The following is a 72089-nucleotide window of genomic DNA, read 5'->3' as shown; positions in this document are numbered from 1 at the left end:
GTGCAGGCATTACTAAATACAGTATATGAAATACTTTGTAAGTGCTTAAAGCATCATTAAACTGTACTTTCTACCAGTTCAGATAGCTGTACTTCTACTTGAAAATTAACCTCCGTGATGCTTTGTTACATGATAATTTAACCTTTCTTCTTATGCTGTATCTACTCTGAGATATCAACCACCTTTTGGAAGGCTTTATTATTACTCTTTCTGCAGATTAAACCATTTCTTCAGAATTTACAACTTCTGTTGTGACATAAGAGCAGATGGAGATGAGCTCTGAGAGACAGAAATACATGTTGTCTCCCCTTAGAAGTTCTTCAGTCCCATACTTCAGTGAATACAAATCTTTAGAAATATGTTAATGTACAAAAATGTATAAAATACATAAATCCCAGAGTGATTTAGAGCAAGTTTCATCTTATCATCCGTTCATGGTGGTGTATACATTTAAATTATACTGTTTTTCTACCGTAAGCATCTTAACACTGAAAGTCTGTACCTTTTTACCAACCTCTCTCTATTTCCCCCACTCTGAAATTCTACTATTTAAATATTTGAGATGGTATATAAAAATGTTTCATAGGACTTTGCAGTATTACCTTAAATTACCTGTTTAATAGTTGAAAATGTGTGTCAACTAGGAAACTCATTGAAAGATATAATCCTAAATAATAATAATATAATACTACCAAGAAACAAAATCTTGCCATTACTTGAAAAGTATGGCTTTGTCTAATAATGTAAAACAAACACTAGTCTTATGTAACCATTTACATGAAGTTCCAGATTAAAAACTGCATTGTTACACATTATATCTTATACCAAAACAGGTGCAAAATTCAAAATAGTTGTTCTTACTACTTTTTTAAAAGCTAGCATTATGAGAACATTTTGTCTCCATTCCACTCTGAAAATTCCATTAACAACAGTAAATTGTGAGACTGGATACACATTTAGGTTACTATAAATGAAAAATAGGGAATTATCCATCAAAAACAGTTGTCTACAAATAGGTATCCACCCTTCAATTTAGCAAGGAGGGTAGTAGTGATGTGTGTGCTTGCATGCTCAATTGCTCAATCATGTTTAACTGTTTGCAACCCCATGGACTGCAGCCCGCCAGGTGCCTCTGTCTATGGAATTTTCCCGGCAAGAATAGTGGAGCAGATTGCCATTTCCTCCTCTAGGGGATCTTCGTGATCCAGGGATTGAATCCATGTCTCTGGGGAAACCCAAAATATCACTCATGCCAGGTGAAAACCAGACATTATTATCAACACATATAAGGGGACCAAAAATAGTCATGCCAAAAAACTGATTGCAGAGTAACCAGTGGATAGAGAAGTATTTTATTTTATTTTTTAATTTTTTATTAGTTGGAGGTTAATTACTTCACAACATTTCAGTGGGTTTTGTCATACATTGATATGAATCAGCCATAGATTTACACGTATTCCCCATCCCGATCCCCCCTCCCACCTCCCTCTCCACCCGATTCCTCTGGGTCTTCCCGGTGCACTTGTCTCATGCATCCCACCTGGGCTGGTGATCTGTTTCACCATAGAATAATATACATGCTGTTCTTTTGAAATATCCCACCCTCACCTTCTCCCACAGAGTTCAAAAGTCTGTTCTGTACTTCTGTGTCTCTTTGTCTGTTTTGCATATAGGGTTATCGTTACCATCTTTCTAAATTCCATATATATGTGTTAGTATGCTGTAATGTTCTTTATCTTTCTGGCTTACTTCACTCTGTATAATGGGCTCCAGTTTCATCCATCTCATTAGAACTGATTCAAATGAATTCTTTTTAACGGCTGAGTAATATTCCATGGTGTATATGTACCACAGCTTCCTTATCCATTCATCTGCTGATGGGCATCTAGGTTGCTTCCATGTCCTGGCTATTATAAACAGTGCTGCGATGAACATTGGGGTGCACGTGTCTCTTTCAGATCTGGTTTCCTCAGTGGAGAAGTATTTTAAAAAATTGTTATTATCTTCATTACTCATATCCATTCAAAAAGAGACCCTTGTGAAAGATAAAAATCAGAACATAAGAGATAGACTAAGAAAATTAATTGCTATTCTTGAAATAAGGAATGTAATATAAATTAGTCTTGGAAGAAAATTTCAGGTGTTCTGAAATGATAGTTATTAATTTTTTTTTGGATATTAGAATCAGCTATAGAGCATTTTCAGTGACTATATTTTAAACATAACTATTCAAAATTGTCAATGATAACAAAACGGAAGCTGAGAAAAATGTGTTAAGAGGTCTACAATAACACTCCTGGAAGCTAATATTTACCTTCTAGAGTGAGAAAGAGAGAATTTAGAACACAATAAAGAAAAGCTTCAAGTGAAATAATAAAAATAGTAAAGGAAAATTTACCATATAAGAAAAACTTGAATAGTTAGAAAAATAGTGCCTACAAGCTGCTACCCAAGATATTTATGAAATCTCAAATCTTAAAAGTTCTTTAAAATTATTAGAATTTAAAATAACACTAGAAAAAAATAACACTAGAACAATTTATAACATAGAATATATGCTCCAAATATCAACCTTTTAGGAAAGAAAAATAATAAGGACATATTCACACATTAACACATACACACACACATTGATTTCAAATATATTCTTTTGGGGAGTGACCTCATCTTAAGATTACCTCTGCAAAATAAAAACGGAACCTTTAAGTAAGAGGTTGTCATAGTTTCCAGAAGAGTGTACTTATATACAAACAGGACAGTGACAATCATCTCATGATAAAGGACCACTGTGTTGAAAAAGGATCTCAGAATATATCATATTATTCAACATACAGTAGTTACTAAAGGTCTGGAACTAATAAATGATATGTTTGACTCAATGGACATGAGCTTGAGCAATCTCCGGGAGATGGTGAAGGACAGGGAATCTTGGCATGCTGCAGTCCATGGGGTCGCAAAGAGTTGTACACAACTGAGTGACTGAACTCAGTGAATTCAGACAATGAAGGTTTAAAGATGATGCTGCTGGAACAAACTCAGTTAGAGGAATGACATAAGAAACTAATGGATCAAATATGCATACCTATGGCTGATTCATGTTGAAGTTTGACAGAAAACAACAAAATTCTGTAAAGCAATTATCCTTCAGTTAAATAAATAAATAAAAAATGTGAAACAAACTAGTTTATAGAATAGTTATAGAATACTTCTGACAATTTTTTGACATAGAAGAAAAGAGAGAATATTTGATGTTTGTGCTTCAGTTTTTTCCTTTGAAATTTACATTTCATGATACCACTTTATTTATGGCTCTCTTAAAACCAAGTAATTGTTGATATTTCCCTAAACTGAATCATGCAATCACTATTTATTAACTTTAAAAACCTAACTAAGGTAAAGCACAGAAGAATTAATTTTATAAGAATATAAATATAATACATATTAATAAGAAAATTAATATCATAGGTGAACATATTTGGAAGTGGGGGAGATACAAAATAAAAAAGTGAAAGGATGATAAAGAACAAAATTTTTCTGATATATATTGGGAGGTTCTTAAAATTTGTGATTCTGAAGTACAATTTTAAAAAATGTCATAGAAGTTGAGATATAAATCTTTATCCCCAAAATAGCAAAAAATATGGTTTATGCTGGTGGTTTGGTGCTTTAGTCGCTAAGTTGTGTGCGACTCTTGCAACCCCATGACTGTAGCCTGCCAGGCTCCTCTGTCCAGGCAAGAATACTGGAGTGGGTTGCATTTTCTTTCTCCAGGGGATCTTCCTGACCCAGGGTTGGAACTTCAGTCTCCAGCATTGCACGCAGATTCTTTACAAACTGAGCTACAAAGGAAGCCTGTATGATTTATAATAGCACACAACTATTTTTCCTCCCAAATAGCCTATATTTTTTATGCCACAATATACCATTTACATTCTAGTTTCTAAGTGTAATGATTATTAAAATATCAGCATTGTCTTTGAATATTTCTTATATTATTTGCTTTTGCAATCTAGCTCCATAATAACTTTTCCAAAATTAAGACTCAGTAGAATCTTTCAAAGATAAAGAAGTATAGAGTGATATTTCATTCACTTAGGCACTCTATTTTTGAGAGTTTGTAAAGGCTACTAATACACAATGATTTCATTGTTATTTAGTCCCCAGTCATGTCTGACTCTTTTGCAACCCCATGGATTGGGATTGTTTTAGGCAAGAATACTGGTATGGATTGTCCTTTACTCCTCTGGGGGATCTTCCCCACCCAGGGATTGAGCCTACATATCCGGCCCACATCTTCTGCATTGCAAGCAGATTCTTTCCCACTGAGCCACTTCGTATTTTCCTAAGATTATTTTATTTAACCTTTCTCTAAACTAATATTTATTTTCAAAGATGTATTATGCTTATATGCATTGCTGTCTTTAATCTTCACTTTAGTTCCACTCATCACCATTTTTCAGATGAGAAAAACTGCATTTCAATGATTTTTCACCTTAATGTCACAACACATGTTTTTTGTAAGTAGCTGGAATTTATACTCAACTAGATGCTTTCAGAGACCATACTAATAACAATATGCCTAAACCTATTATGATGTTAGCATAATAAAATCAAGGAACATATAAGTTTAAGATAATTACTCTCAATGGAGCTAAATTAATTACCAAGACTCGAAAATATGATCCAAATTCAGTATCTTACACTTGTGTTTTACTCCTTGAAATTTATTAACATCATAATTCTTCATCTCATCATTATATCCATTATTCATTGCTACCCATAGAAATATACTTTCTCTATTTTCATTAAAAAAGCAAAAGTATAAAATAAAATCTCCAAACTATTTCAAAACTAGCATGCATTTTTTAAAGAAGTGGGATGATATTTTCCAAGTTGAGCTCTTTTCTAGCAAAAAAAAAAAAAAAGTCATATTTCTCAAATCGAAATCCTGACTATAACCATTTTCTAACCATTAGTGATAATTCAATATAATTTAAGAATGTCAAACTATTTTTGAGAAGACTGTATGTAGATATTATACTTTCAGTTTATATAGAAAATTCTGGGGATCCAAACTCAGAAATCAAATTTATTCATTAAAAGGTGCCATTTTAGTAGATGGCATGGGATTCTCTTGAGTCATCTGCTTCACTGGTGAAGTGCATGCTGTTATATTAGCAGCCACGATCAAGCATGAAAAGTAATTCTGTCCTTTAGAGACTCTTCTGCTAGCTTAGAGTATATGACAATTAAAAAAAAAAAAAACTAAAATGTGATAAATACTGAAATGTTGCCACTAAAACATATGCTTCTATTTCATCATGTTTGTTTCTCATTTTGATGCTTAGGTTGAACAGTTTTGCAAGTAATTACAACTGGTTGGTTCATATTTATTCATGAAAGGGAGAAAAGAACCCCCCTGGAATAGCTCTACACAGGAAAATTTCCCTCAAACGACTCTGAATCTTGAAGCCCGGAACTGAATAAAACCCAGAGCAAGCCATAAGCAGTGATAAAGGAATTTGAAATTCACATGGGATTTTTTTTTTCCTCTCTCCTACAATCTGTATATGTCATATCCAAATGTGTGTTTCTACTTCCATATAATGTATATAGTTATATTGCTATAACTGTCTAGTAATCCTGCTTAAAGGATGAAACTCATACCTACAAGCTTTGGAAATAATTTATCATCAGTTCAGTTCAGTTCAGTTCAGTCGCTCAGTCATGTCTGACTCTTTGCGACCCCATGAATCGCAGCATGCCAGGCCTCCCTGTACATCACCAACTCCAAGAGTTTACTCAAACTCATGCCCATCAAGTCGGTGATGCCATCCAGCCATCTCATCCTCTGTTGTCCCCTTCTCCTCCTGCCCCCAATCCCTCCCAGCATCAGGGTCTTTTCCAATGAATCAACTCTTCGCATGAGGTGGCCAAAGTATTGGAGTTTCAGCTTCAGCATCAGTCCTTCCAATGAACACCCAGGACTGATCTCCTTTAGGATGGACTGGTTGGATCTCCTTGCAGTCCTATTCAACTAAAATCTCTATTCTCTGAATGTTTATCTGATTTTAATTGTATAAATATGCATTCATACATAATAAGTAATTAATAGAATTTTTATAAAATATTAAAAGCTCCAAAATGCAAAATATGTTCTCTAGTCAGAAAATGATATATTTCTGCATGTTGAAAATGATAGATAAATTATTAAATCTCTAAACAGGTAATTAGAATGGGCAAGGTAAAATTGCTTCCCCAGTGGCTCAGGTGTTTTGGTCCCTGGGTCAGGAAGATCCCCTGGAGAGGGAATGTCAACCCACTTCAGTATTCATCCTTGGGAAATCCCCAGACCATGGGGTCACAAAAGAATGTGATATGACTGAATGACTAAACAGCAAAAACAACAATGTAAATATAATAGCAGTTACTTTATTCTAGTCTCCTAGTATAAAGAAACAATTTCCATCCACCTGAAACAATAATACTTCTTGCCTCGATATTTATCTTCAACCTGTCCAGGGGACAGCAATAAGTTCTTCACATTTCCTTCTCTGAATATCTTCCTAGAGTGCAAGTCTCATCCTTTCTTCTATTCTCTTCATGAATTATATCTTTTGGGGGCCATTATTCTATTCTGTTCATGTGACTACCAATCACAAGATCATTTATGAGTGCCTATAACAAGGGAAGTCTAGCTACTATTAAACTCTGCCTACATGGTGGAATCCTAGGAATAAACTCAGTCAATGTGCCCTGTTATGTAGACATTGAATTAGGAGGAAAAGATGAGTAGTAGAGGAGAGGATGTGTATATGTTTCATGTATGTGTTGTAGGTGGTACATATAATTTTCTTATAAAAGTAAAAGATAGTATGGTAGAGATTCTAAAATTTACTAGATGTTAATAGTCATCATTTCATATTCCAAATAGAAGGGATAGTTTTATATAATTAATTAGTATCATTTGTAAAAATATATTTCTTTTGGACTTGTTTATTCTAATACAATTGAATCTTTTACATATCTACAAATTAACTAGCAATATCAAAAAAAGAACATATTCAAGGAATTTCTTCTCATATATTGAGAAACATTTTTGATAATTTGGTGTCATTTAAGACTATCTTTGTTTTGTTGATTGAACATTAGGCTGGCATTCTTAAACATTTTGGATGAAAAACCCACTTAGATGTTCTAACCTTAGTTTTTAAAAGCAAGATTCCAAGTAAATTCATTCACATTTATCATTTTTATACACATTTTAATATGGGTTATGTTTATGTTTCAAAACTTTTTTATGAGTACTAGCAATAAATATCAATCAAATAAGTTACCAAAACTATTAAAAATGACTTTTTCTAAGGTTTAAAATTATATTTCTCAGTAGAGTACTTCAATATTTATCCTCCATTAAGATTTTAATGACAAATGAAATGAAGAAAATAGATTTTCGTATTCTTACATACACTTTATATCAAGTGTTGTGGATGTCTATTCACTGATTTAGTCTGTATTCATATAAGCATTCATTCAGGAACTCAAATGACTCTATACGAAAAAATTCTGGTTATCACTGCATATAAAGTAATACAAGTTTCTCTTATACTACCATATGTCAAACAGATAGCTAGTGGGAAGTTGCCGTAAAACACAGGGATCTCAACTGGGTGCTCTATGACAACCTAGAGGAATGGGATGGGGTGGGGTGTGGGAGGGAAGTTCAAGAGGAAGGGACCATATGTGCACTTTTGGCTGATTCACACTGTTGTATGGCAGAAACCAACACAACATTGTAAAGCAATTATCCTCCCATTAATTTTTTTTAAAGTTATACAAGTTTCTAACTTCAAAGAGCATACCACCAAAATTTTAAAAAAATATATTATTAAAAATTTTGCAAAAGGATTTTAGTATTCTCATAGAAAGTGAAATTGATTTAATGCAACTAAAGAGAAAAATGGAAAATCACTATTGAATATTTTTTCAGAATTTATTCTTTTTTTTTTCAGAATTTATTCTTTTTTTAAAAAATTTATTTTTATTAGTTGGAGGCTAATTACTTTACAATATTGCAGTGGTTTTTGCCATACATTGACATGAATCAGCCATGGATTTACATGTATTCCCCATCCTGATCCCCCCTCCCACCTCCCTCTCTACCCAATCCCTCTGGGTCTTCCCAGTGCACCAGGCCCGAGCACTTGTCTCATGCATCCAACCTGGGCTGGTGATCTGTTTCACCCTAGATAATATACATGTTTCTGTCAGTATGTCTTAAGTGCCTACAGTTTGCTATTCTTTACATTAGATGTTGTGAAAAGAATGATGGAAAAAAAATAATTTATGAATTCATCACCTATTGAGGATACAAAATCAGAGATTTGTTTAAAGGCTAATTTTGTACAGGAATAGAATTGTGGTGAGCAAAAAAGCACATGAAGGATAATTTTAGGATATTTTGTTTGTCCAGATGAATAGAGATGCCAGTCAGTGCTGGGAGTAATTGGTGATAAATGGGCTTATGGAAGAAGAATGGAACTCAAAGGAATGCCAGGGGATGGAAAAACAGAACTGGGATCAGAAACTGGAGCACTGTAAACAAGAATTTCTCAGTGCAAATGGCAGGCACCAAAATCGACTGTGTTTACCAGTTTCTAACTGAGCACCCTGAGAGATAAACTGGAAAACCTCTTTTGCCAGTTCAAGTACCAGGGCAGAGGATGCAGTTGAAAATTTGGGGCAAACGTCTGTTAACCAAAGTGACAACTCTTCACTGTTTGTACCTGCTAGGTGTCATATGAAAGAGGGATGATTTAAGGGCTTCAGAAAATGGGAGGGGTCCTGACAAAAAGGCCATTGTTACCCACAAAGCAGGGTGCAGTAGGCCCTACATATCCACAGGTTATGCATCCTCAGATTCAATCAATTATGAGTGAAAAAATATTTGGAAAAAGGATTCTAGAAATTTGCAAAAAAATGAAACTTGAGATTAGTGTCACAACTACCAAGACATGATAGGGTCTCTAGATAAGAATGTATAAAAGATGATCAAATCTACTTCTTTATCTTGAAGTATTCTAATTACATAAAATACTCCTTATTTGTGGAAAATATACAATAAAGATCTAAGTCTTAACATCAGTAATAATTTTTAAAATTGCTCAAGAAAAGTTTTTTTTTTTAGTAAAATTGTTTCAACATTTTTATACGCTTGTAATTATTTAGAAATAAATGCAACAACTTTGTGACACTGTTCTAGTTTTCATTTTTTTAAAGATTCATTAATTATTATATATGAGTTTTTCTTTCTTTTGTGAGTGCCCCTGCCTGTACCTCCTCTAAGAATTCCTCCTTATACATGGAATTCAGAAATGCCATTCAAATGTGTCTAGAGCTCTGGCTTTGTTCAATAATTTTTCCTGGGTCATTATGGTAGCATTGTCAAAAAGGAGATCTTAGACCTTTATCTACATTTCTTGTATTTTCTGTTTTCTTTTTTCCCATATAAATTACATTATTACCTATCACATATCTCTTTTCCACATCTCTGCTAATACTAGTGTTTATGATTTTTCTTTAATCTATCAGTCTTCACATACTATAACACAAGTTTATTATATATAGCATAAATGCATAATAAAGCAATACAATGATTCTTATTGTTTGAGAAGATAATATTTTTCAGACTTTTAGATCATTCTTATTGTCATATATGTATATCTTTTATAAAGGTCTCTGGTTAGGATGTGGATAAAATAAAAACTGTAATTTTTCCAGCACAAAGGAGTTTTAAAATGTAGCTCTAAACTTTCCTTTTAATTATTACTCTCTGTTACCATTTACAGAGATGTGAAATATTATCTCTCTTATTAGCCTTCAGTGATGACAGGAGCAATATACTGAGTTATCTCCCAAAAGGTTTGCACAGATTGTCAGCAACAACCCAATAATTCAAAATGCTATTACAATGCACAGGAAGCTTATGTAAGCCATCGAGATATAATGTCTTCTCTTCCACCTAATGTTTAGCATTCTGAACTTTTAATGAATGTATGTAGCTTTCTTCAGAGTAAAAAATTTAAACACACATATTTTTAAAAAATCAGTATTTAATCAAAGTTCTTTTATGTAACTTTTTTCTTTTTTTCTTATTTTTCTAAGATTTCATCTCTAAAAACATTCCTTGAATAATCTTTAGTTTACTGTTGTGTTGCAGATTAAATTTATAGAAATAAAACTGTCACTAAATTAAGAATAAATAACAGTGTTAAGGCTAATAGTAAAAGTCTAGGCAATAAGATAATTATTTTCTATGTTGCTGTTAATTCATTCAATTGCCAACAGGCATTTACTTGTGAAAGGTACTATTGTAAACGGTGATGATTCAGCAGATCAAAAAACAGAAATAGCACTACTTTCCTTAACTGATATTGCAATAAAGAAAAAATAATAACATTAAATATAAGGCAGCTTTAATCAATGTCACTTATTCTGTGATAATGAGAAAGGTAATGAATTAAAGTGTGGAAATTTAAAACATAATCTGAATGCTGAGTAAGGCTATATTTCTTCTATTTTATAAGTTAACTAAATCAAAGTTTATAGAAACATATGTTATGTAGCTATCAAGTAAATATAATTTCATATATATTAGTTATAACATTCCTCCTTTATTAATGTAACATTAAAGCTAGGTTCAGTTTAGTTCAGTCTCTCAATCATGTCTGACTCTCTGTGACACCATGGACGGCAGCACGCCAGGCCTCCCTGTCCATCACCAACTCCTGGAGTTTACTCAAACGCATGTCCATTGAGTCGGTGATGCCATCCAACCATCTCATGCTCTGTCGTCGCCCTCTCTTCCTGCCTTCAATCACTCCCAGCATCAGGGTCTTTTCAAATGAGTCAGCTCTTTGCATCAGATGGCCAAAGTACTGGAGTTTCAGCTTCAAACTCAGTCCTTCCAATGAATATTCAGGACTGATTTCTTTAGGAAGGAATGGTTGGATCTCCTTGCAGTCCAAGGGACTCTCAAGAGTCTTCTCCAACACCACAGTTCAAAAGTATCAATTCTTTGGCATTCAGTTTCTTTATAGTCCAACTCTCACATCCATACATGACTACTGGAAAAAACATATCCTTAACTAGATGGACATTTGTTGGCAAAGTATTGTCTCTGCTTTTTAATATGCTGGCTAGGTTGGTCACAACTTTTTTTCCACGGAGTAAGGGTCTTTTATTTCATAGATGCAGTCACCATCTGCAGTGATTTTGGAGCCCCCCAAAATAAAGTCTGCCATTGTTTCCACTGTTTCTCCATCCATTTGCCATGAAGTGATGGAACTGGATGCCATGATCTTGGTTTTCTGAATGTTGAGCTTTAAGCCAACTTTTTCACTTTCCTTTTTCACTTTCATCAAGAGGCTCTTTAGTTCTTCTTCACTTTCTGCCATAAGAGGTGTCATAAGTGGTGTCATTTGCATATCTGAGGTTATCATTATTTCTCCTGGCAATCTTGATTCCAGCTTGTGCTTCACCCATACCGGCGGGTCTCATGATGTACTGTGCATTTAACTTAAATAAGCAGGGTGACAATATACAGCCTTGACGTACTCCTTTTCCTATTTGGACTCAGTCTGTTGTTCCCTGTCCAAGTCTAACTGTTGCTTCCTGACCTAAATACAGATTTCTGAAGAGACAGGTCAGGTGGTCTGGTATTCCCATTTCTTTCAGAATTTTCCACAGTTTATTGTGATCCACATAGTCAAAGGCTTTGGCATAGACAATAAAGCAGAGATATATGTTTTTCTGGAACTCCCTTGCTTTTTTGATGATCCAGCGAATGTTGACAATTTGAACTCTGGTTCCTCTGCCTTTTGTAAATCAGCTTGAACGTCTGGAAGTTCATGGTTCACGTATTGTTGAAGCCTGGCTTGTAGAATTGTGAGCATTACTTTGCTAGCGTGTGAGATGAGTGAAATTGTGCAGTAGTTTGAGCATTCTTTGGCATTGCCTTTCTTAGGCATTGGAATGAAAACTGACCTTTTCCAATCCTGTGGGCACTACTTAGTTTTCCAAATTTGCTGACATATTGAATACAGCACTTTCATAGTATCATCTTTTAGGATTTGAAATAGCTCAGCTTGAATTCCATCACCTCCACTAGGTTTGTTCATAGTGATGCTTCCTAAGGCCCACTTGACTTCACATTCCAAAATGTCTGTCTCTTACCATCGTGATTATCTGGGTCGTGAAGATATGTTTTGTACAGTTTTTCTGTGTATTCTTGCCACCTCTTCTTAATATCTTCTGCTTCTGTTAAGTCCATACCATTTCTGTCCTCTATTTAGCCCATCTTTGTATGAAATATTTCCTTGGTAACTCTCATTTTATTGAGGAGAGCTCTAGTCTTTCCCATTCTATTGTTTTCCTCTATTTTTTTCCATTGATCACTGAGTAAGGCTTTCTTATCTCTCCTTGCTGTTTTTTGGAACTCTGCATTTGAATAGATATATCTTTTCTTCTCTTCTTTGCTTTTCACTTCTTTTCTTTACCCAGCTATTTGTAAGGCCTTCTCAGACAGCCATTTTGCCTTTTTTGCATTTTTTTTCCTTGGGGATGGTCTTGAACACTGTCTTCCATACAATGTCACGAACCTCCATCCATAGTTCATCAGGCACTCTATCAGATGTAGTCCTTTAAATCTATTTCTCACTCCCATTGTATAATCGTTGGGGATTTGATTTAGGTCAAACCTGAATGGTCTAGCACTTCCCTGGTGACTCAGATGGTAAAGCGTCTGCCTGTGATGCAGAAGACCCGAATTTGATCCCTGGGTCAGGAAGATTCCTTGGAAGGAAATGCAACCCAACCAGTATTCTTGCCTAGAGAATCTTCTGGACAGAGGAGCCTACAGTCCATGGGGTTGCAAAGAGTCGGACATGACTTAGCAACTTCACTTTCTTTCTTTCAATTGAATGGTCTAGTGGTTTTCCCTACTTTCTTCAATTTAAGTCTGAATTTAGCAATAAGGAGTTCATGATCTGAGCCACAGTCAGCCCCTGGTCTTATTTTTGCTTACTTTATAAAAGCTTCTTCATCCTTGGCTGCAAAGAATATAATCAATCTGCTTTCGGTACTGACCATCTTGAGATGTCCATGTGTAGAGTCTTCTCTTGTGTTGTTGGAAGAGGATGTTTGCTATGACCAGCATGTTATCTTGCGGAGAACTGGTCTCTTGCTATGACCCATAGGTTCTCCAGCAGAGGCGTGTGTCAGTGGTGGCCTGCTGAAGGGCTGGGGGCACTGAGTGTAGCAATACATGCATGGAATCGTTTGAGTGAGGTCACAATTTTCTTCCTTGTTTCCACCATAGTTTGGCACCAGGTAAGTAGCAGGGAGGGAACACAGTTCCACCCAACAACACAAAATTGGATTAAAGCTTTACTGAGCATGGCCCTGCCCATCATAACCAGACCCTCAGTCTGTTTCCCCCTCAGTCAGTCTATCCCATCAAGGATTTTCCATAAACCTCTTATCTTTCTCTATCAGAGGGCAGAGAGTCTGAAAACCACAATCACAGAAAACTAACCAATCTAATCACATGGACCACAGCCTTGTCTAACTCAGTGAAACTATGAGCCATAGTTGGTGTAGGGCCACCCAAGATGGACGGGTCATGGCGAAGAGTTCTGACAAAATGTGGTCCACTGGAAGGGAATGGCAAACCACTTCAGTATTCTTGCCTTGAGAACCCCATTAACAATATGAAAAGGCAAAAAGATAGGACACTGAAAGATGAACTCTCCAGGTCGGTAGGTGCCCAATATGCTACTGGAGATCAGTGGAGAAATAACTCCAGAAAGAATGAAGAGACGGAGTCAAAGCAAAAACAATACCCAGTTGTGGATGTGACTGGTGATGGAAGCAAGGTCTGATGCTATAAACAGCAATATTGAATAGGATCCTGGAATACTAGGCCCAAGAATAAAGGAAAATTGGAAGTTGTCAAACCGGAGATGGCAGCCCAAGAATAAAGGAAAATTGGAAGTTGTCAAACCGGAGATGGCAAGAGTGAACATCGACATTTTAGGAATCAGCGAACTAAAATGTTCTGGAATGGGTGAATTTAACTCAGATGACCATTATATCTACTACTGTGGGCAAGAATCCCTTAGAAGAAATGGAGTAGCCCTCATAGTCAACAAAAGAGTCCGAAATGCAGTACTGGATGCAATCTCAAAATTGACAGAATGATCTCTGTTCATTTCCAAGGCAAACCATTCAATATCACTATAATCCAAGTCTATGCCCCCACTGGTAATGTGGAAGAAGCTGTAGTTGAACGGTTCTATGAAGACCTACTAGACCTTTTAGAACTAACTCCCAAAAAGGATGTCGTTTTCATTACAGGGGACTGGAATGCAAAAGTAGGAAGTCAAGAAGCACCTGGAGTAACAGGCAAATTTGGCCTTGGAGTACAGAATGAAGCAGGGCAAAGGCTAATAGAGTTTTGCCAAGGGAATGTACTGGTCATAGCAAACATTAAAGTAGAATTATTTAAATAGCTGCATGAATCAAAATACATATTTTTTCTATCTGTATCTTAATCGTGCACACAGACACACATAATTTCTTCATCTCAATCCTTTTTCCTTTCCCTTTCCTTCAATCTCTTGCTTTGAAACAGACCATTAGGTCTTAATAACATCATGGAAGAGTTTGGAAGAGATTTTTGCTGCATTTAAAAGGGACAGATTTGGCAGAAAATGTGCTCTTCCTGCAGTCACCTCCTTGTCTATGATATGAATGACACACCTAAAGCACAGGAAAATATCTTATGACCATAAAGTTATATTGAAAAAATAGTCAATATCCAAAGAGAAAAAAAAGAAAATGGTCCCAGATTTATGTTTAAAGAAACAATAAATGTTCTTTTTTTAAGGTCACTATTTACCAGACTTTAAAATATATATTTAAATTTATATATATATATATGAATTTGTACCAGAAGTTAAAGTATACACTGTAGAATTTATTCCTTGGAAGAAGCCAATATTAAATTGGGTCAAATTAGATATATTTTAGTGTTTTAAAGGAATTGGGGAAATTTTTTTCTCACTATTGCAAGCATGTAAACATGTAATTGGGGCTTCCCCAGTAGCTCAGTGGTAGAGAATCTGTCTGTAATGCAGGAGGTGCAAGAGACATAGGTTCAATCCTTGGGCATGGAAAATCCCCTTGATGAGGGCTTGGCAACCCACTCCAGTATTCTTGCCTGGAGAATCCCATGGACATAGGAGCCTGGCAGGCTACAGTCCATAGGGTCACAAAGAGTCAGACACAACTAAGAACACACACACACAGTTTGACTCAGAGAAACCTTTTGTAGGCTCTGAAAGTAATTATTTGGACATTTGAGGACCATCTAAATTCTCTTGGAGATCCAAGATACTGTGAATATTTATGAAAAAAAAAGTGACGCAAAGTCATCACCCATCATATTGATCACTTTTCAAATTAATTCAGTGTAGCAAAGCCTGATATTAGTACACTTACTATATTTTCAATAGAAAGTGGCAATGTGAACAAAATTCTATAAATATCAAATTATTTTGTTCATTACTCCTAGGCAAGAACTAACTAGACAACATCAAATACGGCATGGCATATGTAAAAATCTCATTTTTCATACATTTCATGCTAAGTTCCATTCTGAGGAATAGAAAGATTTTGAAAGTATTTCCAAAAGCAAATGTTTTAAGTAGCAGGACACAAATGTTTTGAGAATGTCTTCAAATAATCCCTTCATTCCTTAAGGGAATTCCATCCTGAGAGAGTTAAAAGAACTTCATTAAACATGTTGGTAAACTTCTGTTGGAACAAAAAGACCATGGCACTGTGTGTGGCCTTCTGGCTCATGCATATAGATCAGTTTATTGAATGAACTGAACTACATAGGGTGCTAGCAAAAAACAACTTTCTTCTTTGGCAAAACAATCCTGCCATTAACTCTCTCTTGTTTTTCTCACCCAGGATGAAACATATGTTTTTGCCAGTAAACAGAACACAATAAATAGTCTTTTGTTCAAATCATAAAATACAGTCCAGGAAAATGTGAAAAATCTAAACCTGTTTAAGTGAAGTTCAAGGCTATCCTGAACCAGAAAAATCACAATGGGAACAAGAACATGTTTGGTTTTTTCTTTTTTCCTCACTTAAGGTCATCCTATGTTTTAGCAGTTGTTTTGGGCTTCAACATATTTGGGAAAAGAGGACAGAGTGAGGTATGGTATAGGACATATGGACAGAGATAGTTGGCTCTTCACTTGTGGTTTCTAATTATGGCATATTTCAAATCCTAATTTCTTTCTTTTGTTGGGGTGTTTTCTATAGGTTCTTCAGAAAAGCCACACCAGTGTGATCTCTAACTTAGAGTTTCCTTGATGTAAGCAACGACTGTCACAAGTGCCTTCTTTAACTCCAGCTTCCTGTCTCAGTTCCTCATGTGTCTCATGTGGCCAAGAAATATGTCTTGTTGCATTGCAGCCTGGAAGAAATTGCCTTTCTTAAGCCTGTCTCCTATCCTCCTGACTAGCAGGCTAGCAATCCACTTTCATTTCAACATCCTGCATTTCTCCTCCATAAATAAATTTCACAAAACAAAGAATAGATGCACTGACTTGCCTTTATTCAAAACAGATGTCCAACCAATATATTGCTGATAAAGCTCAATAAAATGTATGTACAGATGATAATTGTAGCTCATATAAATAGCAAAGCATAGGTATCATATAAATAGCAAAGCATAGGTATCCAGAATCTCTCTTTCTCTCTCTCATCATCCATCTATCAATAAAGTGTGTGTGTGAAGGGGGGACATCTTATAAAGAATGAAGAGAAGTTATTAGCTGACAGTGTGTATAAAATGAATGAAGTGATAAAATAAAATTAAAAACCCACCTCACTTGATTTCAGAGAAATGAAAATTCTACTAATACATATTTTCAAACACAGAAGACTTTAAGATAAATAGTAAAATCAAATGATGACAGATTAAAAAAATAAGAATTGTCCTACTTGCTGGTGGGATATATAATAAAGACTCTTGGAAAAACAATTTGTTAATATCTAGTAAATATGAACATATGCATATCATTTGATTTACAATTTTACTCCTTTGTTTACATTGGGTTGGACAAAAAGTTCATTCGGATTTTTCCATGATCTTGTTACATGCATAAACACAATCTTCTGTATATGTCCAAAGTGAAAGGCCCAATAAGTGAATATTTATTACAACATTATTTTTAATTACCAAAAAATATTGAGACACTCTAAACATCCATCAGTAGAAAATGGTATGGCTGCATTATCAACCATAAATCAACATAAATTGAAGCATATCTACTAACATATATTCTATCAAATTATATAGTGATGAGTGAAGAGAGTACATTTACTAAAATGTAATGTTATTTCTGATTTATAAATATATATTTAGCAAATGTTTAGCTAAATATTAACATATACATGAAAAAAGTAAACATCATATTCAGAATGCAATAAATGTAGGGAAATAAAGGAGGAGGATTAGTTTGAATACTTCAAATATGACTGAAAAACTTTCTTATTTCAAGGAAATATAAGGAAATAAAGTTGACCCTTGAACAACTTAGAAGTTAAGTTTACTGACCTTCATGCAATGGAAAATCCTGTGATAACTTTACAAGTGGTTCTCTGTACCCAAGGTTCTGAACCTTCAGATTCAACCAACTCCAGATCATGTAGTACTGTACTAAGTATTTACTGAAAATACTCACATGTAAGCAGAATTATGCAGTTCAAACTCATGTCCTATGAGGGTCAACTGTATTACAATATTTAAGCCATAGCAACATGGATTGGTGGATCATAGCCACTCTGCATAATTTGTTAATGTACAGTATGCTTGAAATTATCTCAAGATAGAATGAATAAAATCACAAAAATGATGAATGTAAATTCTCATGTAAGTATTTTCATCTGATTTATTTCTCCATAAGAGCCTATATTTATTTTACAAACTGAATATTTTTTAAACATAAAGAATACTAGCATATTTTATTGTTAAGCATCTTATATATTGTATTTCCTCTGTAAGTATATATATTAGTTTTCTAGTGTGCTCAATCGCTCAGTCCTTTCCAATTCTTTGTAACCCTATGGACGGTAGCCCACCAATCTTCTCTGTCTATGGTATTTTCCAGGCAAGAATACTGGAGTGGGCTGCCATCAAATATTCCACGGGATCTTCCTAATGCAGGGATCGAACCTGCATCTTTTGTGTCTCCTGCATTGGCAGGTGGGTTTTCCTTACCACTGTAACACCTTTCACCATGACGCAGTGATTTAAACAGGCACACATTTCTATCTCATGATTCTCTATATTTTTCTGGATGTTCTGACCAGGGTCTCACTGCACTAAAGTCAAAGTGCCTGCAGTCTTCTTTCTTTCTAGATTTTCTAAGAAAGAGTCCATGTCCTTACCCAATAAAGTTGTCAGCAGATTTTATTCTCTTGTAGTTACAGGACCAAGATCCCTATTTTCTTCTGGCTGTTCCCTGAGCACTATGCCTAGCTTTTACAGATCAGGGCATTTCTTGGTTCACAACCTCCATTCTCCAGGTTCAAAGCCTGCAACAGGGGTAGAGTTTATCTCATGCTCCCAGTATATTTTTTGAATCTGGACGAGGATTTACTCATCAGAACCTCCACCACCCAGAAAATTTGTGGTGTGTAATGCACTATCCTATTTTTCAGGGACTGAATGACTACTCTGGCCTCCCCCAAATTCCTGTGTTGAAGTACTAACTTCCAGTGTAATGGTGTTTGGAGGTTGGACCTTTGGAATTAAATAGGTTTACATGAGATCATGCGATTATGGATCTTACTATGGGATATGCGTCTTTGTAAGGAGAAGTGAGACCAGAGTTCTTTCTACCCCTTGTCTCTCTCTTTCTCTCTTCTGTTTCCCCCTCTGCCATTTGCGGGCTGAATGAGAACATGGCTGTCTGAAAGCCAGGAAAAGATTCTCACCAAGAACCAAATCTGCTTGTTCCTTGATCTTGGACTTCCCGGCTATGGAAGCATGTGAAATGTTTATTGTTTAAGCCATCTGGTTTATGGTATTTTGTATAGTTGCCTGAGCTAAGACAATTTTCATTTTAGTTCTATCTGCCAAATCCAGTGATTTTTCAATTTCATATATTTCTACACTTATTTCATGTCTTTCTTCATGTTTAAGAGGTAGTTCTGTTTGTTGAAGAGGCCTAATCTTTCAATTGCATTATTTTATTGATGTTTTACTATTTATTGCAGTTGTCCACTTTTCTGCTGCTTTTGATACATTCAGTTTAGTTCAGTTCGGTCGCTCAGTTGTGTCCGACCCTTTGCAACCCCGTGAATCGCAGCACACCAGGCCTCCCTGTCCATCACCAACTCCAAGAGTTTACCCAAACTCATGTCCATTGAGTCGGTGATGCCATCCAGCCATCTCATCCTCTGTCGTCCCCTTCTCCTCCTGCCCCCAATCCCTCCCAGCATCAGGGTTTTTTCCAATGAGTCAACTCTTCGCTTGAGGTGGCCAAAGTATTGGAGTTTCAACTTTAGCATCAGTCCTTCCAATGAACACCCAGGACTGATCTTCTTTAGGATGGACTGGTTGGATCTCCTTGCAGTCCAAGGGACTCTCAAGAGTCTTCTCCAACACCACATTTCAAAAGCATCAATTTTTCTGCGCTCAGCTTTCTTCACAGTTCAACTCTCACATCCATACATGATCACTGGAAAAACCATAGCCTTGACCAGACAGACCTTGGTGGCAAAGTAATGTTTCTGCTTTTTTTTTTTTTGTTGTTTCTGCTTTTTAACATGCTATCTAGGTTGCTCATAACTTTCCTTCCAAGTAATAAGTGTCTTTTAATTTCATGGCTGCAATCACCATCTCTTTACTTAATTTTACTAAAGCTGAATGCTGTATCATACTTTGGAGACTTTCTAAAAGTTATTTGTAATTCAAAAAGAGATCTCTCATGCCTTAAACCTCATCCTTAAAAAACAAAAACAAAAAAACCCTCATCCTTTCTATGAGATAACCTGGGTAAAATGGAGACAAGCACTTTATGATATTGTAGAATATTATAAATATAAAATGAAGCATTTATATTTTCATTTGTAAATAATTTTGTGTGTGTGTGTGTAGTTGCTCAGTCATGTCTGACTCTGTGTGATCCCATGGACTGTAGCCTACCAGGCTCCTCCATCCATGGAATTTTCCAGGCAAGCGTACTGGAGTGGGTTGCCATTTCCTTCTCCAGGGGAATCTTCCTGACCCAGGAGTCTAACCCAGGTCTCCCGCATTGCAGGTAGACACTTTGCAATCTGATCCACTAGGGACGCCCAGTACTTGGCTCTAAATTTATGTCCAGTATAGTTAGTTCAAAATATATAGTTTCTTTCTTTCTCCTCTTATACTGACTGGGTTTTTTTTTTTTTTTTTTTTGGTCTGGGGTTTTACAAACAAATAAATATTCAGTTGACAATGAACTCAGATTTAAAATCACAGAAGATATTTTATATGTAACTTGAAGTTGTTAACATCATGAGTAAAGTTGCACCCCTAGCATAGATCTTCCACTTTTTAAATAGAATATATTCTGGAAGAATATGATTAGATCATTTAACAATCAGCACGTTATGACTATATGAGATTATTGCAAGAAGTACATTACTGGTGAATACCTAAGTTAAATTCTTATTTCCTAAGAACTGCTGAAATATATTAGGCTTGCTTAAGGCTTGTAGTTTAGCTTTCCAATTTTTCAAATTATTCTTTTTCCTGTTTTCTAAATGGAGAGCATTTGAGTGGCAGTTCAATTGCATCCTCTGCCAATCAATCAAATATACATTTCATATGATGACTAAAAGGATATTGCACATATGACATGGGAAATCAGACTGGGGCTTATGGGAGCACAGGGAAATAATAAATAGTATGAGATGGGGTAAATGGTATCTAATGGTTTTTGTGAATGCCATCTTCAATAGATCAGGGCATGTTACTCAATCATTGTGAAATATACTGCTCCCTATTTAAGAAAATAGATCTTATTCACTTAAGATATATTTAATGGAATTAGATGACATTTTAAATACATTATTCTGTGGTATAATTTTAAAAACATTTTTATTAGTAAAACGTGTTAATAAATAGACTCTGTAGTCCTTTTTTTATCTAGTAATAACATTTAGTTCAAAAATTCTGATTTTTCTTTATAAAATAATAGTTTTTATCTAAGAACAAAATGAATGTACAGGTACCTGCTTGAGAAAAGTTATTGAATAAAAATTAGTACAAATTATAAATATATAAGAGGATTCCCTGATGACTCAACAGGAAAAAAAATCCTCCTGCAATGCAGGAGATGCAAATGTGGGTTCAATCCCTGGGTCAAGAAGATCCTCTGGAGGACAAATGGCTACCCGTTCCAGTACTACCAAGAGCTATGGATTCTTTCTAATGTATTAAACTGGATTAGAAATAGGAGTATTTAAATATTTTCTTTAATGCTTTTACATATTGCGTGCATAATTTACATTACTAAATATTTATATGTATTTAAAGTATCTTGTAGTTTCATATTTGTATAGAATATATTTTATATGAAATTTTCTACAAATTTGAAAGTTGCAAAAATTGTATTTTACTTTATTATTATTATTATATTAATTGTATTTTTATATTTTTAAAAATTAATTTTTCTCAATTTAACAGTGTGAAATCATTTCACATTTTGGTAGAAAATATCAGCTGTTCATTTAGTATACATACCATCATTTAAGAAATGTTAGCAAAATGTGAATATTTTGTTATCATTTTAACTAAGATACATCTCAATATCACTAGTGACATAGTACAGATTTAAATCTCTTATCCTTACAAAGACAGACTCATTTAAAAGTGGAAACTTTTCAGCACAATGGTAGGAATTTACTATAGATTGTGTTTTTCCAATTATAGTTTTAGCGATCAATAATTCAATGAGTCTGATCTCTTTGCAAAAGGACATATTTATTGAAAAGTTTTCCTCAAGTGTCAAGAGACAGAGTAAATATTTATAGAACACCTATTATGATTTTATGGAAAATATCAACTTCTTTAAATACAAACAATAAACAATATAAGTAACAATAACAATAAAATATAAAAAAAATAAAATAATAATAAACAATCCAAGTAGTTTAAAAAAGAAAATGAATAGTTTACAATGTTGCATGGAACTTAGACTTTCCATTTAGCCCCAGACACCACAAGACATAGCTGAACTTTGAATTAATTAAAAACATAGTAATAATGTATTAATTATTTCTTCCTACACAGTTAAAAAACTTTGATATGAAGATTTATGAAATGAATTATTTTTAGAATATTATAAATGTATGTTTTTACTGTGTAAAAATGTTATTGAAATATAGTTGTTTTGCAATATTAGTTTCATATTTATAATGCAGTGATTTAGTTATACATATATATCAGTATATATATGTATATGTGTACATATACATATATGTATATATGTATGTCATATGACTTCCCTGATAGCTCAGTTGGTAAAGAATCTGTCTGCAATGCAGGAGACCTCAGTTTGACTCCTGGATTGGGAAGATACCCTGGAGAAGGGATAGACTACCCACTTCAGTATTCTTGGGCTTCCCTTGTGGCCCAGCCAACAAAGAATCTGCCTGCCATGTGGGAGGCCTGGGTTCAATCCCTGGGTTGGGAAGATCCTCTGGAAAAGGGAAAGGCTACTCACCCCAGTATTCTGGCCTGGAGAATCCCATGGACTGTATAGTCCATTGGGTTGGGAAAAGCCGGACCCGACTGAGCCACTTTCACTTTCATATATGTCATATATATATTCTTTTTTCCATTCTCTTCCATTATAAGCTATTACAAGATATTAATTATAGTTCCCTATGCTATACGATAAGTTCTTGTTGATTATCTGTTTTATATATAGTAGTGTGCATATTTTAATCACAAACTCCTAATTTATCCCTCTTCCCATTTAATAACCACAAGTTTGTTTTCTATGTCTATGTTTGTTTTCATCTTCTTTATACATTCATCTGTCAATGGACACTTAGGTTGTTTTTACATCTTGGTTATTGTAAATAGTGCTTCAATGAACATTGAGGTGCATGTTTATTTTCAAGTTATATTTTCTCTGAATGTATGTCCAGGAGTGGGATTGCTGGATCACATGGTAACTTTATTTTTAGTTTTTTAAAGAACCTCCATACTATTCTCCTTAGTGGCTGTACAAATAGACATTCCCATGAACAGTGAAAGAAAGTTCCTTTTTCTCCACACCCTCTCCAGTATTTTATTGCTTGTAGATATTTTTGATAATGGCCATTCATGATTGGTATATGAGGTAATACCTCATTGTAGTTTTGATTTGCATATCTCTAATAATTAAAGTTGAGCATCTTCCCATTAGCCTTTGGTCATCTGTCTTTGGAGAAATGTCTTTTTAAACTTTCTGCCTAGTTTTTGATTGGATTGTTGCTTATTTGACCTTGGACAGTGTGATTCTTTGTATATTTTGAAGATTAGTCCATTGTCACTTGCATTGTTTGCAAATATTTTCTTCTATTCTGTAGGTTTTCTTTTTGTCTTGTTTATGTTTTCCTTTGCTGTGTGAAACTTTTAAGTTTAATTAGGTTCCATTTGTTTATTTTTGTTTTTGTTTCCATTACTCTAGGAGACAGATTCAAAAAGATATTGCTGAGATTTATGTCAAAGAGTGTTCTGCCTATGTTTTTCTCAAGGAGTTTTATAGTATCTGGTCTCACATTTAGGTCTTTAATCCATTTTGAGTGTATTTTTGGTCATGATGTTACAGAATGAATATAATCATACACAATAAAATATTATGTTTTCATCATAAATTATTGATTTCAGATTTTGGAGACAAAGACAAGGTTTTACTTTTAAATACAAAAAGAAAACACAAAAGACTGTATTTTTATATTTTATAAAATAATTTGGGCAGTTTTAAAAATATTGTGTCAACCAAAATAAGAATTTATCCTTGAGGCAAGGCAAAGGGAAATTTTTCTTTCTTTATGTCAATGGAGGAGACTGCTAATTTGCTTTTTGAGCTAATCTCTTGTTTAGGAGTTGGCAGACTTATGCTGATGGCCAAGTCAATATGACCCCTCTTTTGTGAGTTAGGAATGTTTTGTTTTATTTTAACATTTTAAAAAGACCCATTATAAGTGATTGTGTAAGCCCTTGTATATGATAGTCTCAATTTTGTTTCTTGGTCTATAAGCTTGATATATTTACTATCTGGCTTTTTTCAGAAAACATTAGTCAACACTTGGGACCTGAAGCATAAAGTGAGACACTGCTTAAAGATTTAAATCCATATGTTGACATGTTTCTGAAACATCTTTCCTGGATTTAAAAAAAATTCCTGTAAAACAATTGCAAACAAATATTTGCATCTATTTTGTTGTCTTTCTTTACTATTGTCACTATCTGAATGCAATATTTATTTCCTTCTGTTAGTTGTAAAGCTGCTAGAGAAGTAATATAATGAAAATATCATTTACAAATGTAATTAAATGATAAGTATATATAGAACGATTGGATTCATGAATTTAAAAATATAATAGCTTTTTAGTGGCATCCAGGGATTAAAAAATATATTTAAAGCATGAAAATGGTTATCAATCAATGCAATGAGGCAAAATAGTGCTTGATAAAGTGATGATATACTGTACACAAGCAAATCATCAAGGATGAATAGACTACATTATCTCAATACATACCTGAAGTCTTTGGGAATGCATGATATCAAGTTGGGTTAACTTACAGGTGTATTGAAATTTGCCACAAAACATAAAAATGTAACATGGTATCACAATATATCATACTGGCTAGATGTAGTGGGTGTGACAAAATGTATTCTTGTTCTTGAAACTACTTTCTGATGTTAATATTTCATATCCTTTGCAAGATCATGAAAATACAAATAAGATTAATCTCACTTTTAAAGGATTATTGTAAGGAAACGTAAATTAAAATATTCTGCTGCCTTAAGCCTCAATGCACAACTTATTGCTTTTTATTCTAGAAAATATACTAAACCTTCTTTCTGTGCCTCTATATCATTTTGTACATTGATATGCTTGTGTGTAATTTCAATCATTGTCAATGAAAGTGAAAGTGTCACTCAGTCGTGTCAGACTCTTTGTGACCCCATGGACTATACAGTTCATGGAATTCTTCAGGCCAGAATACTAGAGTGGATAGCCTTTCCCTTCTCCAGGGAATCTTCCCAACCCAGGGATCGAACCCAGATCTTCCACATTGCAGGCGTATTCTTCACCGGCTGAGCCACAAGGGAAGCCCAAGGATAATGGAGTGGGTAGCCTATCCCTTCTCCAGGGGATCTTCCCAACCCAGGAATCGAACCAGGGTTTCCTGCATTGCAGGCAGATTCTTTATCAACTGAGCTATCAGGGAATAGATAATGGTAAAATGATGATCTTTTGAGACTGGATTTCTGGATTCCAATCCAGAATTCACTTTCTTAGTTATATGAGCTTGGAGGAGTTGTTCAGCCTCTCTGCCTCAGGTTTCCCATCTGTAAAATAGGAATGTATCATATATATGTCTGATATAGTTGGTATATAAGGTGAAGAATTTATATTCATTACTTACTTACAACATAATCCTGCTCAGAACATTACTCAGAATCACAAATTGCATTTTGACAGGTATGAGTATGTGTGTAATTTTTATAGTATAATGGTATATCATTTTGGCACTCCTCTTAAATAGTATAATATGACTATATTATTAATAATATGGTCCTTTCACTTATGATTGTCTTGGAAAGAAAATTCTTTGGAATATCAATGACATCCATTATTTAAAATTAATGTGATATATAATATAGATATTAATATTTTGGCAAATAAATGTTTAAAAATTATGAGAGCATTTAAAAGATTTACTGAAAGTTTACTTTCACTTTTGATTTCTTGGTTTTACATGAAACTTGAGCTGTCAGTAAAGCAAATGCACCCAGGTATAGAGCACACTTGTAAATACTATTTTTTCACTATTATTATGTCAAGAACACCAGTAGGAAAATTAAAATATCAAAGTATCAGATGTATTTTTGCTGAAAATATCTGATATGATTTGCTGCTGGGAAAAATAGGTTTATGTTCATGAAATATTTGCATTTATTTTCACAGTACATTTTAATTATTTTAATGAAGACAAAATGGCTATTTTCTTTGTAAATATTAATTTAGTGATAAAATGTAGAATGAGTTATTAGAAACATCCAGATATTTTCTTCATTAAAGGTAATATATATTTTTGAAATTATTTTAACTTTTTAAATTGAAGTAAGTTGATTTACAGTTTCAGGTGTATAGCAGACTGATTCAGAATATATGCATTCTTTTTCAGATTCTTTTCCATTTAAGGTTATTACAAGATATTGAATATACTTCCCTAGGCTATACAATAGGTCCTTACTGATGATCTATTTTACATATAGTAGTATGTATATGTTAGTCCTAAACTCCTAAATTATCCCATTTATCAACTGTAAATTTGTTGTCTATGCCTGAGTCTACTTTTGTTTTTTAAGTCAGTTTATCTGTGTTATCTTCTTAGATTCCACATAAGAGCATTATAATATAATATTTCTTTTTCTTTTCCTTACTTCACTTGAAAGTGAAAATATGAGAGTTCTCTCAGTTGGGTCTGTTTGTGACCCCATAGACTGTAGCCCACCAGGCTCTCTGTCCATGAAACTTCCTGGCAAGAACACTGGTGTGGGCTACCATTCCTTTCTCCAGGGTATCTTCCCAACCCAGGGATTGAACTTGGATCTCCTGAATTGAGACAGATTTTTTACCATCTGAGCCATTAAGGAAGCCCCTGGTACAATAATACCTAGGTTTATCCATGTTGCTGTAAATGACATTATTTCAGTATTTTATTTTTTTAGAACTAATGTAAACACATATGTGTATATACATATATATATATATGCATATATTGAGCCATATACACATACATATGTGTGTGTGTGTGTGTGTGTATATATATATATATATATATATATATATGTATATCAGCAAAGTGATTCAGTTATACATACATAATATACATATTCTTTTTCAGATTATTCTCCATTATGGGTTATTATAAGGTGCTGAATATAGTTCCCTGTGGTATACAGTGAGTCCTTGTTTTTCATCTGTTTTATATATAGTAGTGTGTATATGCTAATCCTAAACTCAAATTTAGAGTCTAGTATTTACTATTTGTAGACTTTCTGATGACGGTTTTTCTGACTGATGTGAAGTGATACCTCATTTAGTTTTGATTTGTATTTCTCTAACAATTAGTGATGTTGAGCATCTTTTCATGTTCTTATTGGCCATCTATATGTCTTCTTTGGAGAAATGTCTATTTAGGACAAAATATTTTTAATACTTGGGACAACATGATAACTTAGAGTAGTGGGGGTTGGTTAAAATCATGGTTATCTTTCTAATCTTTCAGATTGACCCTCTTGTGTTGACTTCAAGTTAGGATGCCATATTAGTTAATGAGAAGATTGAATGAATACAGTAAAAATTCAATTTTACTGGTTTGGATTCAGTTTTATGTGTGATTAAAGTAAAATACAAAAAGGACACCAAATTTGAAGATTCCCTGAGCAGACAAAATCAGCTGAAGACACCTAAGTGAAACAATTTAGCTTAGTCTGCAAAATAAGGGATGTGTAACTTGGAATAGTTCTTTTAAATCCCTCTGAAAATCATAAATGCAACTATTCCTTCCTTCAAATTAGCATGTGGTAACCACTTTCAATCAATCCCCTATCAGTATACAAACTCTAATTTATAACTGATCATTTTATAGAATAAACAGTCTTTGCATTCTCACTTCATTGTCTGACAACAATATACCTCTAAGTTTCATTCAACTTTTGATTTCAGAGTTCCCAGTTCACAACCATTCTTGCATGCACAACAAATCTCTACTAAATACTGTAAGAAATGCAACTTGAAGTGGTCCATTTTCAGGGCGAAGTAGCTGGCCTTGGGTGGAAAATTATTAACAAACAGTTTTCCCCTCAGAGCTAGCTAGTTTTGTCTTTGAAAATTACTGGCAACCTCGTCTTGCTTAACAGCTTACACCTGGAGAGACCCTAAGCTAACCGGAGGGTTGGGAAGGGATAAACTAAAGTACTCATTGAGAAATGTAGACTTAGGATAGGAAGGAAGAAGAAAGAATACACCATGAGACTTAGGGGACACCCAAGTAAGATTGTAACCCTATAGTACTCAGCCAATGAGGAACTGGGGAGGGATCTGTGTATCAGGGAACAGGAGTGCTTGCTGTAACTGTCCTGGGTGTGCCTGCCCTCCAGACATCTGATCATACAAGACCCAGTCTTGCAAGACTATCATTAAATGTCCCACTGTCACTGTGTTTCTGGTCTCCAAGTTCAACCCTTGGTTTTGCACTGGTGAGCATGTTTCTCACAAATACCATTTTGTTCATGTGGTGGTTTTATTTTTACTTTTTCTGTATTTGTGGCAGTGTTAAGTCAAATTCTTCTGTGGCTGTTTTAAATTTTCTTCTTATTGTTAGGTCAAATCAAAGATAAGAAATTAAAGCTATCATACTTGTTTTCACCACATTGACAATGAGAAGAACATTTTAATCAACCAGTTATTTAGGCCACCACAATTTCAGTGTACTAACATAAACCAGTACACCTGAATTGCACATAAGCAACACAAGAGAAAATCTTACTAATTCATCACATTAATACAACAAGAAAGTTATTTACTTATCTTTGCAGGAGTATAGTTACTGTTTTCAGACATATCTTTCCATCCCTATGAAAAAGGTATTTTTGAGTATATGCTTCTTCTCTGTAATTGAACCTCTAATGATTGCATCTCTGTTCCATGCCACATCCCTCTCCTTAACCATGCATTTGCAGGTCAGTCACCTTGCTTCTGCCTGCTTTTTTTTCCCCCCCACCTGCTTTAAAATCTCTTCTTTTCAATCCTCTAACAACCAGTGTCCTCAGATATGTTTCCAATACTTCTCTGTTCAGGAGATCCTCTCACTGCAATGTCTAAACCTTTGCTATTTTTCTCCTTTTCTGCACAGTCTCCACTTGATCTTAGACCAGGCATAGGCTTGGTAGTTGGCTCTTCTGGTTTCAAATATTTACTTTCCTAGTTACAAGCAAAATAATTTTTGATTTATTGTCTTCCTCCAACCCATGATGCTGGCATAAGTTTTGAATGGTTTTCTGACTCTCCTTGTAAATTTGTATGTTCTGAAGTATTTGTGAAAAAAATTAGGCAGCCTCTGTTACGCTACAAGGGTGGGCAACTCAGCTCTAATGACAGTTCCACTAATGTTGTTCACAATGTGAATAGGTAATTTAAGAAGTGAAAATCAAGTGGTACTGTCAAAAAAGAGGAAAGAATGAATAATTTTGTCTAAAACCAATAACAAACCACTGCATATATTGCTACTGTTGTCAGTTATTGGCTAAAAATATAGCTATAACTCAGTTATCTAAATTCAGGACACTGCCATTTGATTTCCATTATTACTAATTATCTGACTGACTGACTTTCTTGGAATTCAAGTATTAAAATATGTCCCACCCTAACGAGCACTCCCCACTTCTAGTAGAAGATTGGATAATACTAATGCATCACTGGTTCAACCATGGCCATCCCTATGAAGTTGAAGCTATTTTATCAGTCATTTCCTTTTTTGTTAGGTGATCTTTATTCTTCTCTCAGACTTCCATTAAAGTGGTTCCAATACACTACATGGTGAAGCTATTTAAAAGAATTCTTCCAGTGTCAAAATTTAGAAAGTCATAATTGTGAATCACTTCTTACTTGTTCTGTATAACACAGATAAATTTGAAAGTTGGAATGAACTAATTACCTTTCTGCCATTCTAACCTTTGAAGTTGAATGCTAATTCTCATTCATCATTTTTACTGGCAGCCCACAATATTCACTTTAAGAATATTTCTAGATTTAAAGTTAAGTGTGAGGTGGCTTTTCTGATCTTTATGTAGTATGGAAAAAAAAAAAATGAGGCCCCGTTGAGCTCTATTTGGGCTTCCCTGGTGCCTCTGTTGGTAAAGAATCTGCATTCAGTGCAGGAGATCTGGGTTAGATCTCTGGGTTTGGAAGATCTACTGGAGGAGAAGGAAATGGCAACCTACTCCAGTATTCTTGCCTGGGAAATCCCATGGACAGAGGAGTCTGGTGAGCTCCCCGCCACGGGATCACAAGAGTCAAACAAAACTTAGCAACTAAACCACCATGACCACCACTAAGCTCTGAGTCCCTCTATCAGAGCAGTTCTGAGTGCTTCCGATTTGGCATTTCTTTTTTATTTAAACTCTCTTATTCTACCTGTACTGTACATCATAGTCAACTTTATTTAAAGCTCTGATTCAGATATTATGTGCAATATTAACAGGATAATTCTGTATAACTTGCTGGTTTTTATTTTCTAATGATTTCATGCTACCATCCATTTTATTCACAATAATAAAAGGTGTAAATTCAAGAGTAACAGGGCTAGCTCTGGAGAGAACATAGGAGAAGGGAGAGCCTGGATAGGAGGAAAGCGTGGGGTAAAAACCTTGAACACTAGAAGAATCAGTCACAATAAAGAAGACACACATAGATGTCTCAGTGGCTGCTTTGAGAAAGGATAAGAAGGGGAATAAGAGATGCAGATCAGAGTTGACACAATCATTTGGAAGATTTTGTACCTGTCAGAGGAAAACAGAGTAAAGAAAAAAGAAGCACGATCTATTAGTTTTTTTTTTTTTTCCTTTTTATTTTTTTGTCATACATTGATATGAATCAGCCATAGATTTACACGTATTCCCCATCCCGATCCCCCCTCCCACCTCCCTCTCCACCCGATAGTTTTGAATACAGATATGCTCCCTCAGTACATGAACCAATTTCCAGAAACAGCATAAGGAATTCATATGGCTTTGAGGTATTTGTTGTTTATTTGCAGGGAACCAGTGAACAAATGAATGGCAAATTGCAGGTAAGATTTACAAGATTTATCACTGTACCTACATAGCTACAAAAAATGGGAAATTATCTGTCTTTGTCTCTCTCTGATTTGGTTTCATTTTGGATTTTCTTCCATCTATGAATCTGCTATTTTCCTCTTCTTTGTATGGGCATGATGCTGCTCCTTACTTGCATCTCTAAATCAGGTTTTCAAATCATTCACATCTTTGGAACATCAGTGAGCCTCAAAGGCTGGGCAGTTAGAGTTGGGAAGAAAAGTAACATTGTTGCTCTCCAAATTTTTAAAAGCTAAGTATGAAGCAGCAAAGTGTAGAGTTATAAAGAATTTTTGGAGTCATCATAACTCTTAATCTCAATTATCTGTATTACAACATGAAAGAACTTGGGTAATGTATTTATTTTATATAATTTATTTTTAATGATTGATATAGGGAGATATTTGTTGATTCATTCATTCACTCCTTCAACACGCATATCCACTTTTTTCACAAAAAATAGAGTCAGTCAAAATAGGCATGCACTCTGCCTCCCCAAGTTCACAGTACAAAGAACAGTAACATTTAAGCAACCTAACTTATAGGAATAATATGAATAGTTAAATAGGCAATATATTAAAAGCATTAAAAATTCATGAAAGGTCACATACAATGTTAGAGGTTCTTGTAGTTTAGGAGTTATATTTTCTTGAGAACAACTGTATTACTACCAGTAATATAATTACTACCAGTCCTACATAATATGCAGGACTCAGTATAAAATGAAAATGTGGGAATCTCCATTTAAAAAAAAAAGGGGAAAGTTGCCATTACATTTTTCTCTCTTTTTGAGTCTCTCTTATGACTTGTAATTTTGATTTATTTAATTTATTATTTAACAGCATTCGCCTTTGCATATAAGGACACTTGTTGGGTAAATGCAGACCCTTCACAAGCACACCGTGACCCAACCCTGTAATTCCGCGTATGCACTCTCTGGGGCACATTAGTCACTCTCAGACTCCGGTGCACCAGGGACCCTAAAGAGAAGGGTGAGAAGCTCCCTCCCCCACATTCACTGCCAAAGCCTTTGGCAGTGCCAGCCTGGGTGAGGACAGCTGCTGGAATGTCCTACCCCAAAGTGTCCCTGGCCCTTTCCAATCCTTCCTGGGCTCACAGACTTGTCCCATGGATCGCAGGACATAAGCCCACTCGCTACTGTCTTCCTCCTATACCTCTTTCCCCTTCAACTCAGGGTTCACCAAGGTGCAGGAAAGAATGGTGATGGGGCAGGTGAAGGGCAGGACAAGGGAGGCTCTGAGGGTAGGTGCAGCCTGAACCCATCAGGAGAGACCCAGAGGAGCTAGAAATGGATTAGCATGCTAGCAAGGCCACTGGTGCATGTTAACATCTTCCATCAGACTTCACTTGCAAAGCACAAATTCAAGGATAGAAGTTATTCAGAATTACCAGTGTCCACAGTGTTAAATTCCCATTGTGGGGACACTGCACAGAGTTCTGTGCTATTGGATTGATCCCACACCTATGAAGCTATCCCCGACTACCACCTCTAATGCACAATGAGAAAGCCCAAACTTCTGAGCTCTGTATACAAATCACCTGGAATCTATATATCAATCATTATAATCAATTCTTCCAAATATGTGTTAGAATTTAAGATTACCTATATCTATTTGTGAGCTTCCCTGGTAGCTCAGCTGGCAAAGAATCCATTTGCAATGCGGGAGACCCCTGTTTGATTCTTGGGTTGGGAAGATCCCCTGGAGAAGGGACAGGCCACCCAGTCCAGTATTCTTGGGCTTCCATGGTAAAGAATCCAACAGTAAAGAATCCGCTTCAGACAGTAAAGAATCCGCCTGCAGTGCGGCAGACCTGGGTTCGATCCCTAGGTTGGGAAGATCCCCTGGAGGATAGCATAGCAACTCATTCCAGTATTCTTGCCTGGAGAATCCCTATGGACAGAGGAGCCTGGTGGGCTACATTCCATAGGATCACAAAGAGTCAAACATGACTGGGTGAATAAGCACAGCACAGCCATACATCTACTTGCATTTTTAAAATTACTAATTAAAAGGACTAGGAGAACTAAATTATCTTTTTTCTGTTCTTGTTTATTTACAGTCAATATTACCTCTCCCATCCCTAATAGGAGTCTTATGTAATTAGATTAAAATAATATGAATTAGAGTATTAATAAAACTGTATTGTAACACAGTATTTTTTTCAGCTTTGGAAAGTTTGACAATATGCTAATAAATAGAAGGGATTAAATAAAATCTGTTACCCAGCTCTCTATTGACTTAAATGGAAATTTCACGCATTATAATCCAACCTCAATGAATTATTTTAGTGATAAATGCATTCCAGGAAGTTTTTTAATCCTCAAAATATTTTAATCATGTTTACTAGCTTGTTAGTTTCTTTAATTGCTTCATCACATATTGTTACTGCTTATATATATCTTTAAAAATGAGTAACAGGTATATGGCATATAATTACAAAAACTAGAATACACCAGATAAATATTATTTGATATGTGACTAATTTGAAGTGAGATTGAAATGCATTTAACAAATGGATTAAAAAAAATAACTTATTAGAATCTAGCATGTGGCACAGTGACTAAATATAAAGGGCATTCCAAAATACCTGATGAAAAAAGCAGAAAAATGTTAATATGAACAGAGATTGAGATTAGGAAAATAGCAAATATAAACATGAAGATTACTATGCATTAAAACAAGTTAATTGTTTTCTTCCAAACATTAAGTAATAGCATACACTACAAGAATATTTTCCATGCAGTTCAGTTCAGTTGCTCAGTTGTGTCCGACTCTTTGCGACCCTATGAATCGCAGCACGCCAGGCCCCCATGTCCATCACCAACTCCTGGAGCTTACTCAAACTCATGTCCATCAAGTCGGTGATGCCATCCAGCCATCTCATCCTCTTTCGTCCCATTCTCCTCCTGCACCAAATCCCTCCCAGCATCAGGGTATTTTCCAATGAGTAAACTCTTCGCATGAGGTGGCAAAAGTACTGGAGTTTCAGCTTCAGCATCACTCCCTCCAATGAACACCCAGGACTGATCTCCTTTAGGATGAACTGGTTGGATCTCCTTGCAGTCCAAGGGACTCTCAAGAGTCTTCTCCAACACCACAGTTCAAAAGCATCAATTTTTCGGCGCTCAGCTTTCTTCACAGTCCAACTCTCACATCCATACATGACCACTGGGAAAACCATAGCCTTGACTAGACGGACCTTTGTTGGCAAAGTAATGTCTCTGCTTTTAATATACTGTCTAGGTTGGTCATAACTTTTCTTCCAAGGAGTAAGCGTCTTTTAATTTCATGGCTGCAGTCACCATCTGCAGTGATTTTGGAACCCCCAAAAATCTGACACTGTTTCCCCATCTATTTCCCATGAGGTGATGGGACCAGATGCCATGATCTTAGTTTTCTGAATGTTAAGCTTTAAGCCAACTTTTTCACTCTCCTCTTTCAGTTTCATCAAGAAGCTCTTTAGTTCCTCTTCACTTTCTGCCATAAGAGTGGTGTCATCTGCATATCTGAGGTTATTGATATTTCTCCTGGCAATCTTGATTCCAGCTTCTGCTTCTTCCAGCCTAGTGTTTCTCATGATGTACTCTGCACAGAAGTTAAATAAGCAGGGTGACAATATACAGCCTTGACGCACTCCTTTTCCTATTTGGAACCAGTCTGTTGTTCCATGTCCAGTTCTAACTGTTCCATCCTGACCTGCATACAGGTTTCTCAAGAGGCAGGCAGGTGGTCTAGTATGCCATCTCTTTCAGAATTTTACCAAGTTTATTGTGATCCACACAGTCAAAGAATTTGGTGTAGTCAATAAAGCAGAAATAGCTGTTTTCCTGGAACTCTCTTGCTTTTTTGATGATCCAGCGGATGTTGGCAATTAGATCTCTGGTTCCTCTGCCTTTTCTAAATCCAGCTTGAACAACTGGAAGTTCACAGTTCATGTACTACTGAAGCCTGGCTTGAAGAATTTTGAGCATTACTTAACTACTGTGTGAGGTGAGTGCAATTGTATGGTAGTTTGAGCATTCTTTGGGATTGGATTGAAAACTGACATTTTCCAGTCCTGTGGCCACTGCTGAGTCTTCCAAATTTGCTGGCATATTGAGTGCAGCACTTTCACAGCATCATCATTTAGGATTTGAAATAGCTCAACTGGAATTCCATCACCTCCACTAGCTTTGTTCGTAGGGATGCTTTCTAAGACCCACTTGACTTCACATTCCAGAATGTCTGGCTCTAGGTGAGTGATCACGCCATCATGATTATCTGGGTCTTGACGATCTTTTTTACAGTTTTTCTGTGTATTCTTGCCACCTCTTCTTAATACCTTTTGCTTCTGTTAGACCCATACCATTTCCGTCCTTTTGTGAACCCATCTTTGCATGAAATGTTCCCTTGGTATCTCTAATTTTCTTGAAGAGATCTCTAGTCTTTCCCATTCTGTTGTTTTCCTCTATTTCTTTGCATTGATCACTAAGGAAGGTTTTCTTATCTCTCCTTGCTATTCTTTGGACTCTGCATTCAAATGGGAATATCTTTCCTTTTCTCCTTTATTTTTTGTTTCTCTTTTTTTCACAGCTATGTGTAAGGCCTCCTCAGACAGCCATTTTGCTTTTTTGCATTTCTTTTCCATGGGGATGGTCTTAATCCCTGTCTCCTGTACAGTGTCAAGAACCTCTGTCCATATTTCATCAGGCACTCTGTCTATCAGATCTAGTCCCTTAAATCTATTTCTCACTTCCACTGTGTAGTCGTAAGGGATTTGATTTAGGTCATACCTGAATGGTCTAGTGATTTTCTCCACTTTCTTCAATTTAAGTCTGAATTTTGCAATAAGGATTTCATGATCTGAGCCACAGTCAGCTCCCGGTCTTGTTTTTGCTGACTGTATAGAGTGTCTCCATTTTTGGCTTCAAAGAATATAATCAATCTGATTTTGGTGTTGACCATCTGGTGATGTCCATGTGTAGCATCTTCTCTTGTTTTGTTGGAAGAGGGTGTTTGCTATGACCAGTGCATTTTCTTGGCAAAACTCTGTCAGCCTTTGCCCTGCTTCATTCCGTACTCCAAGGCCAAATTTGCCGGTTACTCCAGGTGTTTCTTGACTTCCTACTTTTGCATTCCAGTCCCCTATAATGAAAACGACATCCTTTTTGGGTGTTAGTTCTAAAAGATCTTGTAGGTCTTCATAGAACCGTTCAACTTCAGCTTCTTCAGCCTTACTGGTTGGGACATAGACTTGGATTACTATGATATTGAGTGGTTTACCTTGGAAATGAACAGAGATCATTCTGTTGTTTTTGAGATTACATCCAAGTACTGCATTTCAGACTCTTGCTGACCATGATGGCTGCTCCATTTCTTCTAAGGGATTCCTGCCCACAGTAGTAGATATAATGGTCATCTGTGTTAAATTCACCCATTCCAGTCCATTTTAGTTCGCTGATTCCTAGAATGTCGATGTTCACTCTTGCCGTCTCCTGTTTGACCACTTCCAATTTGCCTTGATTCATGGACCTAACTTTCCAGGTTCCTATGTAATATTTCTCTGTACAGCATCGGACCTTGCTTCTATCACCAGTCACATCTACAACTAAGTATTGTTTTTGCTTTGGCTCCATCTCTTCATTCTTTCTGGAGTTATTTCTCCACTGATCCCCAGTAGCATATTGGGCACCTATCGACCTGGGGAGTTCCTCTTTCAGTGTCCTATCATTTTGCCTTTCATACTGGTCGTGGGTTTGTCAAGGCAGGAATACTGAAGTGGTTTGCCATTCCCTTCTCCAGTGGACCATATTCTGTCAGACCTCTCCACCATGACCCATCCGTCTTGGGTGGCCCCAATATAATCTGTTACCTTTTTAAGTGTTTTTAAAGAGTCCATGGAATTCTCAAGGCCAGAATACTGGAGTAGGTAGACTTTCCCTTCTCCAGGGGATCTTCCCAATTCAGGTATCAAACCGAGGTCTTCCATAATTGCAGGCAGATTCTTTATCAGCTGAACCACAAGGGAAGCCCTATTTTCTATTAAGAAATTTAAAGTTCTACTCAATTCCTCAAAAGAGTTTGGAATTAATATTGCTATTATTTTCAGTTATGAAATATAAATGAATAGGGAAAAATTCTAAGTAAATCTGAGTTAGGTCTTAGTCCCTATTCTGTCATTTTTTTTTTTTCTGTCATATTGAATAAGCTGCTTACTCTTTCTGAGATTTAAATGTTTTATCAGTCAAAATGTACTAAGCCATATAACTTTCAAGATTGTTACAAAAGTTCGGTGATTTATATTTTTAGATTTTCAGATAAAATCATTGAATTGTTATGCAATTGTCACAATTAGAGGGAATACCTGTAAAAATAGCACCCATAAAAATAAAAATCAGTGGTCACATAAGCTTAGAAGAAATTCTTTGTTTTTCAGCTAACCTTCTTTCTTCCCCATAAAGCTGTTATGACACATATCTGAAAGATGAATGTCTTGTTATTATGGACATGAAAAAGGGTAGTCAATTAATGATTTAGTGCATTTTCTTCACCTAGTATCACGGCTTATGCTACAAGGAAAACTTGGATAAAAATTGCTAAATCACACCTTGACTTTGTCCTCGTTCATGGCTTATAACTAAAAGTATTTATAGTATGGCACTGACTCTCAAAATGGTCATTCTGGGAGTTTTAAATCTAACAGAAATTCAATGGCAAGCCCAAGTGAATAAGGAAATTAATAGTTGATACATGAAGATCTAGCACTATGCTCTCTTTTTATTATCAATCAATTGATATAACCATGCTTTAAATTTTCTTAGCATATAAATGGAAATAAACTAAATAAACCAAGTCAATGAAGATGTGCCTAAAGTAGTAAATATTTTATATATGTTAACAATTTCTTTACAATCCAATATGTACTACAAGGATATGTTTTCCATTATGGCCTGTTTTCCTTACCTTTCTGATTTCTATCTCAATTCTCTAACATATCCAAAATAAAGTGTTTATTTTAATCCAAATTTGCTCTTCTTCCATTGTTCCAGAATCAATAATATAAATAAATAAACCAAACCAAAACTATGCATTCATTTGATTATACCATAACACCAGAAGTCATTCTCCCATTATCCTTATCTCTCATAGACCACAATGTTAAGAATGTCAATTCTAACTCAAAACATATCTCTTGATTCAACCAACCTCTTTCCATTTCTTTTGCTACCTATCTAAAAAATCAACACATCTCCTGAAGTACTGCAAAATACACTTCCCTGGACATTCTGCTTTCAGTTTTGTCTTGCAGTCACTGTAAAGCACTTTCACAAGCAGATGGAGTAACTTTTAAAATGGCAAACTTAGGTATGTCACTCCTGCTTAAAAGTCATGTGTAGGTTTCCACTGGCCTTAGAATACTTCCCAAACATTTTGATCCTTGAACAGTATCTGCTGTCTGATTACTGTCATTCTGATTTCCTCTTGCTTATCTCTCCCTTAATCAGTGGCCTCCAATATTGGTAACCTTCTTTTATTTCATTCAATAAATCAGTTTTCCCTTTCCTTCAACTGTGAGCCATTGGAATTATTTTATTTATAAGGTACAAGACTTAGATTGAAGATTATTTATTTTCCTTATGGAGATCCAGTTCTTTCTAGAAGTATTTATTGGAAAAGTTATTTTTCCTTTACTGAATTGCCTTGAAAAAGTAGATCTAAATGTGGAAAGAAATAAGTCTCTTCAAACTTTGAGAAAGACAAAAAAGAAAATAGCCCTGTACTTCATTTATTAGTCCATGCAGAATAGAACCTTTACCGGAACATTTGGTGTCCATGAGTCTGTCTTGTACAGGAGGATGTAGGGCCTTCGCTTCCCAGTAACATGTAGACAAACAGCTCACCGTGGGCGGTTGTCCAGCTGACACCAAACAACTGCAGACAACTGTTCATTAGAGCAAAGGGAGCACATCAGTGTTGGTGCTGGCTTAGAAATACAGACAGCAAGAAACAGCTAACTGAATTAAGAACCAAGTGAAAGGGAAAGATCCCCAAGTCCCTCCTTCCCTCAGAGCAGTTAATTATCCTACCTCATTTATTACAATTTTAGGGCATATGTTCACCTTTCTAATAATCATAATGCAATGAATGAGACTTTGGAAGGAAGTTAAATATAAACTGTGATTATAAGCTAATTTGTCTTTTTTTTCCAACTCTGCTGATATCCTTGGCATTTTAATCTCCAATATATATTTGCTGTAGATACCGAGTATATAGATTTTAGACAAATGTGGAACTGACTCTTAATTTTAATTTTGTATGTTGGATGGATATTTATCTACTCTTCTGAGGAAACTATTTGTTAACTAATATTGCTTTGCTTGCTTTTTCCTCTACCTGCTTCAATTAAATACAGCATTGTGATCTATATCACTAATCCATCCTTGCATTTCTGGAATATGACCTACTTGTGAATCTATTAATCAGAAAGCATAATAACAGGCAACTTTGTCATTAAATTTGAGTAGCAGTGAACTTAATGTTCTGTATCATATAGTTGTTAGAATTTCAGGGAGAGCAAGAAAACCAAACTGTGTGCTTCTCGTCCAGTAACAACTCAGCAGCAGGAAATGTCTAACTAGCCCACTGTCCTCTGTAGTAGGTAGATGCCTGCTAAACCACCTCAGTCGTGATCAACTCTGTGCGACCCTATTGACTGCAATCTGCCACGCTTCCCTGTCCACGGGATTCTCCAGCAAGAGTAGTGAAGTGGGCTGCCGTGCCCTTCTCCAGGGGATCCTTCTGACACAGGGATCGAACCTGCATCTCTTATGTCTCCCGCATTGGCATGCCGGTCCTTCACCACTAGTGCAACCTGGGAAGGCCCGAGCAGCTAGAAAGGCATCCCAACGTTACCTTTCTTCCTGTCATAATTCTTGGAACTGAATAATGGTTCATTTACTGTAAGTGACTCATGATCATCAAACATTACTTTTGCAAGAAACTAACCACCCCATATGTGGCCGCCAATTCATATCTTTTACTCCCATTCTTATCTTTCTTTTGTATTTCTGCCTGGCAAACCCCAGGTCATGTGAATTCAGGATGCAGGGGATTTACTGAACACAGTTAGTTGAAGTGAATGCTAATGAACCAATATCCAGTAATCAGCAGTAAATGAAACATTTGCCTCTGAAACCTCTATAGACAGGCTTCTTCCTACTTAGTTTTCCACTACAGACACATCAAATAATATGCTCGCACACAGCATAACACTTTGTTGTTGTTGTTGCTTTCTCAAGAAGTGATAAGTACATTAACCCCTTAAGAGTGAAGGTTGACACAGTATCAGTAATCACATCCATCTTTGCATGTGTGCCCTCTCAGTCATGTCCGACTCTTTGTGACACCATGGATGGCAGCTGGTCAGACTCCTCTGTCCACAAAATTTTCCAGGCAAGAATACCAGAGTGGGTTGCTATTTCCTACTCCAGGGATCTTCCCAACCTGGGATCAAGCCCATGTCTCCTGTGTCTCCAGCATTGGTAGGCAAATTCTTTACCACTGAGCCACCTGGGAAGCCCACATCCATCTTTAGGCATGCCTATATCACCTTTATTTAAAAGCAGAATATAAACTTTATTCTCTGAACTAAATTTCCATCTTCATCAAGTCCTATAGTGAAGAGTAAGCTAAATAAAGCCAGGAGTCACAAAATAGAAATATATGTTGCTGACAAAGCTCAGAGACCATTAAGCACTTCACTAGTCTCGGGGAGACAATGTGTACGTATGTGGTTGTCTTACCTTTTGTGAAGGAAGCTTAATATACTCTAGACAGCTAAACCCTCCACTGAGGTGGGTGATGGAAATATTCAGTTCAGTTTAGTAGCTCAGTGGTGTCCGACTCTTTGCAACCCCATGAACCACAGCACGCCAGACCTCCCAACCCATCACCAACACCCAGAGTTCACCCAAATTCATCTCTATTGAGTCAGTGATGCCATCCAACCATCTCATCCTCTGTTTTCCCCTTCTCCTCCTGCCCTCAATCTTTCCCAGAATCAGGGTCTTTTCAAATGAGTCAGCTCTCCTCATCAGGTGGCCAAAGTATTGGAGTTTCAGCTTCAACATCAGTCCTTCCAATGAACACCCAGGACTGATCTCCTTTAGGATGGACTGGTTGGATCTCCTTGCAGTCCAAGGGACTCTCAAGAGTCTTCTCTAACACCACAGTTCAAAAGCATCACTTCTTTGGTGCTCAGCTTTCTTTGTAGTCCAACTCTCACATCCATACATGACCACTGGAAAAACCATAGCCTTGATTAGACAGACATTTGCTGGCAAAGTAATGTCTCTGCTGTTTAATATACTGTCTAGGTTGGTAACAACTTTCCTTCCAAGGAGTAAGCATCTTTAAACTTCATGGCTGTAATCACCATCTGCACTGATTTTGGAGCCCAGAAAAATAGTCATCACTGTTTCCCTATTTATTTGCCATAAAGTGATGGGATCATATGCCATGATCTTAGTTTTCTGAATGTTGAGCTTTAAGTCAACTTTTACACTCTCCTCTTTCACTTTCATCAAGAAGCTCTTTAGTTCTTCTTCACTTTCTGCCATAAGGGTGGTTTCATCTGCATATCTGAGTTTACTGATATTTCTCCCAGCAATCTTGATTCCAGCTTGTGCTTCCTCCAGCCCAGCATTTTTCATGATGTACTCTGCATATAAGTTAAATAAGCAAGGTATACAGCCTTGATGTACTCCTTTTCCTATTTGGAACCAGTCTGTTGTTCCAGGTCCAATTCTAACTGTTGCTTCCTGACTTGAATTCAGGTCTCTCAAGAGGCAGGTCAGGTGGTTTAGCATTCCCATCTCTTTCAGAATTTTCCACAGTTTATTGTGATCCACACAGTGAAAGGCTTTGGCATAGTCAATTAAGCAGAAATAGATGTTCAATTTAAGAGAAGCCCAAGTAAAATGGTAGGTGCTGAGAGAGGGCATCAGAGGGCAGACAGACTGAAACCACAATCACAGACAATTAGTCAGTCTGATCACATGGATCATAGCCTTGTCTAACTCAATGAAACTAAGCCATGCTATGTGGAGCCACCCAAGATGGATGGGTCATGGTGAAGTGTTCTAATAGAATGTGGTCCACTGGAGAAGGGAATGGCAAACCACTTCTGTATTCTTGCCTTGAGAACCCCATGAACAGTGTGAAAAGGCAAAAAGACAGGACACTAAAAGATGAATTCCCCAGGTCGGTAGGTGCTCAATATGCTACTGGGGATCAGTGAAGAAATAACCCCAGAAAGAATGAAGAGATGGAGCCAAAGCAAAAACAACACCCAGTTGTGGGTGTGACTGGTGATAGAAGCAATGTCCAATGCTGTAAAGAACAATATTGCATAGGAACCTGGAATGTTAGATCCATGAATCAAGGAAAATTCGAAGCGGTCAAGTAGGAGATGGCAAGAGTGAACGTTGACATTCTAGGAATCCGCGAACTAAAATGGACTCTAATGGGTGGATTAAACTCAGATGACCCTTACGTCTACTACTGTGAGCAAGAATCCCTTAGAAGAAATGGAGTAGCCATCATAGTCAACAAAAGAGTCTGAAATGCAGTACTTGGATGCAATCTCAAACATGACAGAATGATCTCTGTTTCCAACGCAAACCAATCAATATCACGGTAATCCAAGTCTATGCCCCGTACAGTAATGGTGAAGAAGCTGAACGGTTCTATGAAGACCTACAAGGCCTATTAGAACTAACACCCAAAAAAAAAAAAAAAAAAAAAGAACTAACACCCAAAAGAGATGGAGATGGCAAAACCCAAAATTTCACAGGGTGTATACATCATCCTCTAAAACATAGATGTTTTACAGTGACATCCTGTGTAGCTTATACTTGCTGTCCAGCCAGTTCCACAAACATCATTTCATCATTAGTGGACCAGCATGACTTCTAGTCCCTGTTAATAAATTACAACACATGTCAGGAGAGTTGCTGTGGCGCTGAGACAAAACAATGAAGGCATATTCCCACACAGCTAGGAAAGTCTGAGCTTATTTTATTGTTAGCTGAAAAAGCATTTGGTACTTACTGTATGGCTGCAAAGGAGAGTCCGGGTGACTGTTTCTATTTTCTCCAGCAAAAAGAACATAACTAGAACATAACTAGAATGTCAGCTACTATATTGGAGACACCATCTAATTAAGATGATAATAATGTATTGCCGGAATCTGAAGACCATCTGATATCAGAACAGCCCAAAATGGGGCAAAGAAATTGGATAAGGGATAGAAACTGCCACTTCTGAAACATTCACTTTTTTAGTAGTGATGCTGATATTGGTAGTTACTTCATTTAGTGTTTCTTTCATGATAGCAAAGATTCGGATGCAGTTCTGCTTAAGCTAAAATTTTGAAAATGGAGTGTAAATAAGTGAAAGCATATTTTAAGTTGTGAATGATCTAAATTCATTTCCCTGATCAAGTCTTACTCATGGAAATTATGAAAAGGCTGAGGTTTTTATAGCAAGGACTTTTAAAGTTTTGCTTGATGATAAGTTCTCTGTATTAGACTGAGATCTAACTCAATTTCTATTTCTAATGGGTCTGCAGGAATAATGTTGGTGTGATTGTTAAGGAGGAATTAAGTTTCTCAGGTGAGATAGCTAATGATTCTGTAAGCAAGATAGAAACAGCATCATAACAGAGAAAGGAAGTGTCCCATTAGTTCCAACTGAATCTTACCAGTGTTATGGGAGTTTTGGGTAATCAAAACCCAAATTTTCATAAATGTTTTCATTCCAACTTTATGGTTTCCAAATGTCCTTAGTTAATATCCCAAGTTCCACTTACCAATTTTCTGAGGCTTTTGACTACACTAGTCTCGTTCAGTAACTCTCCAGAATCAGACTATTGGTTATGTAAAATCAATGATTTCAGATGATAAAGGGTAATCTGAAGCAGGCATTGAAGATGCTGAGTGTTCTGGCCAGGCCTTGAGCAGAAAATTTAAATCTTACATATATTTTCTTTCTTTTTCTAAGTACTCTTTTATTGTCATTAAAATATGAATAAATAGAGCTCAAAGTTAAATGCCTTTATAGTAAATTATATATAATATATAAACTGTATAAAATAAATAAAGCAAGTGTGTCCCAATAAACATTTTCACCTCTTTAAGGACTTGTGTGTTCTTTGAGGGCTTCCCAGGTGGCGCTAGTAGTAAAGAACCTGCCTGCAATTGCAGGGAACCTAAGAGACATGGGTTCGATCCCTGGGTTGGGAAGATCCCCTGGAGGAAGGCATGGCAACCCACTCCAGTATTCTTGCCTGGAGAGTCCCATGGACAGAGGAGCATGGTAGGCTACAATCCATAGGATCACAAAGAGTCGGACATGACCGAAGTGACTTAGCGTGCACGCACATATTCTTTAACAAATGATTAACACTTATACTGAAGATAATATATATGACTTCTCATCTAAGTCATATCTTCTTGCATCAGTGCATGACAGACCATGGATAGTTAGTCCAGGGAAACAATGGAGGGCAGGGAGCCTCCCAATGCTGGAGAAGATAAAATGGATGCTTTTTCAAATTGATAATCTAATTTTATTTCATAGTCAAGTTTTCAATTAGTTGGTCAAATTAATATTCAAAATACAATGAAATTGTAGACTATCTCATTGGTTTTGAAGTTGCTCTGCAGGCATACTCCTGGGCTTTTCCTAGAAAAATAAAAACATTTCCCATGGACTCAGGTTTCATCTATATGCTAACACATTTTCTGTTAATTTAATGATAGATCAAGAATTAGGTATAACTGAAAAGCTGCTAGTTGTATATTTCTAAATTTACTTTTATAGAACTGAAATAAAAGTAAACGTGATTTTCTTTATTCCTCGGAAGCTTTTACCTTGTTTCATGGTGTATTGTCAAGAAATAAGGTAACATTCATTATCCTCATATCAGGTATAGACTAGTGCTCATATCTGATTGAATTTAGACAATGAACGAGAAGATCTAAACAGTTATATATGCATACATATATATAACATATTGATGTGTGTGTATATGGACAATAAATGTGTGAGTAATATATATGTGTAAATAATAAATGTGTTTAAATAATACATAACTCTGAATATTATATAGGTATGTATACACATGGTATTTTTAAAAGCATATTAAATAAAGGGCAGTTTTTTAACATTTGATAGTAAATTTAATCATTTCCATTGATAAATTTGCTCTCTGGTAATATATTTGACAAATAAGTGCCCTAAAATTCTCTTTAGTATCATTTATACTAATGAATAAAATTAGTGAGTTTATTCATAAACATGTAAAAAGTATTATTAGTATACATCCAAGATTTCAATTGCCTCAGGATTATTTTTTCCCGTATGTAAAAAGCAATATGACCTAATTTTATTTAATTAAATCATTTATTATTTAGTAAGAATAATACTTTGCAGAAGAACAGGTCCCACTTCTGGTGGGTTATATTTAAAAAAGCAAGTACCATAATGTGGATGGAGAGGAAAGCTGTTTCTAAGAAATGCAGCCCTATTATCTTTGGGGAAAAGAAGTTAGGCTATTTCTATATGGAAGAAATAGTCAATGTCTTTAACATCTGTCTGAGTTCCTTATGCTGAGTGAGAAATGTGCTTGTTTAGTAAACCACCTCAGATTTATGTCAGCCATGGCTATGTACATTTACAGAAAGAGCTTTAATGTCAACTGTAATACTGCATTTGTCCACGATATAAATCCACAGTAGGAGATGTTTTTAGATATTTAGCTCCAAGTTTTCTTTCTGGGAATACAGAGGGATAAAGATAGTGTGAAGAACTTGAGAGGCAGTCTGCTTTAAATCCCAGGTTCCAATTTAACAGAATCCTGACAGGGTGAGCTAGGATAAAGTGGAAGACTGAGTGGGGATGAGAAATAGAGCAAACGGTAACATTTTTAAAAGTTGATAAACACGTGGAGAGTTGATTAGAATATACAAAGAAAAAAATATATTTGCACTTTATACAATAGATATAGACTATTTTCTTTTATTCTCAAATTTACAGATTTGGATCTCCCTTAGTTCACATGCTGTTTAAAGATAAATTGTCTTTGTCTTTAGCTTGTTCTTTAAATTGTTAAAAGAGATGTCCCTAGTACAGCTCACCTCTCACTCTCCTTGCATCAGACACTGTAAACTAAATGTCCCTCGCAGTTCCCACCTTGTAACATCAGGAAAGCTTTCTCATTTCACCAAAGTGCATATAGCAATTACATTGAATCCGAGGTTGCTTCATTAGAAATTTCTCAAGGTTCACACTTTGAATCACTGACTTTTTTGTTGTTATGTTTACTTAGCAGTTAAATGAAAGTTGGAAATCAAAGAAATGTATCTGTGTTTAATTGAAGTTGCCTCTGGGATTTCTACTGAGTGTCCAGGATTCTACAGCACTCATATTGAAGGAGATCAGTCCTGGGTGTCCACTGGAAGGACTGATGCTGAAGCTGAAACTCCAATACTTTGGCCACCTCATGCGAAGAGCTGACTCATTGTAAAAGACCCTGATGCTGGGAGGGATTGGGGGCAGGAGGAGAAGGGGATGACAGAAGATGAGATGGCTGGATGGCATCACCGACTCGATGGACATGGGTTTGAGTAGACTCCAGGAGTTGGTGATGGACAGGGAGGCCTGGCATGCTACAATTCATGGGGTCGCAAAGAGTCGGACACAACTGAGTGACTGAACTGAACTGAATATTTTGTGGAGAGTAGCTTTCAATTAGATGCAGGCAAAACACTCTTGAATTCTAGTCCCTTTTGTATAAATTATTAATGTAGACAATGCATAATTCCTGTTGCTCTTTATTAAACAGTGTTGTTTTTACAGCTATGTTTATTTTATTGCCAATTGTATGTCCACAGGTGTGGCTGTGTGTATGTGTGTAATCTCACTAGATGAGGCAGTGAGATAAATAGCCCAACACCCTAATATAAGCATATAAGTAAACATATTCAGAGGTTAATAAACGTGAACTCTATTAAAATAAATAGTATCATGTTTCTTAAGAATTCTTGTTTCTAGAGTCAAGCAGCCAGGTTGTAAATTTTGGTTTTAAATATTTCTAGATATTTTAGGTGTCTGGTCTTGGACATATCACTCAAAATTTTAATTTTTAATTCCTTCCATCTCTACAGTGAAAATAACAATAACAATTACTTTATTAGTGTGTTTTTAACATTTAATGAGATAAACTGAATAAAACATATTATCTGGGACATCGTAAACATCTGGGGTTGCACATACATATGCAGTCTTTTTATATTATTATAGATATTAGCTACTTTAATTTTATTTTTTAAAAGAAGTTTCATTTCACCATAGTTTACTAAGACCTTCTAGGTCTTCCCTGGTGGCTCAGGGGTGCAGAATCTGCCTGTCAATGCAGGAGACATGGGTTCAACCCCTGAACCGGGAAGATCACCTGGAGAAGAAAATGGCAACCTACTGCAGTATTCTTGCCTGAAAAATCCCATGGACAGAGAAGCTAGTGGGCTGTAGTCCATGGGGTTGCAAAGAGTTGGACACAATTAGTGACAAGCAACAACTAAGACCCCCTAATAAGAGATTGATATAGTTGACAAGGCAATTGTAGACAATTATGTCTGCGGCTATTGTCTGGGACACAGTGACTGTACAAGCTGTCCTGAGCTACTTTCCACTAAGCCACCTCTGCTCCAAACTCTCATCCTGAGATCTGTGACTGGCTCCAAGGAACCTGGAGTTCTCAGCTGGACACTGAAACCTGTCTCACACCAGTCTCTTAAATGACTAAGCTTGTGCCCTTGATTTCTTTTCAGCTTCTCACTAAAGCCTGTTCCTTTCAGCTTCTGATTTTCTCAGCTCATTCTCTCCTCTATGTGCTTTACAATTGACTTTCCTGAGATTTAAGAGGGAAACATTTTCATAATGTCTTTCATGTAGAATTTAACAAAGCTTAGTGGCATGTGCCAACTTGTGTAGAATTTTACAAAGGTTAGTGTCATGTGTCAACTCTGTGGAGAATTTTCCATTATATAACCTCAGCATATAATCAGTTCTTACTCCCTCCTTTTGTGGCTTCCTGGTTCATATTTGCATCTAACAGAGTGCTTCATAAATTATTGTTAATAGCTCTACTTGTGCTTTTTAATTTTTATTTTGCAAGGATTATTGATATCCGGTTACACAAATTAGGCCACACTTTAAGATCCAGATTTACTGGATTACCCTAGTTCTTAGTACAGGAATAAAAGGAATCAGCAATTCTAATTCCTAATTAAATTCCTTTAACATGGGTAAAATTAATACACAAATTCATAAGTAGTGGCATGGTTCCTAACCTATTCAACTGTTTTTACAATGACTTGGATTATATATTCACTACCTTAACTATTAATATTTTCCCATTCTTTTAAAATGCAAACATTTTTCTAGGATAATAATTATTTATATACATATATATGTATGTGTGTGTGTGTGTGTATGTGTGTGTGTGTGTGTGTGTGTGTGAAGTGAACGTCACCCAGTCGTGTCCAACTCTTTGTGACCCCATGGACTATACAGTCCATGGAATTCTCCAGACCAGAATACTGTAGTGGGAAGCCTTTCTCTTCTCCAGGGGATCTTCCCAACACAGGGATCGAACCCAGGTCTCCCTCATTGCAGGTGGATTCTTTACCAGCTGAGCCACAGGGGAAGCCCAAGAATACTGAAGTGGGTAGCCTATCCCTTCTCCAACAATCTTCCTGACCCAGGGATCGAACTGGGGTCTCCTGCATTGCAGGCTGATTCTTTACTGAGCTATCAGGGAATCCCATATATATGTATCAGAATGTTATTCCATCATTTCCTGCCTCATAGTATCAACTGCTTATGAATAGGAAGCATATCTTATTCACAGGCATATTCCTAATACATTGTATCATAGTATATTACATTATATTATGTATATTTCATGAGTAAAAATGATTTCTGAATCAAATAGTTAATATATGTCAGGAATTCTTGCTATGGTTTCTTAGTTAGTTGTCAAAAGACATGTTAAACTATGGATACAGGAAGACTGAGCAACCAGATAGAGGGTAACAACAAAATTATATGTCTCTGTGCTTTCTTGGGGGTACATTTGCAGAAATGAGAGAAAAGTTGAATCTCATTTTATTTCCTGTCTCACTGCAAGGATTTTATCTGTAGAAAGGATGCAGTGGTCTTAATAAACATCTCAGGCTAAAGAGCAGCAAAAGTAGGCCTAAGGCTATTTCAAAATTATATTGAAAATATCAATAAGTGGTAATAATTATGAAAAAGGATAAACTATCAGAAAATAATCAGCTCTCTAAGAAAAAGAATTAAATAGGATCACAATTGTCCATTTAATTGTGCATTTGATTATTAGAGGTTTTAAAAGTCATGTTACACAGATAATTTTTTTTTTCCTTTTGATATGTTCCTAACCAGCTGGGACTGTGAAACTGTTGGATAGTCACTACTGAGCAAATGAATGCTTTGTTTTTAGAATAACAGGTCAAGAGTTTTGCCCCACAGTAGTAAAGCTACGGTGTTCACTGGAAAAGGTCAGACTGTGTCACAGAAGCTAGGGAAACTGGACTCACTGTAGCCTCTGGCAAATCATGAAAAGATGTGAAATACTCTTAGATCCTCAGATGAAAGGCAATACAAGGCAAATATGGATGCTTTGAAAATGAATCTTAATTTATATTGTAATTTTCTACTTTAAAAAATACTTCAAAAAAAGGTGACAATCAGAACAGATACTTTGCACATGAATTTTAACATACCTCTTTTCACTAATTAAAACTAATGTGATGCAAATCAGCTTTAGAAATCCTTTAATATTACTTTTCCCTTTTATGTTTATTAATATGAGACATTTTAGAAATGATTCACATAATTCTGGCTCATGGGTATTTTTGATTCTAAACAACCACCATTTAAAAGTGTGACAGACTTTAAAAGATATTACCAGTAGTCTAGTATACTTGCATTTACAGATTAGGAAATTAGTACTTAGACTACTTCTTTAATTTTCTTAATGGTGTAACTGCTAACCTTTCTGTCAGCCCAGTACTTGTTTTCCAACACCTTGGATATTTTCATGACTGGGTATGAATGCAATAATGATTATAATGATTTGAGATCATAATATGTTTGTCCTTGAATGTTGTGCCCTATTTTTCCCTAGGATATATTTACTCAACTTAATAAGCACAAAGACCCATTATATTCATGGTTTGAATGAGATTCTGCTTTCTTTAAAAATTTCTCCCAGAAATTTCTCATATTCTTTTTTATCTTCACCTAAAATTTTGTTTTCCATCAAGGAAAACCAATGAATTGTGAAGTACCACCAGATCATTTAATATGGGTTTATGACCCTTTGTGCATTTAAAGCATGCCGATTTTTAATAAGATGTCAAATTACAATTAATGCAGATTATCCAGTTCTTAACATATTTCAATGAAAGTGGTGATCCTTTGTCTCTACACTGAGTCTCCATCAATGCAACTGTTCAAGTCAGTTGCCAAAGAATTACTCTTGATGCTTCTCTCTCCCACAACACTTTTCCTACAACTGTTGTTGGACAACAGGACTTGGAAAGACGCTTTTAGAAAGGTGATAACGACAACCCTTTATGCAAAACAGAAAAAGAGACACAGAAATACAGAACAGACTTTTGAACTTTGTGGGAGAATGTGAGGGTGGGATATTTCCAAAGAAACAGCATGTATACTATCTACAGTGAGACAGATCACCAGCCCAGGTGGATGCATGAGACAAGTGCTCCGGCCTGGTGCACTGGGAAGACCCAGAGGAATCGGGTGGAGAGGGAGGTGGGAGGGGGGATCGGGATTGGGAATACATGTAAATCCATGGCTGATTCATATCAATGTATGACAAAACCCACTGGAAAAAAAAAAAACAACAAGTCAAAAAAAAAAAAAAAACTATAGTCCACCTAGAGGGATGGAATGGGGGAGGGGGAAGCTTCAGAGGCTTGGGATATATGTAGACATGTCTGATATATGTTGTACAGCCGAACTTAACATTGTAAAGCAATTATACTCCAATAAAAAAAATACTTTAAAAAAAAAAAAATTTACTTAAACAGACCAACTCTGTATCTAAACATGTAATAGCTGTAAAAAATCCTCTTTATTTCCACATCTATCACCATAGCAAAAATCATTAGCTGTGATACTGAGATAGCTACAAAATAAATCACCTTATTTATCTAACCCAAATGATCCACATAATGTGTGCACTTGAACACCCCCCCCCCCCCCCCGCCACACACACACACAGCAACTTGGTCAAGATGTCTAAATATAAGTTTTATCTGACCAAAACTTTGTAGGTGTTGAGCCACACATTGGATTTGATGGTTATCACCTACATGGAGGAATATATATTTGTTTCCTGAGGATTTTACAACAAACTAGCATAAGCTTGCTGTCTTAAAACAACTGAAATATATAATTATACAGTTGAAAGTCAGAAATCTGAAATAGGCCTCACTGCGCTATAATAAAAATATTGGCAAAAGTGCACTCCTATCTGAAACCTCTAGGGGTAAATTCACTTTATTGCCTTTCCTGATTGTTACAGGATGCCCCCATTCATGATCTTTTCTGTTTTCAAAATCAGTTATGGTCTGCTAATCACATCTTCCTCTTATTTTATTTTTTGCCCTCTTCTTCCACATTTAAAGACTCTTTATTTCCCTGAACCCATCAGGGTAATCCAGAATATTCTACCTATTTTAAGGTCAGTTGACAGAAGCCTTAATTTTATGTTACTTTCTCTTCTGTCATGAGACACATGAACATGTTCCAGGGATTAGCAGGCAAGCCTCTTTGGGGGGCCATTATTCTGCCTATCACAGCATATGATCAAAATCCATAAACCTCAAAATATGAAAAACATGAAGCTGTTAGTCTCAGTGCTCTCTCTCCAGCTACTTATGTAACTTTATTTCATACCCCTCCAAAGTTTTACTACTTACTAAGATAGGGAGACGGGGAAAGCTATGGTGCAGCCATGAAATTAAAAGATGCTTGCTCATTTGAAGAAAAACTATGACCAACCTAGACAGCATATTAAAAAGCAGAGACATTACTTTGCCAACAAAGGTCTGTCTAGTCAAGGCTATGGTTTTTCCAGTAGTCATGTATGGATGTGAGAGTTGGACCATAAAGAAAGCTGAGCATGGAAGAATTGATGCTTTTGAACTGTAGTATTGGAGAAGACTCTAGAGAGTCCCTTGGACTGCAGGGAGTTCAAACCAGTCAATCCTAAAGGAGATCAGTCCTGAATACTTATTGGAAGGACTGATGCTGAGGCTAAGCTCCAACACTTTGGCTACCTGATGCAAAGAACTGAATTATTGGAAAAGATCCTGATACTGGGAAAGATTAAAGGCAAGAGGAGAAGGAGACAACAGAGGAAGAGATGGTTGAAAGACTTCACCGACCTGATGGACTCGAGTTTGAACGAACTCAGAGTTGGTAAGGAACGGGGAAGCCTGGCCTGCTGTAGTCCACGGGATCGCAAAGAGTCAAACACAACTGAGCTATTGAACTGAACTGAAGAAAGGGAAACAAATGAGGTAAATCATTACTTTGTGATGATATTTAAAAGTTTACTGATAGGATATAGTGGTAATAAATGCATCAGCTTAATAAAAAATTTTGACCCCTAAGACAGACTGCTTTTTAATCTACCTTCTACTTCAGTTTAGTTCAGTCACTCAGTCGTATCCGACTCTTTGCAACCCCATGAACCGCAGCGCACCAGGCTTCCCTGTCCATCACCAACTGCCGGAGTCTACTCAAACCCATGTCCATTGAATGGGTGATGCCATCCAACCATCTCATCCTCTGTCATCCCCTTCTCCTCCTGCCCTCAATCTTTCCCAGCATCAAAGTCTTTTCAAATGAGTCAGCTCTTCGCATCAGGTGGCCAAAGTATTGGAGTTTCAGCTTCAACATCAGTCCTTCCAATGGACACCCAGGACTGATCTTCTTTCGGATGGACTGGTTGGATCTCCTTGGAGTCCAAGGGACTCTCAAGAGTCTTCTCCAACACAACAGTTCAAAAGCATCAATTCTTCGGTGCTCAGATTTCCTTTTAATCCAACTCTCACATTCATACATGATTACTGGAAAAACCATAGCCTTGACTAGACGGACCTTTGCTGACAAAGTAATGTCTCTGCTTTTTAATATGCTGTCTAGGTTGGTCATGAGAGTTATCGTGACCAGTAACAGGTCTGAAACACACTGAGGAGAGGAAGCAACAATAAAATTACATTGAACTAGCCAAAAGGAAAAAACACACAAGATTCATTAATCTTTCCTTCCAATTGTAAACCCTATCAGTTAAATGTGAGTACTTTGGACATTAATGTATAGAGTCACTTATTATAAACCTGGATCCATCCAGTATTTTATATTGGAAATCTTTCTAAGTAAATGCAAACCAATCTTCATATTCCATTGCCAGTGATGGAACAGAGAAGATGTCAGCGTTCAAAGAAAAGAACCTTCAATTTTGTAATGCTTCAGTTATAGTCATAGTTTTTGGAACCACCAGGAATATTAGAATCAAATGAATTCAGTAGGAGATAATCCACTCCAGTTTCTTTTAATCTCACTAGCCATAGGAAGCTGCTATGTTAACATATGGTATCTCTATACTCCTGTGTATTGTCTAAGTCCTTAGTCAAACCTGTGATTTTCTTTCTTTTTTTTTTTTTTCAAACCTGTGATTTTCTTCTTTCCTTTTGAGATTCTTTACTGATTTTGTTTGACCACTTAGGCAGAGACAGGGAGAAAGTTGGGGGGCAATTTCATGTTTCACCAACATTTGTCTGCACAAGTCTCTTCCCAATCAAAAGAGTTCCCTCTAGGAATTATGGGACTGGGAAATTCACACATATACATCAATTCCAACTATACATTAAGATGCATTAGAAACAAAAACAATACAAGAAACTGGCCTAAAGAGTCCCACCCTTAAGTTCTCCCTAACTTCACCTCCAATCTGTGAACATTGCGCAAATATCTATTAGCTTAATTCAGTTACCTCTTCTTTCTGTGGTCCTGATTTTTGTGTTCTTATCCAGGGGAGCCATGTATTTGAGTCCACACCTTCTTGAAATTCCCCAGCAAACTCAGATCAATCTATTTGATCTTCAGTCTTCCTTGAACACAGAGAGACCTCAAGTACACCTCTAATTGTCTTTGTCCTTAAAGTGTTTGGAATCAGGATAGAGGGAGAAAGAAGAATCAAAAGGTGAAAGGAAGAGAGTGGCTCCATACCCTTAAACATGGCTATAAATACACTTTTGGTTTCAAGTGGCATGATGAAGGCTCATAACATGTGTATTTGGTTAAATACACTTCCAAATGTTTTTACTCTTCATGAGGTGATAAGATACTCATGACTCTGGCCATCTATTTTAGCTTTGAGAAACTTGTGAAACAGCTACCATAGCCATAGTGCTTTCTGGCTTGGAACTACATTAGTTCATTGCTATTTTTGTGAGTTTGGAAGAAGCATTCTTAATAAATGCTAAACCCAAGGCATTTGTAATCCCATTCCCAAAAATAATATGTTTTGAGTCCTTGCCTGGGGACAAAACAATGACTGGGGTATATTTCAGTGTGTGTGGGGGCTGACTATAAGATTTTATTTTGATTTCATTTTGTCAGTGTCTCGTTAATCAATGTGTAAATTTAATCAGCATAGTAAACCCAATCTGGCATGATAAGAACACAGATACTAGTCAATGTCTCATTTCTATTTCCCCACAAGATTTTATCACAGGAAAATCTCCCAGAAAAGACAATATTCTTGTGTCAACCAGGCCCCACTAGGAAAGAAAAGAAACAAACAACAAAAACTACACATCCAAGAGAAAAAAGAAAACAAAACCTTGTGAGGTGTAGACTCTCACCTTTTCAGATTGATGTACGGTAGGTGTGGCAGACTGTAAGGGAGACTAGGTAGTAAAACTTCCAAGTTGCATTTTTCTTTAATGTACATTACACACTCCATCCCCTCATTTCCCAAATGAAGTGATCTGAAGTTCTGAAGTGATATCTGAAGTTCTATTAAGTGGTCTCGTTTCTGACCACAGTAGTTGTGGACCTTCTTCCTTTTGAATATAGCAGTGTGTGTTGGTAATTTGATCTGCAAATGGGTCAGGAAGTTATTCCCACCTATGATAAATCTTCATCCTATTTGATAAAATGAAGTGGACCTGAGGCTGATCATCAGATTATCAAGAAAGATCTTCTAACTCCCAAAGGTGTTAGCATATTCAGAATTACAGTTTTGGCAACAACTGTGTTGAACCTTCTTTCCCATAATTTGCCACATCCACCTCCCTGATTCCTCCCCATTAGAAGACAATAAATTCAAGGGCAATTTATTGACTACTTCAGCAGAAAATTTGATTAGCATGTTCACTACTTTATTCCCATGGCCTTCTTTCAAATCCCAGTAATTAGTCTGCACACCCCCTGAATTTTCTTTTCCAAAAAGTCATGTTTCTTTCAGCACACCATTATTGTCACCAGCTATCAAGGACGGTAAAGGGTTGATGTTCTTTCATCTACTTGCAAGTTAATAAATATGAGGAGAGAGAAGCCTCCAGGATTAGAGAGGAATTTCAGTATATTTGTCCCCACAGTCAAGTAGCAATAGGCAGAGAATTTCAGTCCAAAGTTTCCTGAGTGCAAATTCCCACTTGGCTATGAGAGGTGGGTCAGATGGCACTTGTATATTACAGAGAAAGACTGAGCTTAGGGAACTTGAATCTTTTCTGATGGGCGTTACATGTGTCTGTTCTTCCCCTGGTAGGACATATCACTTTTTGTTACCCGTGCACGCTGTTACTTCAGTCATGTTTGACTCTGCGAATGTATGGCCCATAGCCCACCTGGCTCTTTTGTCCATGGGATTCTTCAGACATGAATACTGGAGTGGGTTGCCATGCCCTCCTCCAGGGGATCTTCTGAACCCAGGGATGAAACCCACGTGTCCTGTGTCTCCTGAATTGGCAGTCAAGTTCTTTACCACGAGCACCATCTGGGAAGCCTCCACCTTTCTTATACTGGACAGTAAACATGCATGTCATTTATGCTGAAGGGAGGTGCTCTTTTTCTTCCAAGACCATTTGCCCTAACAGAATTGTTTAAATATTTAATTTGGAACAAAGTGTAGTCTTTGCCTCACTTTCAAGATATGAAGAAATTTAAGAGTCCTGTGGAGAACACTCTCTCAGCTGAAACTGAGCAGGACCCTTCAGGAAGAATGTCCAGGATCTGAGCACCCACCCTGCAATGCTTGCTACTGATGATGTCTTGGGAAACTCTTTGCTGAAAGCCATTGGTGAGTTCTGACTTTTCAAGCAGCTAGCTGGCTTTTCTCCTTGCTTGGCACTGCCTTCCTCCTTCGCAGTAAGGAGTCCTTTCTTTCACCTCAACTAGGTGTCAGTGTTTAGGCTTTGCTGCCCATCCCATGAGAGGCCGGTTGGGTAACACATGGGTTTACTTAAAATCATAGAACAAATGGAAGCCTCATTGATGATGGATATTCATGTACTGTGAATATGGCAGTGGTTAAATAAATGTGTATACTTGAGAAAAATTATACATTGATTTATAAAATAAATTCATGTTTATTAAATATAAAAAATGGGTACATTTTATTATATGCAAATTATATATTGAGAGTTATATTTTTTAAATCATACAGTAGGTGAGGTTAATAATTGCATGTATTAAAGCTTTTGAACTGGGAGCTCAGAAAAACAGAGTTCAAGTATATCATTTCAAACTTGCATTGTACTGACTTATGCAATCGTTAATAAAAGTGTACACAGAATATGTCCGAAGTTAGAAAGTGAAAGTGAAAGTGAAGATGCTCAGTCGTGTCCAACTCTTTGCGACCCCATGGACAGTAGCCTGCACCAGGCTCCTCTGTCCATGGGATTTTCTAGGCAAGAGTACTGAAGTGGGTTAGAAGACTGTAGTAATTTATTTATTGAATTTAAATCTAGGTAATTTAAATTACCTAGTAAAGTAGTTTCAAAACTGTGTTTTTTCATTTTGATCCTGTTTCAAAACTTTGAAACACATGACTCCCATCCCATCCCTCATCTCCACTTACATTAATTATATTCATCATGGAGAGTACAAGCTACATAGTACTTTCCAATAGAAGGTTTTCCTTACAAATCTGCTACACTTCCCCTAAGGCTACTTTAGATAAGCTTTCAGAGAATACTCCCCTTCTCCTTTGGATCACTCATTCAAATAAAAACTAATTATTTATTGCCTTTAATTTTTTTTCCCTGAAACTAAAATTATGCCTGGGTCATATTAAGGACCCAACAAATAGTTTCAAAATAATAAATTGATACTATAATATGGGTATACTCTTAAAGCCTTTCCTGATTGATGTCTTTACCCTTTTGAGATTGCTTTCTCCTGGGAATGTGTTGGCTTCTTATGACCTTGGTGTCCATAGCCCTTACTTTACAGGACTACTTATGAGTGACCTACTAAAAGTTAATATTTTAGTAAGAAGGGCCATTTATATCAGAACATAGAAACTTGAAGACATTTATGAGGCTATTTTAAAAAAAGAGAAATAAAAATTCTTTGCCAGTGATGACCTTATTCAATGTAGAATTCTAAATGATACATTTATGGTATGACATTTCCTTGTCAAAAGAACATTGTAGTCATTGTTGCAAATCTCTCAGATTCTTCAGAGAATATCACCAATGCCTAATGCATGAATACCTTACACTTGAAGGTGGATGTTTATGAAATTGGTGTCTATATAAACAAGATATCATGGACCCCTTGTGAAATAATTATAGAAAATGTATAAAATGCTTTAATACAGCTAATTAGATAATCCTCATAGGCATAATAAAACATACCAAATAAAAATTTAGGCTGACATTTTTCTTTTCTTCGTAAAAATTTAGACAATATTTAGAAAAAGTTACATTCTTGTGACAATGGCAGACAACGTTTTATTTACTCTGATATTTAAGGCATTATAACGAATACTGGGTGGGTAGCCATTCCCTTCTCCAGGAGATCTCCCTGACCCAGTGATTTTCCTGATCCAGGGATCTTCCTAACCCCGGGATCTTTCCTACTCAGGGATCAAACCCCAGACTCTTGCATTGCTGGCAGATTCTTTACTGTCTGAGCAATCAGGGATCCCTAATAATTATGTTATTCTGTCAGTTATAAGTCCCTTGCAATTAATTAATTTCTACTGATGGCTCATTGAAAAACAAAGTTTTCATATAATATGAACCATCAGATTGATGACATTTGATTTTAAGTTGGTGCTGCATAATAATTGGAGTATTATACCAACTGATGACAAAAATTGATAGATTGCTTAGCCATTTTTATTAACCTTAAAATGTAAGCTTTTTAAGAGTACAATTGGAAATATTTTTGCTTTGCATATATTTTAATTAATTCCATATTGGAGAGTGGGGAGTTTGAAAAAGAAATTAAGCAAAATTAAATGATTATGATTTAACTTTGCTCACATGATTATGACTTTTAAATTTACATTTCAGCTTAGAGTTTGCATTCATTTCTTTTCATCTGTTTATTTTTTTAATACCCATTGAATGCCTATGTGTCTGGCCCTGGTTACAGAGTAATAAAGATTTATGATATAACTTATGTCCTAAAGATGCTTATTATTTTACACAGATAAACTATAAATAAGTTGATAGCAAAAAAAATAAAAAACACAATAAAACCAAACAGAGAATAAGTAAAATAACAGATATACTTATTCCATCTTTTTGTTAATTCAATAAAATATATTTTGCAAATATTGATACATGACAGGTAATGTGTTAGGCACTGAATACATATCAATGTGAAAAAATTCAGCAACAATGTTTTAGTCACTCAGCTTACTGTGAATTAATCAAAGAAAGATTAATTAATTAATCTTTAGTTAATCAAAGATTAATCAAAGAAAGACGTAAATAAAATCCATGATATATGCATTGAAGGGACAAAAATAAATAGATGATTTGAAAATCAAACATTTTTCTAATAGAAAGGAAACCTAAATGATGAGGTGATGTCAGCCATTTCAAATAAATGAAATCATGTCTACAAGTTGAGTGTTGCAGGCATGAGGAGAAAACATGAAAAATAACATTGTTTTTGAAGGTGGTGAGACAAGGCACCGAACATTTTAAAGCATGAATTAAGAGCCTAATTTATTGTTTAAAATAGATGCTTTTTGCCATATAGATAGGAATTTGGAGAGTTGAATAATTTTAAAAAGTGCTTTTAAGTACAGTATGTATGAACTATAGCTATGAATTTTAGTTGTACAGTTTGATGAGTTGAAAATGCATATCCTCACATGTAATCAAATCCACAATCAAGATATGGAATGTTTTTATCATCTCAAAATATTTTCTTGTGTCTTTTTGCAATCAATCTCATTCTCATCCCACTTCCCACAACCCATCTCTCTAGATATCATGTTCTGGAATGTCTTATAAATGGAATCTTACAGTATACATACTTATTCCTGTCTTTTTCACTCAGTATAACATTGTTGATCTCTGGTTCCTCTGCCTTTTCTGAAACCAGCTTGAACATCTGGAAGTTCTCGGTTCACGTATTGCTGAAGCCTGGCTTGGAGAATTTTGAGCATTACTTTACTAGTGTGTGAGATGAGTGCAATTGTGTGGTAGTTTCAGCATTCTTTGGGATTGCCTTTCTTATGAATTGGAATGAAAACTGACCTTTTCCAGTCCTGTGGCCACTGCTGAGTTTTCCAAATTTGCTGGCATATTGAGTGCAGCACTTTCACAGCATCATCTTTCAGGATTTGAAATAGCTCAACTGGAATTCCATCACATTCACTAGCTTTGTTCATAGTGATGCTTTCTAAGGGCCACTTGACTTCACATTCCAGGATGTCTGGCTCTATGTGAATGATCACACCATTGTGATTATCTGGCTCGTGAAGATCTTTTTTGTATAGTTCTGTGTATTCTTGCCACCTCTTCTTAATATCTTCTGCTTCTGTTAGGTCCATACCATTTCTGTCCTTTACCGAACCCATCTTTGCCTGAAATGTTCCCTTGATATCTCTAATTTTCTTGAAGAGATCTCTAGTCTTTCCCATTCTGTTGTTTTCCACTATTTCTTTGCATTGATTGCCAAAGCCTTCGACTGTGTGAATCACAATAAATTGTGGAAAATTCTGAAAGAGATGGGAATACCAGACCACCTGACCTGCCTCTTGAGAAACCTGTATGCAGGTCAGGAAGCAACAGTTAGAACTGGACATGGAAGAACAGACTGGTTCCAAATAGGAAAAGGAGTACATCAAGGCTGTATATTGTCACCCTGCTTATTTAACTTATATGCAGAGTATATCATGAAAAACGCTGGGCTGGAAGAAGCACAAGCTGAAATCAAGATTGCTGGGAAAAAATCAATAACCTCAGATATGCAGATGACACCACCCTTATGGCAGAGAGTGAAACTGAAAAGCCTCTTGATGAAAGTGAAAGAGGAGAGTGAAAAAGTTGGCTTAAAGCTTAACATTTAGAAAACCAAGATCATGACATCTGGTCCCATCATCTCATGGGCAATAGATGGGGAGACAGTGGAAATAGTGTCAGACTTTTTTTTTTTGGGGGGCTCCAAAATCACTGCAGATGGTGACTGCAGCCATGAAATTAAAAGACACTTACTCCTTGGAAGGAAGGTTATGACCAACCTAGATAGAATATTAAAAAGCAGAGACATTACTTTGACAACAAAGGTCCGTCTAGTCAAGGCTATGGTTTTCCCAGTGGTCATGTATGGATGTGAGAGTCGGACTGTGAAGAAAGCTGAGTGCCGAAAAATTGATGTTTTTGAACTATGGTGTTGGAGAAGACTCTTGAGAGTCCCTTGGACTGCAAGGAGATCTAGCCAGTTCATCCTAAAGGAGATCAGTCCTGGGTGTTCATTGGAAGGACTGATGCTGAAGCTGAAACTCCAATACTTTGGCCACCTCATGCGAAGAGTTGACTCATTGGAAAAGACCCTGATGCTGGGAGGTATGGGGGCAGGAGGAGAAGGGGACGACAGAGGATGAGATGGCTGGATGGCATCACCAACTTGATGGACATGAGTTTGAGTAAACTCCGGGAGTTTGTGATACATAGGGAGGCCTGGTGTGCTGTGATTCATGAGGTCGCAAAGAGTTGGACACGATGAGCGACTGAACTGAACTGATAATATTGTTGAGATTGATGTCTTTTCTCATTTGCATCAGTAGATGGTTCCTTTTTATTATTATTAACTAATAATATTATTTATTTCATTTGATGGTTGCAATTGCACTAAGGCTATTTGCATGTATGTCTTTTATTTTGTCCTATTTTTTATTTTAAGATTGATATTATTCCTTAGAGCTCAGTGGTTTAAACAATACAGATTTACTGTTTCATGGCTCTGTAGGTCGAAAGTTCAGTCTGGTCTGACTAGTTTTTCTGGTCAAATACTGACATAGCCAAAATCAAGGTGCTGACTGGTTGGGTTGGTAAGGGGAGGCTCAGGGGAAAGTTCACATCCTGGCTGACTTAGCTTGTGGGCAGAATCTGGTTCCTTGAAGCTGTAGAAATAAGCTTCATATTTTCTAGCTGTCAGCCTATGACTTCCCTTAGCTCTAGAAGCTTCTCTTTATTCCTTACACATAAGACCTTATATCAGATTCAACTATGATATCTCAAATCCTTTCCACAGATGGACTCTCTGGGTCTTCACTTTTTGCCGTATGTCTCATCCTTCTGGGATGAGAAAGTTCTGATGTGATTATATTGGCTCACCTGGATTATGCGGGGCTATCTCTATATTTAAAGGTCTGACTTTAAATAGGCAAAGCTCCTTTCTCCATGTAACATAGATATTCACAGGCATCAGGGAATAAGGTATGGCTTTCTCTCCCTCTACAGCCCCATTGGGCCTACCACACCTTCCTTATTTGTGCCATTTAGTGTATGATAATGAGGCTTAACAAGTCTTTACTAAAACTTACATCATTTTCTGCCTTAGATAAAAAGAAATCCTAATGAGTGACCTGAAATGGTCCAGTTTGCATATATCGATGGCCATGAGTGAGTGAGTCCTCGGTTGTGTCCGACTCTTTGCAACCCCATGCACTGTAGCCCGCCAGGTTCCTCTGTCCATGGAATTTTTCAGGCAAGAGTAATGGAGCAGGTTGCTGTTTTCTTCTCCAGAGGATCTTCCCGACCCAGGTTTCAAAACAGTGTGTCTTGCATCTCCTGCATTGGCAGGCAGATTCTTAACCACTAGAGCCACATTTCCTTTTTTGAGGGAGTAAGAGTTCAGGATTGTGGCTATTGTTTATCTTCAATAAAGTTAGAGTTTCTTTTTATGTAACATTTATTTTAACTAAGTCATAATATTTCCATAAACTTGTAGATTTCTTAAGGCAACATTTTATGACTCACTTATCTTTTACTCACAATATTGAAAAAGCAGATGTTCACTTAATAAATAATTTTGAAAGCTGATTAATCATTTAACTAAGTGATAAATAATTAATGCTTATTTATTACTAGAGTAGAAATTTTAACTATTTTATCTGAGGATAACTCTTGCTACTTGAGCTAGTTGTATAAACATATGTAAGATATCTCTAAGGAGCAGAGTTCATCCTTTGGGAAGATAAGCCCTGCATTTCTGTTCTAAGTTTCATCTCACTTATTTAACTGCTCTTTCTTTTCTTTTTTTTTTTTGATATGCCGTTTCTTCATTTCCACTATTTTCTTCCTCAAGTGAAAACATGCTTATTCTATCTATGCTAAATAATTGTGATAGACAGGATAATGCCACCCCACCTCCAAAAGATGTCTAAGCCCCATGCCCCAAAATTTGTGAGTATGTTATGTTGCATGACAAGGGAGAATGAAGACTGCAGGTAGCATTAAGAGTACTAATCGCTAAAATAAGGTGATCAACCTGGATTATCCCGGCAGGCCCAAAGCAATCACAAAGATTCTTTTTTTTTCAATTAGTTAAGTATTTTTTTGGCTGAGTCAGGACTTAGTTGCATCATGTGGAATCTTTTAGTTGTGGCATGCAAGCTCCTAGTTTGGGCATATGGGATCTATACACCAGAGCCGGAATTGAAACCAGGCCCCTTGTATTGGGAGTGAGATTTAGCCACTGGACCACCAGGAAAGTCTCCACATTTTTTTTTTTTAAGTAATTGGGCACAGGTGGCAATTAGCTGTTTCAAATTTTTCACTGGATGTTTCCCAACCCACCAATTTTGTTGGTAAATTTACCATCAAGTTATCTTATTGTAAATACATATTTATACATGTCTTGTTAGTTTGTACAAAGGTTTTTTTTTTGTTTATTTGTTTTATTGTTTTCCTACTGATTCATTTTTATCTTCTGAAATCACTATTTAATGGAGGTTGTATTTTGATTACTTATTAGAAATGCATGGGTTGTATTTAATATTGTTTAGGTTTAAGACCTCTTTAAAGAATTACTTCATGTTCAACAAATTGTGCAACCTCAAGTTTCATTTTTAGCTGAGACATTGACCTGTTGAAAACATTTTTTTTTTCCCTTGTGTCAATTACCCACCTTTTAACATCTCCATTGTTGCTGTTCCATGCCTGTAATTTCTTCTGCATTGAGATAGCCCACTATTTTTCTTCATTTGTTTCAAGCATTATCCATATATGTATATTTTACTCACACTGAAACAAAACAAAGCAAAAATTACTTGGTAATTTTAATTTTTAGTTAAAAAAAATCTCAATGTCCCTGAGATTAAAGTTTTTACCTACCCCTACAAATATTCACCTTTGAGTAAATGGTTAATATATATGAGATATTTTCTCCTATGGTGGCTGGGTTTACTGACCCTGGATGATGGATGAACATTTATGTACTGCCTTGATTGACCAGTGGTGTTTTCCAGATTGAAGTTAAATGACCTTGACTTCTTCCCCTGATGCCAAACATCAGCACCATTAGGAATGTGAATGATGTCTACCCAGCGTTTCTTCTTTTATGGCTCAACCTTCTATAATTTATTGTTTGAGTTTACGTTTCACCACACTTCTAGATAACTTTTATAAATTATCACTGAGTTAGTTTCCCAGCAGTTATTCCTTGAGGAGTCTTTTGCTCTCTGCCTGTCATACAAGCACTCCACACTGAGAGACAGTTGAAAGGTTAAAAAAAAACAAAACAAAACTTCTTAACACTGAATTTCTCCCGACAGTTCAGGGTTTCCTCAGATGATAACTAATCTATCCACTAGTACATGAAAATTATTATAGGACTCGCTAATGCTTCCCTATATCATAGGATGCTGAGCCACTTCACCTTTACAGTCTCTTGTATTGCAACTCCCTTGCTCAAAATATCATGCTTCACTCACCTGGGAATTATTTTCCACATTTTGTTTTTTGTTTCTCACTCATATTTCTTTTCATCATTTTTATCAATAAATAAACTTTATAGATAATTATGTCCATATTACCCATTTGAAAAACAGATGTTTTTACATTTTTATATCTATTTTTGTCTCTCTAATGCAATATATTTTATTGGCCTCAAACATTTTTGAAGTTATGTATTTTTTTAAAAAATTTGCACTTTGAATTCAAAATACTATTTAAAATAAATTTAAATTGCTTTTTAAAAATCATTTATATATAACCATATTGGAACCTTCTAATTACAAATTTCAAATGAAATATTATTTCATATTTGTTTACTAATTATACTCTTAAAGATCCATTAAACATCATAATTTTTGTGATTTTCCACACATTTAAAAATAAAATTACTGAATATTTCAAAATTAAGTAATCTAAGTAAAAGTATATATCATAACCAAACATCATATTTTTCTATAAACTACTTTCTTGGTTTGACAGAAACATACAATAAATTTAGAATATGTTGATAAGCAAATTTATTTCCAATATTTGTTACATATCTCACAGGAAGAACAAATTTTCAGTAACCAATTTTAGAGATGATATTTGAAATTTCTTTGCTTTTGTTTGTCTCTTCTCTAGAGACTGAAAATTTGGAGTGAACTTGTGGGTGATGACAAACAGCATGCATGCTCTGCCAGGAACACAGGGGTGTAGTAGTAAATAAAATAATTAAAACTTGAAGTAAGCAATGTAACATTAATAAGCTCATGACTGATCATATACTATAATGTAAAACTGGCAACTGCTTGCTCCCACTGATATTTATAGCTAGTAATCTTTTAGCAGACGTTATTTGGTCTAAGAAGAATCCTTCTAGCTTTACATGAAAGGCAAGTGGCAAGACTTTTAATATTAATAAAGATTAATATCATATGATAAATTTTATTTAGCATTGATTATGTGCCAGTCATAGCTCAGTCGGTAAAGAATCCACCTGCAATTCAGGAGACCCCAGTTCGATTCCTGGGTTGGGAAGATCCACTGGAGAAAGGATAGGCTACCCACTCCAATATTCTTGGGCTTCCCCTGTGGCTCAGATGGTAAAGAATCCGCCTGCAATGTGGGAGACCTGGGTTTGATCCCTGGATTGGGAAGATCCCCTGGCAAAGGGAAAGGCTACCCACTCCAGTATTCCAGCCTGGAGAATTCCATGGACTACAGTCCATGGGGTCACAAAGAGTCAGACACAACTGAGCGACTTTCACTTTCATGCACCAGTCATAACAAAACATTTACCATGAATTAGCACACCTAGTCTTCACAACATCCTTTGAGGTTGGATATTATCCTCTTTTTAAAAATGAAGAAACTGAGGTGTATGGTTTGGTTAACTTGTCGTATCAGACACTGAGGAAATGTCAGATCCTAATTCACACACAGGCAATCTTATTCAACTGGCAGTCTTTTTGTATCTTAAAAGGAATGTGGATGGGAAATGTAATGTGTTCGGAAATAACAATCCCACATGACAGTCTTTGAGTCCTTCTCAGTCAACATAAAGTGAGCCTTGAGTGTGGAGCATTCTCAGGAAGAGAGAGAGTCCTCACAGCCTGTGTTAGGCTTCTTGTCTTGTGTGGGAATATCTTTCTGTTTCAGTCTCACAGTATGCTCCTTTGTTATGCTTCAGGTTATATGTCAATGGCCCTCAGGCATGCCCCTGGCTTTTGGTATTTCAGATTCCATCTACCGTGACTTGAGAGGGATGTATGCAGGCAAATAGGAAATTGCCCTGTGCCAGCTGCCAGCAGAGACCCTCTAACCATGACAGACCTATGTCCATCATCAAAGCTGATCTTGCTATGTCTCTTCTCTGTGTGAGCAAAGTATGGTTCTGTCCAGTGTTTTGTTGTCTTATGTTTACTTTTCTGACTCCTATAGCAAGATGAAATGAGCAAAAGCATTTGAATTCACCAACTGGGATTAGTTAAATGTTCACAATGTTCCTTTTCCCTGAGGTTAATGCCTGGTGAGTCATACTGTGTACAACAGAATCCTTGGCTGGCCTTTGGGAAGAGGCAAGTTCTGAATACTGATCTTGAAGACTCCTGGAAGCAAAAATGTTTAAAATTTGAATGCTTCCACTTGGATGTTCAACATTAATAAAAACACCTCTACACCACCTTGTCTCAAGTCAGTTACTCTGAAATAGAACAATACCCTGAAGAAGAATTTACCCTGATGGATAAAAAAGTCTTGTCTGGCATTCAGTGTGAATTTTAGGGCATCAACACAGTATACCACCAATTCTCCAAAAGAATTGAATGAGATGATTCAATGGTAGTTTGAAGTTTTTTACTTTTAAACAAATGGTTGAAATCGTGAACAGAAAATTATAGAATCTACTACTGGATTTTTAACCATGAAACATATATGATTGAACTTGATATCACTTGAGCAGAGTTCCCCTCTTTTAAGAACTATTGTAACATACACAGGAAAATATAGCCACAATGAAACTAGAAAAGAAGCTAGAAGGGCACGATACGGGACCCCAGGCCAGGGCTTTACTGAAACACTATGGGCCAACATAGCAATCATGGTGCTCCTGAAACCATGCCTCTTGTAGGACTAATTAGAGCCTCTGATTCTCTTTTCATGGAACACATGAATTCATAATGGATCCCACTGGAATAAGAAAGCAACTAGAATTTAGAGAACATCTTATCTTAATAAGCATGTATTACAAATGAGCTGTAAACCTCTGTGATTTTAATCCACTGAAATTTTAGTCCTTATATAGAGCATTGAGCATCTGAGTCAATTAATTTTGCATGAACAGCAGGCATCACAAACTCAAATGCCCCAAACTAACTAAGTGTGTCCAACTCTTTGCGATCCCATGGACTGTAGCCTGACAGGCTCCTATGTCCATGGAATTCTTCAGGCAAGAATACTGGAGTGGGTTGCCATTCCCTTCTCCAGGGGAATATTCCAGACTTGGGGATCCAACATGAGTTTTCTGCATTGAAGGTGGATTCTTTACTGTCTGAGCTAACAGGGGAGCCCCACTTCCCCGTTTGTGATTTTTCAGTGAATTGTACCACCGTCTAGTTGGTTCAGCAATTCAGACACCTTGATGCCATCTTTCACCCTCCTTTTAACTACTCCAGTATCCAATTATTCACTAAATTCTATGATACTGATATTTCCACTTCTATCTATTCTGGCATTACACAGTTTTTGCCATTGTTTTGTTGTTGACACTCAACTCTACTTTTTCCTCCAAATTATAGGAAGAATAATCTTTGGTATCACAAATTCATTCAGATTAATTTCCTGATTCAAATTTGAGAAATTCCATATTAGTTTCTTACTTTATTTTACACAGTGTATAAGGCCTATTGAGGTGTGTCTTTTTCCAATATCACTCTTCCTTTTCCCCCACTGCTTACGTATATCCTATACTTTGGTCACACAGATCAGCTTGTCTCTTTAAGGGTTCAACAGTCCCTCATTCTCATTCTAAAACTATCAGTTTCATATAGACTACACCTCTATCTCAGGGCCTTTGTAGCCCATAGTCTTATCTTCAGCATATTGTTATTTTTCTTTATTGTAACTGTCTGATGTAGTTTAAATCTGTGAAGAGGAGCTATATTTGCTTTTCTCAGTTCAGTTCAGTCACTCAGTCATGTCTGACTCTTTCCAATCGCATGGACAGCAGCATGCCAGGCCTCCCTGTCCATCACCCAATCCTGGAGCTTGCTCAAACTCATGTCCATTGGTCAGTGATTCCATCCAACCATTTCATCCTCCATCGGCCCCTTCTCCTGTCTTCAACCTTTCCCAGCATCAGGATCTTTTCCAATGAGTCAACTCTTCACATGAGGTGGCCAAAGTATTAGAGTTTCAGCCTCAGCATCAGTCCTTCCAATGAACACCCAGGACTGATCTCCTTTAGGATGGACTGGCAGTCCAAGGGACTGTCAAGAGATCTCCAACACCACAGCTCAAAAGCATCAATTCTTTGGCGCTCAGCTTTCCTTATAGTCCAACTCTCATATCCATACATGAGTACTGGAGAAACCATAGCTTTGACTGGATGGAATTTTGTCAGTAAAGTAATGTCTCTCTCTCTTATTATTATTATTCGCTTTTTAATATGCTGTCTAGGTTAGTCATAGCTCTGCTTCTAAGGAGCAAGCATCTTTTTATTTCCTGGTTACAGTCACCATCTGCAGGGATTTTGGAGCCAAAGAAAAGAAAGCCTGTCACTGTTTCCATTGTTTCCCCATCTATTTGCCATGAAGTGATGGGACTGGATGCCATGATGCTGGTTTTTTGAATGCTGAGTTTTAAACCAACTTTTTCACTCTCCTCTTTCACTTTCATTAAGAGGCTCTTTAGTTCCTCTTTGCTTTCTGCCATAAGAGTGGTGTCATCTGCATATCTAAGGTTATTGATATTTCTCTCAGCAATCTTGATTCCAGCTTGTGCTTCATCCAGCCTGGCATTTCTCATGAAGTACTCAACATACAAGTTAAATAGGCAGAGTGACAATATACAGCCTTGTCCTCCTTTATGAATTTGGAACCAATCTGTTGTTCCACGTATGGTCTAATTGTTGCTTCTTGACCTGCATACATATTTCTCAGGAGGCATGTGTGCTGGTCTGGTATTCCCATCTCTTTAAGAATTTTCCACAGTTTGTTGTGATGCATACAGTCAAAGGCTTTGGCATAGTCAATAAAGCAGAAGTAGATGTTTTTTCTGGAACTCTCTTGCTTTTTTGGTGAGCCAACAGACGTTGGCAATTTGATCTCTGGTTCCTCTGCCTTTTCTAAATCCAACTTGAACATCTGGAAATTCTCGGTTCAGATACTGTTGAAGCCTTGCTTGGAAATGTTGAACATTACTTTGATAGCAAGATTGCTAGCATGTGAGATGAAAAAAATTATATGACACTGAAAGACAAACTCCACAGATTGGTAGGTTCCCAATATGCTACTCAAGAGTGGAGATATAACTCCAGAAATAATGAACAGATGGAGCCAAAGTGAAAACAATGTTCAGTTGTGGTTGTGACTGGTGATGGAAGTAAAGTCTGATGCTGTAAAGAGGAATATTGTGTAGGAACATGAAATGTTAGGTCCTTGAATCGAGATAAATTGGAAGTGGTCAAACAGGATTTCATGATCTCCCAGAGTTTGCTAAAATTCACGTTCATTGTGTTGGTGATGCCATCCAACCATCTCATCCTCTGTCTCCTCCTCTCCTCCTGTCCTCAATTTTTCCCAGCATCAGGATAACAAATACGTTTTCTGGTAAATAAACCAGCAAACTCTAATTACTGAGCCAAATCTAATTATTTCTATTCAAACTTTGGTTACCCACCTTGTATTATGCAAAATGGTGGTCTTTGTGTGGTTTACTTCTAAGATCCACCACCACATCCCTCTAGTTCTATAGTGTGAGAATTCTTGCTGAGTTTTTTTTTCTCTGTTGCCTGTGTTTGCTAAGCAGAATCAACCATTATTTCTGCTGCATGAGAATCAGATGGAAACATTAGACATCCTATGAAAAAAAGTAACTGCTTTCTGGTCAGAATACATGTTGAAATTATGCTTCCTGGTTTTTTATTACCATGGTATTTCAATGTACCCTTCCTGGGAACAACAGTTAATGACCAATACTGTTTAAAAACGTAATGCCTTGTATTGCATACATTCTGCTTGAATTTAACTAAGACGCATGCTTTCTTTTTATTATTAAAAGATATAATTTGATTTCCCAAATCAAATTTAGATAGATCAATATTGCCAATCTTATTATTTTGCCTCTGATTATTACTGTATCTAACAAATTACTTTTAACATTAATTTCTTGATTTAAACTCATTTTTGAATGGAGAAATCATCTGATTTCTGCAAAACATGTTATGCATGAGATAAAAACATGGATTTATGTCTTAAAGACATATGTCTTCTGTATTTAAATATAGGGCAAATATTTGGCTACTTTTCTACCACTCCAGTATTCTTGCCCGGAGAATGCCATGGACTGTAGCCTGTCAGGCTCCTCTGTCCATGGGGTCGCAAGAGTTGGACAGAACTTAGCAATTAAACCACCACCACCACTAGCATTTTAATAAGGCCCACAGAGATTAAGAGAAATGGAAATGCAAAATAAATATGTTATCTTACTGAAATTGAGACTATTTTAAAGGACTATAAAATTCTAAATTTGACTCCATTGCTTTCATGAATTATTTTCAGAATATTAAAAAAGAGAAAAAAAGAAAAACTTCCTTGGGTTAAAGGACCCAGAAAGATTTGATCCCTCTGACTTGCTGAGCTCATCTCTCTCTCTCATTTTAAGTCCTCTGTTGGTATGCTGTGAATAGCATGGTCTCTACTAAGCCGGTGCTTCCTTTCAGCTACCCTGCTTCCACAGTGGGCAGAGAGCGCTTGATCCATGCTGCCCTCCTATTAGCAGGATCATCTTGCAGAGAAAACGCACTAAGCCTCACTTCAAATCATGTTTTAAGATGCTTGTCATGTAACCCCAGCCCTCCATCTAATAAACATCTCAGTGCTTCGAGCTTAGCTTATGTGCACAGGCATTTCTTCTGGGCTTTGTTTTGTTCTGTTAAAAAGAGATTGGAAAAATCACCACTCTCTTCTTTCATTCAGTTGGAAAAAGAAAGTGTTAGTAAGGTCACTTCTATTAAATTAGAAGAAGAAAATAAAAACTTCAGTCTTCTATTTCTCTTGCCTCTATACTTTCTTTTTGAGTGGTCTTAAGGCATTTTATTATAAACACCAAAAGGCAATGGATATAAGAAACATGGGTGCTGTGACTAGAAATGCAGAAGTAAAATCAAAGTTCAAAAAAATCAATCCATGTATATTATTAATTTAGTGTTGCACTGGTAATAAAAATAAGCTATGAAGCATACGAGCACAGGAAGGTAATAAGGACAATGATTTCTAAGTAACATAAACATCAAGAGACAGCAGTGATTTCATACAGATTTTTTTTTAACCATTTCTGTGTAAACACAAAGATCTTTAAACTCTGCTTCATGTAACTGCATACATGTTTTTGAAAGACAAAAATGGCTGTTATATGCAAGTGGAATAACAGTGTCACTTAAGGAGACTAAAAGAGTGGCTTACAAAAATAAGCTATTTGTTGTTTTAAAATTAAGTGCCTAATTTTTATAGCATTTTGATAAGTGATGC

Source organism: Cervus canadensis, chromosome 9 (assembly GCF_019320065.1).
Source record: "Cervus canadensis isolate Bull #8, Minnesota chromosome 9, ASM1932006v1, whole genome shotgun sequence".
Lineage (NCBI taxonomy): Eukaryota > Metazoa > Chordata > Mammalia > Artiodactyla > Cervidae > Cervus > Cervus canadensis.
The sequence above is the reverse complement of the archived record's forward strand: the minus strand, read 5'-3'. Positions refer to the sequence as shown.